Genomic DNA, 72,089 nt, shown 5'->3' on the forward strand with positions numbered 1-72,089 from the left:
GACATCTGTTCACCAAACTTTTACACTTTTTTGTTTTTTCAGAAATTAACTTCTAAAGTGGGAGTTTATTTCAGAAAAACAAAAAACTAATGCCCCCTACTTTCTAGATGTTTTCTCCCAGGATTTTGAGGGTCATTATTTGTGTGTTTCTGTCCCTCACCACTAAGTTTTACCTTGAGGAAAGGAAACCAAAAAGAAGGATGTTACATCCTCCACCCTACACAGAGTGGGAAGTATAATGCCCTTCTTCCAACAGTCACTATTCCGTCTGGTCACTAGAGGAAGCTTTCTGTCGACGTAGCCAACAGACACTTCTTTGATGTAAGGCTTACACTTAACCAGCTTCTAAATAAGTAGGGGCACCATGAGTTTGGCTGACATTTTACTCTGTTGTCTTTATGATGTAGTGCCTGGCCACCAAACTCTAATTCGGGCTTAAGCTTGTTTTAAACATCATTCCTATCCTCTTGTGGAGGTGTAGCTATGATGTCATAGTCAGGAAATAAAATAATACATTAGGGCTGACACAAAAGCAACCTGCTCAAATTTGAAAAACTCATACTGGGGTGACTGTGAAAGTGAGGGATTTTACCAGCTGTCCATCTTGTATTCATCATAGAATTCATACTTTGCAGAGAGATATGCTTAATCTTTTCATAGCCTTTTGTTTCCACTTTTATAATTGCATCAAATATCACTTATATGTATTTCTGGTAGACATGGGGTCAGAATTAAAATTAATAAGTTCCATTCAAATGAGAGAGACTACGGCTACCCACTTCTCACAAAATCACGAGGCCTGGGGGTGGTGGTGAATAGCGGTGGACGAAGGAGATGTTGACATTAGCAACTCAGATTATCAATTTTTCCGAAATGCACTGATCTGCATGATTCCAGAGCACATTTCTGATGGATCGTTCGATTTATATAAATGACAAGTTACATTTTCTAATTCTTTATTGGTTGTTGGATTCAGCTCCCCTCTGCCCGTTTGAGGATAAGTATGAAATGAAGCTCCTCGTCAAAATTAGAGAACGTTTTTACATTTAAGGCACTAGTCTATGGGAATATATTTGGATAGTTAGAGGCAGATAAGAAAAAGATCTAATTTAGCATTGATCACTCCATCATTTTCAATCAATTTTCACAAAGAGCAGCTTTTCAGTGTTTCAAAAGCTACATCTTTTCTAGCAAATTAATAAAGGACGTATGCATAAAAAAGCAGAATTGAAAACTGAAAAGTTTAAAACATCCTATAAATGTAAAGGAATGTGAAACTGGAGGCTAAAAATGAAGTGGGCATCCTTATCATGGCTTGTGGGAACAGCACAAGTCCAGTAAACAGAAACTTGTATTGATGGTTGGTGGCATTAGTTGAAGCTTTGGTATGCAAAGATAAAAAGAGAGCATGCATTAAGAGTAAAAAAATTGCATAGTTGTCTGCTACAGTCTAGCCTATTGCTGTGTCTTTTAGAAATAATACTACATGTTGAAAAGCTCCAACCTTCACATTAAAATTTCGATTTTTGCTTGTATTTTATTTGTGGATTAAATAGAATCTTTCCTAATTTGCAAATGTATTTAATCTATACTTGTTTCTGTAATTTGGGGGAACTGTTTTGAGGTTCACATCATAAAAATGTTGTTAGGTGCGGGTCCTTGGCTTCCTTGGGAATCAGTAGGGGTCCACAGAAGACAAAGCATAGGGTTAAGATCTGCTGGTTTAGGTGTTTGTCATCAGGTTACAAGAGCACTTGATGAATTGTTGCAGAAAACACTGCTTACCCTCAATGAAGTACTTCTAGAGGGGCTTAGATATGGCCATTTTAATAACCCGCTCACCTCAATATATATATTTACTGGCATATGCATCAACGTAGCCTTTTGCTATTTCTAAATAGCGATTTTTAAGGTATTGCTATTTAGGAATAGCAAAAGCCTATGCATGTAGGAATCGCTATTAAAATAGCGATTCCTACTTTGTAGCTTCTTGGAGGCGGCTTTGGCGGAGAGGTTATTTGAGCGTACCTCCTCCTGGAATTCCTTAGGAGTTTAGGATTGATGTTAAAGAGGGTGCATCCACTTCATCCCTTCTCCTATCCGGGGCAGAAGAGGCTGTCACAAGTGTTGGTGCGCTGGGGGTATTCCCAAGTGAGAGTAGACTAGGGGAGTCAGAATAGTCCCACTTTAGTTGATTCTGCTTCCGCCTAGACTGTCTATTCCTCATGACAGTGTCGGACGTTTTGCTTGGAGCTATCTCCTCCTCGCTACCGTTCTCTTCTGACTGTGAGTCTTCTGTTGAAGAGGAGCCTTCTTTGCCTGTGTCTGATAAAGACCCTTTTGACACAGAATAGAAATATTCGGCACTAGGATCTGGAGTTTGAGGCTGTGCACCCCCGAAGTTTATTATAGCAGTCGGGTTCTTTCCCTGCTCTTCTGCTCCTACCAAGGCCGCACTCGAGGGAGCTAGCTGAGGCTCATTGCCTCCTTCCACATTGTTTTGCCAGGTCTCTAAGTTCGCCTCCTGTGAGATCAGCGGTATTTGTGGCTCCATCTCCGTAGAGGAGACTTGGGGGGTACTGTTGGGGTAATCTTTGCTGACTGCGCTGCCCCCATTGCTTGCTGGTATTATAGTTCCCAGTACAAGGAAATGCTTGCTAATTGAGGGGGAGCGGCCGGTATTGGCCGAGGCAGCCTTCTTCGTAAGGTTCGGTTTGACAGTCTTTTTAGTAGCCCCCAAGTCCCTCTTACCTTTCGGAGGCAAGTCTGGCTTTTCTCCTTCCTTTTCTCCTTCCGTCTGCATCGTGGCCGGCTTCGTTTTTGTTTTCTGGCCTCTCGTCGTCATCCTCAATGCTGGCTGCCTACTCTCGTTTGTCCGCGCTATTTGCCACTTTACGATTCCTGGAATTCCTGGACTTATGCAGAGAGCTGCTGACACCGCGGCTCTGAGCAGAACCCGTTTGCTGAGCGGCGATCGAAGGACCAGGTGGATCTCTGCATATATCTCTGATGGACTGCGCGAGGGGTAAAGCCTCCGTGCTGTACTTGTGGACATGGGACTAGGCTGGTTTCTTTGTCCGCAGCTCCTGCTTCAATGGTCTATTCTGGTTGACTAGCTGTCAGCTGTCCGTGCGATGAGCGCCGAGCATCAGGATTCTCCCAGCATGCAACAGTGGCGAGGTGGCTGGATCGCGGCTCCTCCTCACACAGGCTCCATCACTGCTCCTATCGCTGCAAAGTAGGATGAGGAAACTTAATAAAGCTTGTACAGACATTGGGGACCGGGTTGCAATGGTGGAGACCAGGACTGAGATACTTGAAGGGGAGGCCGCAAAGGCTAAAGATCAGGGGAACTCGCATGAGGCATGCCTAGTTGACTTAATGACCAAACTAGAGGACCAGGAAAACACAACGTCGTAATAACCTGCGACTACTGGGTATTCCGGAGGGAGTTGAGGGAGAAGACCCCAGAGGGTTCATAGTCAAACTTTTGCGAGCTGCATTTCCCACAGAGACTAATTGGTATTGGGACTTGGAAGTACAAAAGGCCCATAGGTTCCCTTTTAATGTCAAGACTAGGCGGGGCGAGAACCACACCAATGATAAACCCAGGGTCTTCTTTGTCTTTTTTGGAAACTTTCTACTGAGGCAGATGATTTATGATAAGGCAAGACCAAACTCGCAGAAAGAGGCGAATGGGGTAAAGTTCTTCGCAAAACTAGACTTTTGCCATGCAACCGTAGAACGAAGATTGAGGCTGCGCCAGTTAATCTCCCCATTCCAACAGCAAGGGGCACAAGTTTATCTAATGAACCCGGCCAGACTGAAGGTTCTGCACGAAGGAAAAACGAGAGTCTTTCTCTCAGAAGTCAAGGCTGGAGAGTTCTTAAAGGAAATCACGGAACGGAAGCGGATGAACTGACTTTTGTTCTAGACTATGTTTTACACTAAGATTTTAGACAATAGGATTCCCAGGCCTGTAGTGATTCTTTTTTCTTTGTTTGTTTTTGTGGTTGGATGCTTGGAAACCTTTCGGCCTCGGCAGACTGAACTACTACACCCCTACTAAAAATAAGCCAATGCTTCCTTTAATCTTTGATGATTTATATTTACAGAAATGGTATAGTGCAGGCGTAACTAAACTTGGGGACTTGATCACCCGGAATCGGACCGGGCCCTTTTTGGATCTCAAGACGCCGTTTTTGATTGAAGAAAATCAGATCTTTCACTACTATGCGGTTAAAAACTTTTTAGATCACAAGACTGGTGGCCTAGCCGGATTTGATAAAATAGAAATTATTGACAGAATACAGGAAAATAAACCACTCCGGATTGGAGCAATTTACTCTAGCCTGAATGATAAGATGCCAGACGATCTGGGGAAAAATTACGCAAAGTGGCAAACAAAGCTGAACATAACCAGAACATCTTTTGCAATGCACTGAATCTAGCTCATAAATATTTACTATCCACTAAGTTAAAGGCTCAATTTTATAAGACAGAGTTTTTTCTTTATAATACACCTAACACAATAGCAAAGTGGGGAACTGGAAGAGGAACCCTATGCCCCAGATGCCTAGAATACTCAGCTGATGAGGTACACATGTTCGCCACTTGCCCAAACCTAAAACCACTCTTAGAACAAATGCAACATTTTTTGGGGGGTGGTGCTGGGACAAGGTATACAATTAACCCCGTCTGTTGTTCTACTGGGGCTGGATGATAGTACTCGGGTCGGGGGCCCTTTAATTTTTGTAGCGATGACCATTTATAGGATTTGTATAGCGGCCCACTGGAAAGACCCGAATCCCTCACCATTTGCACAGTGGCAGGCAAGACCACTAGCGACATGTAAACTAGAGAAGGCTATACACGCCAAAAAAGACAAACGAGCCAAAAAAAATGGAATGGCGGTATGGGAACAGTTAGGAAACTGGATAGATGGGGTGCAAAATTAGATACCTGCATGAGCAAGCAGTTTTTTCTTTTTTCTTTTCTTCTTTTTTCTTCTCTTCCAGCAAACTAGCGTCCTCACTTTGCAGAATTCTACTTACTTTTCTTGCTTATGTGGTTTAATTATTGTGTATTGTGTAGTAGAAGTCATTTTTTTGTTGTTGTCCTGACGTGAATAGGGAGGAAGGTATAGAATGGTGCCAGGGTGGGGAAGGGGGGGTCTTGGAAAAAAAAAGTGAGGGTAACACTGTAATTGTTTTTTCTTTGTGACTAAAAAATAAATAAAAATAGCGATTCCTAAACATTCCTTAATTGCTACTCACAAATTGCTAGTCGCAATTAAGGAATGCTGTACCATTCCCCATAGGAATGAATTTGAGATTGTATGAGCGTGTGGAGGAGTGTGGCTCACTGATTAGAGCGGCATACCCTGATGCAGAGGGCTGGCCCGGGACCAGGGTTCAATTCCCGTCGCGGCAGGGTCTTGAGCTCAAATGTCCGCGGACCCGATAATTCTCAGCACGGTGCCTACTCTAATCATGGGGTCCCACGCTGCAACTCTGGGCAATAGCTTGCTTAGTCTCCACACCGGCCCTAATCGCTAAGGATGCCTGGCTTCACCAGGGGGGTGCCCAGGAGTTGGGCGCCTCACAGGAACAGGCCAGGACGGGTTCCTCAGCGGTTTATTCAGCGCGGGGACACACTGGTAAGTGTAACCATGCGCTTTATAAGCTTCAGAATTATTATTATAATTATGAGCAATTTGCGAGTACCAGTAGGTACTCGCAAATTGCTCATGCAATTTCACGGGTGCAAGGGTGTCAAAATGACACCCTGTTGCACCCCTGAAATTGATCTCTGCACCTATTGCACACACACATGCCCTAAGGGCATGTGTGTGCGCAACATGAAACTTTGAAAAATGCATAGATCTGCCAAAATCTGCCCCAGCCATGGGGTCCAACTGAAGGAAGAGCCACTGGACAGCAGGGGCCTGCCCCTCTGTTTTGCATCACCCTGCATAACAAAGGGTAGCTACTGTTCCAGTAGCATCTTCAATTGCATATGAAATATACATGCTTATCCTTTTACCAATTGAGCAGTTTAAATGCAGAACAGAAAAAAATAAGAATACAAACCAGACTACAACCAGTTGAAACTTGCATTTCCAGCCTGAAACATGAAATTCATCTCCAAGCCACGATCTTTGATAATTTCTTGTCAATTGATTTTATTGTCTCTACTAATGATTGATGCTTCTTCTCAAATAGCTGTGTGTGTTACGTCTGGGGAGGCCAGTGGTATAGACACGCCATTGGACTGCATCTCTTTCCTTACATTTATTTTGTTATGTAATGAGCATACAATTTTTTCATTTATGGAATTTACTGGACTGCTTTATACTTACTATTTTATGTATGATATTTCATGATTGAGTCACACCTGGTTTACCCACCTTGTTTTTAGAAATATTTCTTGTCATGTATCTTTAGTATGTTATTTGTATACTTTGCAAGGAAGTTTCTTTCAGCATTCTGAACAAAGACCAGATATCCTAACAATGGATTCACACAACGTGATCGCAAATTGCGTGCCAATGTTTGGCCAATTCAATGACGTTGTGCGAATCAATGTGCTATTAGGTTGATTCGCAAAATCACCATTTTCAGTCGGTTGCAATCTGACCTATCTCCTGAATATTAATTAGGCATGGTGCAAATAACACTTATTCCGACTCGATGCCATCAAAGATATGGTGGCTTGCTGGGGTCAGCACAGCAGATGACCAACTTATTTGTGATCATATTTCAATAACGCTTTTTTTTTTACACATGCAGCCCATTTTCCATAAAGGAAACAAGACTGCATTTAAAAGAAAATGTTTGACTTTAAAAAAAAGATTGTTTGAGACCAACTTTTTTAAACTCTCAATAAGGGGGATGGGCTGCAAGGCCAATACTTACCATTCGCAAATTAGTTTACACCTCTTTTGTAGAGTTAGTAACTTTTTAGTGGTTTGTGATCAAAATTGCAATGGCAAACCATTGATACCTTGCATACAATTCTCAATTTTGAAGGGATGCCTTAAACTGATTTGTTATATTTTTCTAAACTCATTTTATGATTAAGTAGCAATTTACCTAACGGCAAAATGTGTTTTGTACACAGTAAAAAATGCTTTCAGCATTTAACCACTCTCCGGTTTTGTGAACTCTATATGGTTTAGTACATCTGGCTCGAAGTGTTCTCATTTAGCTCTAAAAGCACTGCCATTTCATGTAGAGCTAGAGAAAAAAAGGTAACTCCTCTTCTTGTCCTGCAGATAGTGTGAACAAAAAACCAGGGCTGAAATCCCAGCTTCCATATTTGGGCAAAAAATATGATTTTGTGCAAACAAATTTTCTTCACTGTAACTGCTTCACTCTAACCCATTGTCCTTAACTGCAAAACATAGAATCCTTAATGGGTAACCAGCCCATGGCTAGATTTGTGATTCAGCAGTAAATTCATATTTAGTTTAATAAAATGTACGAATATTTCATATATAATATTATTGACCATTTGCATAATTACCACCAAAAGTGTAAGACTATTGTATCACGTGTCAAAGCATGTATTTTTATATCGTTTTACATTTATGTGTAATAACAACCAATTGTAATGAATATCCTTGTGTGCATGAATGTTATGAAGGACAGTGAAACACATACGTAAATTGAGTGAATCACTTGATGACTCTTTCAACGACTGTGGCTCTTAAGGCAGTGGCAGACCCCTTGACCTTCTCTAGCTTGCAGACCGTACGAATTTGGTATATTTCTTACTGTTTGTGACTGGCCAATGAGGGCACCTGTCTGAAGCCATCTTACTCATAAATGTTCACTAGATGTCACTGCTGTGACAGTGTTTGTTCTGCTTTTCAAGCACTTAAGTCAATGTAATACTGTTGGACTTGGCCCTTTCTGCAGGTTTATTGCCAGACTTTTTGCCTTCACTCGTCCATTTTTGCTGAATTCATTTTTGTTGGCCATAGGACTCTGCACACTTTTCCACTGTCAACCAGTGCTAAAGTGCTTGTGCTCTCTGCTTCAAACGAGGCAGAATTGGTTTATGCCCAATTGACATATTTAATTTACTTGTAAGTCCCAAGTAAAGTGGCACTACCGTTGCCAGAGTAGCACTTTAAACATGTCAGGCCTGCCAGTGCAGCCTATATGTGCAGTTTTAAACTGTCATTTGGACCTGACAGGGTAAACATTTTTCCAGGCCCAAACCTTCCTTTTTAATGCATATAAGTCACCCCTAGGCTAGGCCCTGGAAAACCCAGACGGCAGAGTGCAATGTATTTTTTCCAAACCGGACATGTACTGTAAGTTTTACTTGTCCTGGTAGTGAAAAATCAAACTGCGTTTATCACTACTGCAAGCCCTACCTCCCCCCATTGGATAACATTGGAGTTAGCTTTTTACATTTTAAAAGTGTAATTTCAAAATGGGAACAAGTGACCCTTTCATGTTTGGTGTCTCTAGAATTGTAATGAAAAATCCTAACTTATGGTGAAGTTGGATTTTAAATTACAATTTTGAAAATGCCACTTTTAGTAAGGTAAAAACAACAGGTGATGGACAGAATGCAGAACAATGTCATATATTCACCCCAGTACAGTGATCTGGGCCCAAATCCATCATTTTTTTGCTCACCATGCCTTTCCAGTTTGAACCCAGCTATATGCAAATCAGTCTTGACCCTGTGCCCCATGGGAACAGTCCATCCCGAACTGCCAAACCAGGTCCTCCCTGGACTGGAAACAAGCATCCAAGGACCGGTTTCGGGCTTTCAGCCCTCATCAGCCTGGATAGCTTGATTCCAGTGGCATGGAGAGCACGGGACTCACGTCTGCGCATACCCGTCCCACTCGGGGTGACAAAAGCAAACACAGGTGATGGACAGAATACAGAACAATGCCATACATTCACCCCAGTACAGTGATCTGGGCCCAAATCCATCGTTTTTTTGCTCACCATGCCTTTCCAGTTTGAACCCAGCTATATGCAAATCAGTCTTGACCCTGTGCCCCATGGAAACAGTCTATCCCGAACTGCCAAGCCAGGTCCTCCATGGACTGGAAACAAGCATCCAAGGACGGTTTCGGGCTTTCAGCCCTCATCAGCCTGGATAGCTTGATTCCAGTGGCATGTAGAGCACGGGACTCACGTCTGAGCACACCCGTCCCACTCGGGGTGACAAAAGCAAAAACAACAGGTGATGGACAGAATGCAGAACAATGTCATACATTCACCCCAGTACAGTGATCTGGGCCCAAATCCATTGTTTTTTTGCTCACCATGTCTTTCCAGTTTGAACCCAGCTATATGCAAATCAGTCTTGACCCTGCGCCCCATGGGAACAGTCCAGCCCGAACTGCCAAGCCAGGTCCTCCCTGGACTGGAAACAAGCATCCAAGGACCGGTTTCGGGCTTTCAGCCCTCATCAGCCTGGATAGCTTGATTCCAGTGGCATGGAGAGCACGGGACTCACGTCTGAGCATACCCGTCCCACTCGGGGTGACAAAAGCAAAAACAACAGGTGATGGACAGAATGCAGAACAATGTCATACATTCACCCCAGTACAGTGATCTGGGCCCAAATCCATCGTTTTTTTGCTCACCATGCCTTTCCAGTTTGAGCCCAGCTATATGCAAATCAGTCTTGACCCTGTGCCCCATGGGAACAGTCCAGCCCGAACTGCCAAGCCAGGTCCTCCCTGGACTGGAAACAAGCATCCAAGGACCGGTTTCGGGCTTTCAGCCCTCATCAGCCTGGATAGCTTGATTCCAGTGGCATGGAGAGCACGGGACTCACGTCTGAGCAAACCCGTCCCACTCGGTGTGACAAAAGCAAAAACAACAGGTGATGGACAGAATGCAGAACAATGTCATACATTCACCCCAGTACAGTGATCTGGGCCCAAATCCATCGTTTTTTTGCTCACCATGCCTTTCCAGTTTGAACCCAGCTATATGCAAATCAGTCTTGACCCTGTGCCCCATGGGAACAGACCAGCCCGAACTGCCAATCCAGGTCCTCCCTGGACTGGAAACAAGCATCCAAGGACCGGTTTCGGGCTTTCAGCCCTCATCAGCCTGGATAGCTTGATTCCAGTGGCATGGAGAGTACAGGACTCACGTCTGAGCATACCCGTCACACTCTGGGTGACAAAAGCAAAAACAACAGGTGATGGACAGAATGCAGAACAATGTCATACATTCACCCCAGTACAGTGATCTGGGCCCAAATCCATCGTTTTTTGCTCACCATGCCTTTCCAGGTTGAACCCAGCTATATGCAAATCAGTCTTGACCCTGTGCCCCATGGGAACAGTCCAGCCCGAACTGCCAAGCCAGATCCTCCCTGGACTGGAAACAAGCATCCAAGGACCGGTTTCGGGCTTTTAGCCCTCTCTGCCACCCCAGTTCAGACATGTACCGCTTTGGCCACCATAAGTTGGCAGGGTATGCTCAGACGTGAGTCCCTTGCTCACTTTGCCACTGGATTAAAGCAAGCCTGGCTGAAGACGGCTGTAATGCCAAAAACCGGTCCTAGGAAGCTTGAGTCCGATCCAGGGAAGGCATAGCTTGGCATTTCGGGCCGGACTGTTCCCATGAGGCACATGGTCAGACTGATTTGCATATAGCCATGTCTGAACTGGGGTGGCAGAGAGGGCTAAAGAACGGTGATGGATCAAACCCAGATCTTTTGACTGGGTGTGAGTGTTTGATTGGTTCAGATGCTCCGTCCATCACCACCCCCTTTTGGACCACTTTTGGCCGCCATAAGTGTGGCAGGGTATGCTCAGACGTGAGTCCCTTGCTCACTTTGCCACTGGATTCAAGCAAGCCGGGCTGATTAAGGTTGAAAATCCAGAAACCGGTCCTCGGAAGCTTGTTTCCGGTCCAGGGAAGGCATGGCTTGGCAGTTTGGGCTGGACTGTTCCCATGAGGCACAGGGTCAGAATGATTTGCATATGGCCATGTCTGAACTGGGATGGCAGAGTGGGCTAAAGAACAGTGATGGATTAAACCCAGATCTGTTGACTGGGTGTGAGTGTTTGATTGGTTCAGATGCTCCGTTCATCACCACCCCCTTTTGTACCAAAAATAATTCAAAGCAAAATCCAAACCCCTGCGGCTCATTGAAACGGCCCAAACTGGCTTTATTTTAAATTACTTAGGGCCTGCTTAAAGACTCTGGCAGATGGCACCCCAGCTATCAGGGGGACAGAGGACAACATCTCTGCCACAGAGGCGGGCAGACACCCACCAGATTTCAAGATGACCATCAACCCACTGGCTATCTTTGTACCTCTAAAGAAACTGTTGTCATGGTGGTTCCCTTCAAAGTACATACATTTTGGTGAGCTGCCCCTTTCGGTTTTGACATCTGTTCACCAAACTTTTACACTTTTTTGTTTTTTCAGAAATTAACTTCTAAAGTGGGAGTTTATTTCAGAAAAACTAAAAACTAATGCCCCCTACTTTCTAGATGTTTTCTCCCAGGATTTTGAGGGTCATTATTTGTGTGTTTCTGTCCCTCACCACTAAGTTTTACCTTGAGGAAAGGAAACCAAAAAGAAGGATGTTACATCCTCCACCCTACACAGAGTGGGAAGTATAATGCCCTTCTTCCAACAGTCACTATTCCGTCTGGTCACTAGAGGAAGCTTTCTGTCGACGTAGCCAACAGACACTTCTTTGATGTAAGGCTTACACTTAACCAGCTTCTAAATAAGTAGGGGCACCATGAGTTTGGCTGACATTTTACTCTGTTGTCTTTATGATGTAGTGCCTGGCCACCAAACTCTAATTCGGGCTTAAGCTTGTTTTAAACATCATTCCTATCCTCTTGTGGAGGTGTAGCTATGATGTCATAGTCAGGAAATAAAATAATACATTAGGGCTGACACAAAAGCAACCTGCTCAAATTTGAAAAACTCATACTGGGGTGACTGTGAAAGTGAGGGATTTTACCAGCTGTCCATCTTGTATTCATCATAGAATTCATACTTTGCAGAGAGATATGCTTAATCTTTTCATAGCCTTTTGTTTCCACTTTTATAATTGCATCAAATATCACTTATATGTATTTCTGGTAGACATGGGGTCAGAATTAAAATTAATAAGTTCCATTCAAATGAGAGAGACTACGGCTACCCACTTCTCACAAAATCACGAGGCCTGGGGGTGGTGGTGAATAGCGGTGGACGAAGGAGATGTTGACATTAGCAACTCAGATTATCAATTTTTCCGAAATGCACTGATCTGCATGATTCCAGAGCACATTTCTGATGGATCGTTCGATTTATATAAATGACAAGTTACATTTTCTAATTCTTTATTGGTTGTTGGATTCAGCTCCCCTCTGCCCGTTTGAGGATAAGTATGAAATGAAGCTCCTCGTCAAAATTAGAGAACGTTTTTACATTTAAGGCACTAGTCTATGGGAATATATTTGGATAGTTAGAGGCAGATAAGAAAAAGATCTAATTTAGCATTGATCACTCCATCATTTTCAATCAATTTTCACAAAGAGCAGCTTTTCAGTGTTTCAAAAGCTACATCTTTTCTAGCAAATTAATAAAGGACGTATGCATAAAAAAGCAGAATTGAAAACTGAAAAGTTTAAAACATCCTATAAATGTAAAGGAATGTGAAACTGGAGGCTAAAAATGAAGTGGGCATCCTTATCATGGCTTGTGGGAACAGCACAAGTCCAGTAAACAGAAACTTGTATTGATGGTTGGTGGCATTAGTTGAAGCTTTGGTATGCAAAGATAAAAAGAGAGCATGCATTAAGAGTAAAAAAATTGCATAGTTGTCTGCTACAGTCTAGCCTATTGCTGTGTCTTTTAGAAATAATACTACATTTTGAAAAGCTCCAACCTTCACATTAAAATTTCGATTTTTGCTTGTATTTTATTTGTGGATTAAATAGAATCTTTCCTAATTTGCAAATGTATTTAATCTATACTTGTTTCTGTAATTTGGGGGAACTGTTTTGAGGTTCACATCATAAAAATGTTGTTAGGTGCGGGTCCTTGGCTTCCTTGGGAATCAGTAGGGGTCCACAGAAGACAAAGCATAGGGTTAAGATCTGCTGGTTTAGGTGTTTGTCATCAGGTTACAGGAGCACTTGATGAATTGTTGCAGAAAACACTGCTTACCCTCAATGAAGTACTTCTAGAGGGGCTTAGATATGGCCATTTTAATAACCCGCTCACCTCAATATATATATTTACTGGCATATGCATCAACGTAGCCTTTTGCTATTCCTAAATAGCGATTTTTAAGGTATTGCTATTTAGGAATAGCAAAAGCCTATGCATGTAGAAATCGCTATTAAAATAGCGATTCCTACTTTGTAGCTTCTTGGAGGCGGCTTTGGCGGAGAGGTTATTTGAGCGTACCTCCTCCTGGAATTCCTTAGGAGTTTAGGATTGATGTTAAAGAGGGTGCATCCACTTCATCCCTTCTCCTATCCGGGGCAGAAGAGGCTGTCACAAGTGTTGGTGCGCTGGGGGTATTCCCAAGTGAGAGTAGACTAGGGGAGTCAGAATAGTCCCACTTTAGTTGATTCTGCTTCCGCCTAGACTGTCTATTCCTCATGACAGTGTCGGACGTTTTGCTTGGAGCTATCTCCTCCTCGCTACCGTTCTCTTCTGACTGTGAGTCTTCTGTTGAAGAGGAGCCTTCTTTGCCTGTGTCTGATAAAGACCCTTCTGACACAGAATAGAAATATTCGGCACTAGGATCTGGAGTTTGAGGCTGTGCACCCCCGAAGTTTATTATAGCAGTCGGGTTCTTTCCCTGCTCTTCTGCTCCTACCAAGGCCGCACTCGAGGGAGCTAGCTGAGGCTCATTGCCTCCTTCCACATTGTTTTGCCAGGTCTCTAAGTTCGCCTCCTGTGAGATCAGCGGTATTTGTGGCTCCATCTCCGTAGAGGAGACTTGGGGGGTACTGTTGGGGTAATCTTTGCTGACTGCGCTGCCCCCATTGCTTGCTGGTATTATAGTTCCCAGTACAAGGAAATGCTTGCTAATTGAGGGGGAGCGGCCGGTATTGGCCGAGGCAGCCTTCTTCGTAAGGTTCGGTTTGACAGTCTTTTTAGTAGCCCCCAAGTCCCTCTTACCTTTCGGAGGCAAGTCTGGCTTTTCTCCTTCCTTTTCTCCTTCCGTCTGCATCGTGGCCGGCTTCGTTTTTGTTTTCTGGCCTCTCGTCGTCATCCTCAATGCTGGCTGCCTACTCTCGTTTGTCCGCGCTATTTGCCACTTTACGATTCCTGGAATTCCTGGACTTATGCAGAGAGCTGCTGACACCGCGGCTCTGAGCAGAACCCGTTTGCTGAGCGGCGATCGAAGGACCAGGTGGATCTCTGCATATATCTCTGATGGACTGCGCGAGGGGTAAAGCCTCCGTGCTGTACTTGTGGACATGGGACTAGGCTGGTTTCTTTGTCCGCAGCTCCTGCTTCAATGGTCTATTCTGGTTGACTAGCTGTCAGCTGTCCGTGCGATGAGCGCCGAGCATCAGGATTCTCCCAGCATGCAACAGTGGCGAGGTGGCTGGATCGCGGCTCCTCCTCACACAGGCTCCATCACTGCTCCTATCGCTGCAAAGTAGGATGAGGAAACTTAATAAAGCTTGTACAGACATTGGGGACCGGGTTGCAATGGTGGAGACCAGGACTGAGATACTTGAAGGGGAGGCCGCAAAGGCTAAAGATCAGGGGAACTCGCATGAGGCATGCCTAGTTGACTTAATGACCAAACTAGAGGACCAGGAAAACACAATGTCGTAATAACCTGCGACTACTGGGTATTCCGGAGGGAGTTGAGGGAGAAGACCCCAGAGGGTTCATAGTCAAACTTTTGCGAGCTGCATTTCCCACAGAGACTAATTGGTATTGGGACTTGGAAGTACAAAAGGCCCATAGGTTCCCTTTTAATGTCAAGACTAGGCGGGGCGAGAACCACACCAATGATAAACCCAGGGTCTTCTTTGTCTTTTTTGGAAACTTTCTACTGAGGCAGATGATTTATGATAAGGCAAGACCAAACTCGCAGAAAGAGGCGAATGGGGTAAAGTTCTTCGCAAAACTAGACTTTTGCCATGCAACCGTAGAACGAAGATGGAGGCTGCGCCAGTTAATCTCCCCATTCCAACAGCAAGGGGCACAAGTTTATCTAATGAACCCGGCCAGATTGAAGGTTCTGCACGAAGGAAAAACGAGAGTCTTTCTCTCAGAAGTCAAGGCTGGAGAGTTCTTAAAGGAAATCACGGAACGGAAGCGGATGAACTGACTTTTGTTCTAGACTATGTTTTACACTAAGATTTTAGACAATAGGATTCCCAGGCCTGTAGTGATTCTTTTTTCTTTGTTTGTTTTTGTGGTTGGATGCTTGGAAACCTTTCGGCCTCGGCAGACTGAACTACTACACCCCTACTAAAAATAAGCCAATGCTTCCTTTAATCTTTGATGATTCATATTTACAGAAATGGTATAGTGCAGGCGTAACTAAACTTGGGGACTTGATCACCCGGAATCGGACCGGGCCCTTTTCGGATCTCAAGACGCCGTTTTTGATTGAAGAAAATCAGATCTTTCACTACTATGCGGTTAAAAACTTTTTAGATCACAAGACTGGTGGCCTAGCCGGATTTGATAAAATAGAAATTATTGACAGGATACAGGAAAATAAACCACTCCGGATTGGAGCAATTTACTCTAGCCTGAATGATAAGATGCCAGACGATCTGGGGAAAAATTACGCAAAGTGGCAAACAAAGCTGAACATAACCAGAACATCTTTTGCAATGCACTGAATCTAGCTCATAAATATTTACTATCCACTAAGTTAAAGGCTCAATTATATAAGACAGAGTTTTTTCTTTATAATACACCTAACACAATAGCAAAGTGGGGAACTGGAAGAGGAACCCTATGCCCCAGATGCCTAGAATACTCAGCTGATGAGGTACACATGTTCGCCACTTGCCCAAACCTAAAACCACTCTTAGAACAAATGCAACATTTTTTGGGGGGTGGTGCTGGGACAAGGTATACAATTAACCCCGTCTGTTGTTCTACTGGGGCTGGATGATAGTACTCGGGTCGGGGGCCCTTTAATTTTTGTAGCGATGACCATTTATAGGATTTGTATAGCGGCCCACTGGAAAGACCCGAATCCCTCATCATTTGCACAGTGGCAGGCAAGACCACTAGCGACATGTAAACTAGAGAAGGCTATTTACGCCAAAAAAGACAAACGAGCCAAAAAAAATGGAATGGCGGTATGGGAACAGTTAGGAAACTGGATAGATGGGGTGCAAAATTAGATACCTGCATGAGCAAGCAGTTTTTTCTTTTTTCTTTTCTTCTTTTTTCTTCTCTTCCAGCAAACTAGCGTCCTCACTTTGCAGAATTCTACTTACTTTTCTTGCTTATGTGGTTTAATTATTGTGTATTGTGTAGTAGAAGTCATTTTTTTTTGTTGTCCTGACGTGAATAGGGAGGAAGGTATAGAATGGTGCCAGGGTGGGGAAGGGGGGGTCTTGGAAAAAAAAAGTGAGGGTAACACTGTAATTGTTTTTTCTTTGTGACTAAAAAATAAATAAAAATAAAAATAGCGATTCCTAAACATTCCTTAATTGCTACTCACAAATTGCTAGTCGCAATTAAGGAATGCTGTACCATTCCCCATAGGAATGAATTTGAGATTGTATGAGCGTGTGGAGGAGTGTGGCTCACTGATTAGAGCGGCAGACCCTGATGCAGAGGGCTGGCCCGGGACCAGGGTTCAATTCCCGTCGCGGCAGGGTCTTGAGCTCAAATGTCCGCGGACCCGATAATTCTCAGCACGGTGCCTACTCTAATCATGGGGTCCCACGCTGCAACTCTGGGCAATAGCTTGCTTAGTCTCCACACCGGCCCTAATCGCTAAGGATGCCTGGCTTCACCAGGGGGGTGCCCAGGAGTTGGGTGCCTCACAGGAACAGGCCAGGACGGGTTCCTCAGCAGTTTATTCAGCGCGGGGACACACTGGTAAGTGTAACCATGCGCTTTATAAGCTTCAGAATTATTATTATAATTATGAGCAATTTGCGAGTACCAGTAGGTACTCGCAAATTGCTCATGCAATTTCACGGGTGCAAGGGTGTCAAAATGACACCCTGTTGCACCCCTGAAATTGATCTCTGCACCTATTGCACACACACATGCCCTAAGGGCATGTGTGTGCGCAACATGAAACTTTGAAAAATGCACAAAAGTGCTTTTTTCAAAGTTTTAGCAAATTACCATGAAGTTCAACTTCATGGTAATTTGCTACTCCTGTTAGTGAATTCGCTATTTTTTTGACTTTCCTGCATTGCATTTAAGGAATCTCAATTTGGGATTCCTTAAATGCAATCGCAATTTAAGGAATCTCAATTTAGAGATTCCTTAAATTGCGATTTTTGCAGTTTGGGATGATGCATCGCAAATGCAAAAATACCGGTCGCAAAGGGGCAGATTCTGAGAATCTGCCCATTTGCTACCGGTATTTACTTTGATGCATATGCCTGTTAGGTTTTTATGAAATTTTAAAAGCTGTGATTTTTTGTCTTTATGTTCCCTGCTTTGGTAGATGAAGGATCCGAGAAAGGCACAATGACATAGTATTATTTGACAATTAGAGCATAACGCGTCCAGTGGAGGATAGAACTCTGCTCTCCTTGTTCCAAAAGTGGCAATGCTACTAATAGGCCAACCACATCACCTCCCAGGCCACATCATCAATATGGAGTAATTGGTCTGAGCAAATTTCAGGAATTATTGGGTAATGGGAAGCATGTATGTTGTAAGCCTGGTTAATAAAGAAGACATGGAAAGCTTCTATGAACACTCTAACCAAATCTTTCCGGAACCGTGAACATAGGCCAATGGTTTGATGCAGAGTCAAGTGTTGCTTACAGCACAAACTGCTGCCCTGTTTTGCACCATCCTGGTTTCAGTCCTGGGGTTATGGAATTATTTGTCTAGTAACCAAGGACACAGATTGTGTGATGTAGGGATCACCTAATACCTAGCCTTCAGCTCTTCTTAATAACTAGGGCAAGATGTATTGTATTGAAATGTCCAGTCAAACTTCTTTCATCGGTTCATAGTCAGAAACTGCTCAAGGCCCTATGCACCATTGATGTGTGCTTTTTAAAATTTGCAGCCTCACCTAAAGTGGTTTTCTTAATATGTTTTTAGTTATTTCTCACTTTTTTGGCTTCATATATTTTGTGTTTCTGGTGCAAAATGGCTTCTAGAGCATCTGCAAAATTTGCTTACAGAACGGTGCTTCTGAAAAAGCTGAAGAACTGAGTTAAAGTTGTTTCTTCTTGTTTTTTGGTTGACTAGCAGCGCTGAAAGAGATTTTGATGATTGTGAAACCACGGGGCCAACCCACTGACCACATCCTTTCTTCGGGGTGGCTCTTCCCTCCCTGCCTAGGAGGAGCTACTGTCACCCTTGTCAACGCGCTACCATCTCACATTTCATTGTCATCTATGGGGGGAGGGGGCATACAGGAAATTCATTACCCAGCCTGCCTGTGGTTTTGTCACCACTCACAGATGTTTAGATAGGTAGGATTTGCAATATGTGCCACGCTCAGCCGGGGTGGCCTGAACAAAGAATGTACTTCGCCGGATCTTTATTTGGATCCATGTAACGTTCTCAGATCTGGAAGAGTTCACATTGGACGGTAAGATTTATTTATTAGTTTTGCTTTTGTTGTTGATTAGATAGATGGTAGGCGCAAAATCTTTGTCCGTGCTCTCTAAATGAAGAAATGAGGAAGTGACAGGCCGAGCTGCGGGGTGGGACTTTTCGTATTATTGGATTACATTTCTCTTATTAGGAGATTTACAAAGTAAGTACTCCAAATGCTATCTCTCTATGTGTGTCCCCGGCACTTATTTATTTTTTAACCTTTTTACTACATTACTCTTTGGGTCTTGTGTCTATCACAACAGTTGGAGGCACTTCCTCTCCACACTGAACTGTATCACATGATATCCTAACATTGCTGCATTTGCATATCCAGTTTGCCTCATGTGGTGTGTTGCTTCTTAAACTGAAAACATTGATCTCCTATCTGAGCCTGCAAGGTCTGTGTACAGGAGGGATAATAACCATTGGAGTGCTGCGCCTATAAGATCTGATGAACATCATATAGGTCTGCTGTTTGAGACTGCAAGATCTGTGCAACATAACATATACCCCAACAGTTTGAGTCCAGGGACTTTTAAGATCTGTACCATTTGTGGGGCAGCTGTGCTGTCTGATGTCTACAGGTTGCAGTTCGTTCCCGTAGCCGCCATACCTTCTACCCACCCTTTACCACTTGATGTATGTTGCTTCCGCTTAATCACTGTGTACTTACCATCTAGTCCCACTTCAGGCTACGTCACCATTCCAATATCATGCTTCGCTGCACATCCCATTAATGTCCTGCTCCCAAAGCGTGTTACGGGGTCCAAATCCCCGCCCCCATTACCCTGTCCTTTCCAATCTCAGTAAAGCTTCGCCTTTTATACTGCCACTCCTGTTACTTTTTGTACACCCCTTATCTGCTATTGTCCTGCCCACCTTCGCTGTGTACTGCGCCCTGCTCTCCATATTACCATGTCCCACTCTCCGTGTAACCCTAGCCCTCTGTTTCCCTCAATGTGCCGGAATGAGGAGAGCTAGGTGCGTCAATGGTGGTGAGATTCAGTAATTTATCAGACATGTGATGTGAGTGAGCTCTTGTATCAAATCAACAAGACCTGCCCCCCCCCCCTAAAGGACATGGAACCCTTTAATGAAGCCTCCTATCTGTAAATCTAATTTCACGCTAAAAGATAAATTTTTGTTTAAACTCTCTTAAATCTCTGACGTTTGAGCTCATGCGTTTACTTTACTTTTTTCAGATTAAGGATTGCTCGTTTTCGTTTTACTCTGTACACATTATGGTATCCTTCCTAAAAGGAAGCATATTCAGTGTGTTTATTTTAGACCTATCAGGCCATACTGACTTCCACTGATAAGATCAAGCTACTCTGACACTATCATTATTGAATGGAAAGTCTCTCATGCAGTCTATCACCACTTTGAGCAAATCAAGCTTCTAATGTTAAAATGTGTGCATTAATTTACTAATTCGAATTTAAATCTGCCCTAAATTGAACCAAGCTTGGATCCTCCCTCATTTTTAGGTCTACGTTTTGATTGTGCAGCTGTCACACATACCTATTACTCACAATACATAAAGATTGGGCTTTGGATCCGCTCCTTTTACCCAATGATTTTCAACAAAGAGCCTCTTTCATCTACTGACTTGAGATTTTTGAATCACATCTTTGCCCGGAGTATTCATCTATCACCTAATGCTATTGTCTGCTTGGGTTTATCATTTCACCCACACATAATTCCGTGCAGTGAACTGCCTGCAAGACTACTTTACAAGTATAGGCCGCTCTCCTCACTTAAGCTCTTTCCCATGAGTGTCGTTCTATTGTTGTAATGCTGCATGCATTAGCACATTAAACCTACACTATTGGATTTCCCAATGCTTGTCAAATGTACCCGCTTAAAATCTACTAACCCATAATCAAAAGTAAGACACATTTTTACTGCCCCAGACATTGCTTACCTGTACATGCTCAATAGGAGAAAAAACGCTCCAACTAACGTGCTTTTGTACATTTTTAAGTCCAGAAAACTTTACAAAATCTTCAAATATATGCGAGCCAAGATGTCCAAGAGTTCCAGTTTTCGATCCTTAGAAATATGTTTAACTTTTTGACATACCTATTTGGCATTGCCTTTGCCCCTCCCAAAGTGACTTCTGCTTACATTGAGAGCTGAGAATCTTAGAGTTCCCATAGGTCGCTCTACACTTCTCTTTAGGTCTCGCCTACAAGACAGCGTTTAGCTGTCTGGCCGTGAAAGAACTTTTGAGGCTATTTAAGGAACTTACAGTGGGTTTAGAGCCCACTCACAGCATCAATTTGCTAGTTTTGTTGACTCTCTCATTTTCTTGCTTTTTATTCAATGTCTTTCCTTCCTCTGGTTTTTCCCTGTCCCTTGGATTATAGCCTATTTATCATCCTATCGATCGGTTGTCTTTTATATTTCCACTGCTCAGTTTTGTTTTTTTTGGGGGGGGGGAGTACAATAACTGCTATTTGTTGCTTGTCGCTCTGCTAAAGAATACACCCTTTTTGCACTTTAAAATTGCATTAGTCTTATTGACTGATCGGAGTGGCGTCCGACGTCTCAGATTGGCCAATAAAAAATAAACATGGCACCTGCGTTATTCTGGAGGTATGCCTACACCATGATGCAACTGGCCGCATAATTGCACCTATTTTTTTTTTTGCTGATGCTGTGCAAAAAGCATTGGCATAGTGAATAGGTCTACAAGGCAAGAGTTATAGGCATTGGCAATGTTTATTTCTTATTTGAATTTAAAAACAGACAGAGACCATCTGAATATTGGCCTTGACGTTATTTGACATGGTGGCCATTGATTTCCAAAATATAGGCTGAAAATATTCCTTACAAAAACTTCAAAAAGCCTCCAAATTCTAGGCATGAAGTTTTACCACTTCCCGTCCAAACAAGCCAACAAAAGGTCCAATTAAGATACTACTTTGATGTATATGCTCAGTAGTGATGCTTACCTTTGAGCACCTGCTCTGAAAGGGAACCCTGATCCCAAAAGTATACTTAGTAGCAATGTATCTCTTCAGCATACACTGTGTAGTGGGACACTATCCCACTACAGCTTTTAAGAAGTGTCACAATACATCTGCACATGTTCAGAAGAGACACTTATCTTACACATAGTCATTGCAGTATCCATGATGAAAAACGTGACAAAAAGAACGCACATTAGGTGTGGGCAAAAGCTGTAAGAGCGCAGGTGATGAAGCTGGGACAGAGCACCACAATATGAAACGTGTCACAAGCAAACATTTGCAGCTCCAAGGGCCATATGTACGGCGTGCTAAATAGCACCTTGCAAATTGTGAGTATTTTGCGACTTGCAATTTGTGAGGCGCTATTTTGCATGTACAACAGTGTGTTTACCACTGTTTGCGATTCCCAATGGGGCCGCAAATTGCGAGGCTCATGAAAATTAATGAGCGACCCATGTTTGGGCATACCCTGGCAACTTAGGGCGAACACAAACACAAGGAGAGGATGGACGGAGCGCAGAAACTTTTCAGACACTCACCCCCAGTAAAGTTGGCAGGGTATGTCCAGACGTGGGTTCCTTGCTCACTTTGCAACTGGATTCAAGCTACCCTGGCTGATGAGGGGTGTTACACTGAAACCGGTCCCAGGATGCTTGTTCCCGGTTCAGGGAGGACCTGGCTTGGCAGTTCGGGCTGGACTGTTCCCATGAGGTACAGGGTCAAAACTGACTTGAATATAGCTGTTTCTGAACTGGGGTGGCAGAGTGAGCTAAATAATGATGATGGATTCAACCCAGATCTGTGACTGGGGGGGGAGTGTATGAAATGTGTCAGCACCCTGTCCATCATCTCCTTGTGTTTGCTTTTTTTCTCCCTAAGTTGGCAGGGTATGCCCAGACATCGGTCCCTTGCTCACTTTGCCACTGGATTCAAACTAGCCTGGCTGATGAGGGGTGTTGCCCCGAAATTAGTCCCAGGATGCTTGTTTCCTGTCCAGGAAGACATGGCTTGTAAGATTGGGCTGGACTGTTCCCATGAGGCTCAGGTTCAAGACTGATTTGCATATAGCTGTGTCTGAACTGGGGTGGCGAAGTGAGCTAAAGAATGATGATGGATTCAACCCAGATCTGTGACTGGGAGTGAGTGTTTGAAAAGTTTCAGCACTCCGTCCATCATCTCCTTGTGTTTGCTTTGTTCACCCTAAATTGACAGGGTATTCCAAGATGTGGGTCCCTTGCTCTCTTTGCCACTGGATTCAAGCTGGCCTGGCTGATGAGGGGTGTTACCTCCAAACCAGCCCAGGATGCTTGTTTCTGGTCCAGAGAACACATGGTTTGGCAGTTCAGGCTGGACTGTTCCCATGAGGCACAGGGTCAAGACTGATTTGCATATAGGTGTGTCTGAAATGGGGTGGCGCATTAAGCTAAAGAATGATGATGGATTCAACCCAGATCTGTGACTAGAGGTGAGTGTTTGAAAAGTTTCAGCAATCCCTCCATCATCTCCTTGCGTTCGCTTCGATATGCAACCTAGGCATGCCATTGCTCACAAACCACACACTCAGGTAATTGTAATTGGGAGTGCTCTTTATCTTCAAATTTGCCAATTTCCACTGCAACCTGTACTTATTAAGATGGTGTCTAACTATGACAATCTTTGTCTTCTTGCAGTTTGAACCAAATTTGTTGTTGATATTATAGGCATTTAATGTATCCAGGGCTTTCTGCATTCCCACTTTCATGTGATCCATTAGTATCATGTTGTTGACATACTGCATCAATGCATCAATAGAAAACAATCTGGTCCAATTTTAGGCGGTAACAGATTTGCAGCTTTTAGAGATTGTCCTTGGTCAGTGGTGTGCACATTGAAGAGCATGGGTGCGAGGACACATCCTTGTGTTAGGCCTTGGTCTGTGTAAACTTTAGCGGGTGCCATGTTTTGCATACGCTTAAGCTCAATTCGCACACAGGCTTGGAAATAGAATGCAACTATAGCATCCAGAAGCCTTTTCAGACTGCCCCATTTATTTAATTTGTTTCAGAGGAACATGCTCAATCATTCTGTAATTTGTCGGATCTGTGTTATCACCCTTTTTATGTTTAGGTTGGAGGATCGATCCTCTCCAAAAGTCAGTGACTGAGGCAGTTACAATGCAGTGCTGGTTAAGAGAAGACAGAAGAGCACCCCAGAAAACATAGTCCTCCTTGAATAAATGAGCGGGCCCCAACCTTCTTATGTTCTTGAGAATTTGGTCACATGGCACAGTCCCCATGCGTTGGGTTTGTTGGAGGGCTTATTGTGTGACATCCCATGGTTTTGACTTGCATTTGGTAAAGTGCTGCATCATCCAGTGGCTCAAGATGATTAACTGGAGGAAGGCATGCAGTACAGTGCTTAAACATGTTTGATTTAGATGTCTGCGGGGACTCCGATGTGTCTGTCATGGGAGTGAGAGTTTAAGTTGTTAATATACAGCAAGAATACTGCCTGATTCTGGTGTTTCTAGAGGCAGTGTAAGTTTAGCCATTGCATCTCTTGTTCTAGACTTTTATTGGCTGTCATATGACTCTATTGTGTAACTTTCTGGCTATAACACATTTGTCGCGAAGATCCTCACTCATGCTTCATTTATATTGGTGAGTGGCATGCCTCAAGGTTCTTTTATATAGTCAGTAGATCTAGACCTTGCCCCTTAAATATGGGTAAACAAAGAATCAAAAGGGGGAGTGAAGAGGTAGTGCTAGAAAGTACTCCGGTGGGCGCACCCTTCTCCAGTTAATGGTATAAATAAACAACAAGGCCCACCTCTAGAAGGTTTCCTGAGAGCCAGAGTATATCAGGCATACACAGTATTTGTACAATACCCCTCACACACCAAAAGGGCCCTTGGTGTCATGCTTCATCATCGGGGTCTTCCCGCCCGCTGCGGGACGGGGGGTGCTACGACTAGCGACTATGTTGGAGCACTTAGATATTGTAAGTGCTATGTGAAGTGTATTGAGTGAGTGTGAATACGGTCAGGAGTGATGTGGAAAAGTGAGATTTAAAAGAATACCTGGCCTTATGAAAGCAAAAAATTATTTATTAGTCATAGGCTGGTATCGTTAAAAATAGTGTGGCGGAGACAATCTAGCTTAACAATGGGCTAGTTCTCCTGGTGTTGTCAACATGTTTCGAGGCTGACTGCCTCTTCGTCAGGACGGGGTCAGATCCCTCTGTCACTCACTAAGGTTGGCAACAATGTGTGCTATGTGTATATACAAGTGAATAGAATATAGATTATAATACAACTGCAATATGGCATTCAATTTTAAACAGTTATAGCCCTGTCAGTATTTCTGAGTCGTGGGCTGGAATAAATAGGAGTCAGTGCCCCATGAGTCGGTCTGGAAGAGGGGTACATGGAACATCCATTAGTTCACGAGCAGTCCTCGCATCCGCGGCTTCCGCTGTGTAAGTGTAGCCATTGCATCTCTTGTTCTAGACTTTTATTGGCTGCCATACGACTCTATTGTGTAACTTTCTGGCTATAACACATTTGTCGCGAAGATCCTCACTCATGCTTCATTTATATTGGTGAGTGGCATACCTCAAGGTTCTTTTATATAGTCAGTAGATCTAGACTCTGCCCCTTAAATATGGGTGCCTGCTCATCACAAGTAACTTCCCCCTGTTGAACAAGTTAACTAGGTTAGTCTTAAATCAGGTTATTTAACATACTCTCCTGTGCGATGTCTTTGAGATGCTCTTGATCGTTACTAAAAAAATACATCCTCAAAGCCCTCTTACAAATAGCAATCCTTGCAAGAATACAAATTAAAATCACCCATCAACATCAACACTGTAAAACTGGGAGTCCAATGATTAAAATCATCTAAAAACGTTTTAAGATCCCTGACAACATCATACGACTCCCTCATTAAGTTATAAACATTCACAGCTAAATCCTAAGCGAATTTGAAAAAGTCAGCAGGATGCCAAAAGTATAAGGTGCATTGGATACACTCCTCTTCACTTCACAATTTAAGTTGTTTTATGAACATCACAAACCCCCCTGTGCCCTACCATGAGTGGAAGGGGTGGCATTAGAAACAAAAGTAGCATTGGCATGTATATGCATTATTCCATCTATATCTCACATCTCTTGTAAGCTGATGAGATCAAAGGTGCTTAACATTCTAAACCACTCGTCATCACCTAGTTTCTCAAGGACCTCCTCAATGTTCCAGTTTATCACCTTGAGGGTGTTGGAAGGGCTTAAGATGTTAGAAACAACAGGGTTACCTGATCCTGGAACGAGTTAGTCTCGAGCATTTAGCCCACTTAAAGGTTGAAAGTGATTGGTGGGTAGTTGTATGGGGGCCTTTCCCTGATGGCAAAACAATCTGGACTCCGCGCTGGCCCACTTTCAACCCCCACCCTCAAAGACCGCATGCCAGTAGGTTTATAAAACAAAAAACCCAGGGAGAGCAAAGAATTTTACTCCTGGGGCAGAGCCGGAGGTAGTACTATTAAGGAAGTGACCCACCCTCATCAGTAGCTGAAGGAGAGGTTGATCTGTCTGGATGCTGTTAACTCTTCTGCACTGCCAGTCGACTACTCTGGATTCTAGGTCATCTTCCTGAGATGTTCCTGTGTACCATGGAGGGAGATAGCGCCTCATCTGGTGTGGTGTGAGTGCCATGGTATCCCCACTGACGGAGATATCTGTAGGAGTTGCAGTCTCGGAGCAATCTGTAAGCAATGAAGCAGTCTGAACCACAGGGTATGAGGCTATCTCTAGGTGGGGAACTGATATAGCGATGCAGGCATAATATAATACACCATTCCAGCGAGATGCCCAGGCATAAGATGGATCTTACCATTTTGGCTTCTGTCTTAGCCAATTCTTTGCTTGTTAGGATCTCTGTGAGTCGCTATTTTCAATACTGACAATTTGGTTGTAGAGACATCACTCTTGATTTTGGCTACATGCATGGTATTCATTTGGCTTAGCTGAGGGATATAGCTATGTCCAGATGGATGTTTGATTGACAAGGTTTGCCTGGGTCAAGGTCAAAATAGTATTAAATGGTTCCTTTAATCAAAAATTGTGCATGTCAAAACAATGCAAGTCAATGCTACAGACAGTTATTTAGCGCTTGTCTGAAACACGATTTGTGTTTTTAAGCATGGGAATCTATTCCAGAGCCGCCTCCTGCTCAAGTGCTTCCACCTCTCCAACCCTGGCAGGGTATTTTATTTTCCAACCTCCTATTATTTTGCCTTCCTTTTTAGGACTAAGAGCTAGGACATGAAATGCTGGAAAAAGAACCCGCTTGAAGGCGGGGGACAGGGCATGACCACACTGATGCAGGTTTGAAGAATAATCAATACATTGATATGGACCAACACTGAGTTTTGTAGTGCGTTAGGTGGTGGGCCTCACTAGAATCAAACACGGCACACTTGAGGTTTGTTAATGGTCAGACACTTACTGAGCCACGCCCAGGTCTTGGACTATTTATCTCTAAACCTGCGTGCTGGCCGAGCGGACGCTGGCCCAGCCCATTGCTTCCACGCCCACGGGGTCTTCTGCAGCCGCCCCCCTCACAACGGGTGCGAGGTAGGCTGGTCCGCTCACAGACAACATTACATTCCTCCTTTACCCAAAGGAACAAACAGCCACAACAGGGTAAACATTTCAAAACTGTAAAACAATAAACATCAGTCTCTGACAGCTAAAGCATTCGTGGAACAGTCTTACTTGGTTTGCCATGGCTCTTCACTCTCCAGCTCACAGAGGTCGGCAGCAGGCAACAAAGTCCTGGTACTTCTGGGACGGCCGTGGATGGGGCCACAAGTTGTACCGGCACTGACTGTCTCTAGTCGGAGAGGTCAGAGGTGTGTCCATCGAGTCAGCCGCCTTGGCGGTCGCCTGGCTGCTTCGGCTCTCATGGCCTTGCGGTCCTCCCAGACCCGGGGCAGCTCGGCTGTCTTCTCCACTCGTGACCGGGCGGTGGTTGCTGTCTCCTCCTGTCTCCTGCGGGCGGTCCGGCTCTGTGGTGCTAGGCTCACTGGGCTCTGGGAATTCTTCAAGCTCGTCAGCGGGGACCTTCTTGTAGAATGACACGTTCCTGGTTACCCTTTCCATTCCTCAAGAAGCGGTTATCATAGTGCCCTTGATTTCAGTCACTGTCCATGGATCCAGGTCACATGGCACCAGCACTTGGTCGCTGAATGCGATGGGACTATCTTCAGCCCTTCTCCTCCTGGATGCGTCTTGGTTGGTTTTTGTTCGCCGGGCCATTGACTGATTCAGAGGATTAGGAGACTTTGTCCACGCCGGGTGGTGTGAGATGGTATCAGTCACGGTTCTGCCAAAACAGAGGTGGCTCGGAGAGATGCCGGTGGGGCAGTGTGGTGTGAGGCGATTTTCCCGGAAGAACTGATACAGGGCCAGCTCCAGGGTTTGGCCATTCACAGTGGCTATTTGGATTGTCTTGTTCAGAGTCCGCATCAGTTGCTCCACTTCTCCGTTTGCCTGGGGCTACCTGGGGGTCACCTGGCGATGTTTAACCCGGTGGGACAACAGGTACTCAGAGAGTTCAGTGCTGATAAAGGGTGGGCTGTTGTCCGTACGGAGTTCTCCAATGAGGCCATGAGTTGCCATCACCTTTTCCAGTTTGGGTATAACGTCAGCGGCTGCTGTGGAGGACAGAATCTCGACCTCGGGGTACCGTGAGAAGTCATCCACGACTACCAACATGTATCTCCCGTCTGGGAGGCTACCAAAGTCCGCACTGGCTCTCTCCCACAGGGAGGAGGGGCCATCCTCGGTGATCACCGGCGCTGGACGGTAGGGAAGGCTGGTCACCAGACATACAGGACACTGCTGGATGATGGACTCGACTTGTCGGTCTAGGCCAGGGAACCAGACTTTACTCCGGAGGCGGTTCTTTGACTTCACTATCCCTTGGTGCGCTCCATGTGCTAGGAGGGCCGCTTGGTGAGTCAGGCGCTCAGGCAGGACAAGGCGAGGGCCTCTTAGGAGGCAGCCATCCGTAGAGACTGACAGTTCGTTGCGCACCTGGTATATGGCTTTCAGTGTGGCTTGCGCTTCTGTGGTGCGGAATGGCGTTGGACTTTGGAGTGGCTTCCAGTCTCCCGAGGAGAGTGCTCGGATGGCGATCTGGTGGCAGTCGTTGTCTTTTGTGGCCTGTACCACCTGTTCCAGGGAGATGGGGAGGGGTCTGGACCTCTCGATGATCATCCTGACATACTCTTCCATGGCCGTGGCTTCCGCCGCTTCTGGCTCGGTGCCTGGGCGGGCGTGCCAAGACAGGAAGTCGGCTGGGTTGCGGGTGCCTGATCTGTACTCCACCGTGAACTGGAATTCTTGGAGTTGTAACGCCCACTTCTCTATCCTCGGTGGAGGACGTGATGAAGATCCTTGGAAGAGTGGGATGAGGGGTTTGTGATCAGTTATTACCACAAACGGATGTCCATACAGATAGATGCGGAAATTGTGGCATCCCCACAAGATCGCAATGGCTTCCTTCTCAGTTTGCGAGTAGCGTTGCTCTATGGGTGTAAGGGTTCTGCTAGCATAGGTGACTGGGGCCCACTCCCCACAGGTCTGCTGTTGAGCCAGGACTGCCCCTAGGCCCGTTGGGCTGGCATCCACCACCAGTTGTGACTCATGTCGAGGGTCAAAGTACGCCAGGGTCGTGTCAGCTGGGAGGGCGGCCTTGGTTCTCTGGAACGCCTCTTCTTGCTCTGTTACCCAAGCCCAGGGACAGGTGGACTTGGAGAGGTCACGCAGGGGGGCAGTCAGATCCAACATATTTTTGATGAAACGCCAGCAATATGTGACCATGCCCAGGAAGCTGTGGACTCCGGACACTGATGTTGGTGCAGGGGCGTTCTGGATGTCCTTAATCTTGTCCGGGTCTGGGCCGATGCCTTTGTCCGAGAATCGGTACCCGAAGAAACTGATGTCCCTGCGCAGGAACTCGCACTTCTCACGGTGGAGGGTGAGGCTGCTGTCTTGGAGCCAGGAGAATACAGCGTGGAGGAGTTGGATATGCTCCTCCAGGGTGGGTGCATGCACAAGAATGTCGTCACTGACATTTAGGACACCTCCCAGCCCTTGCAGAACATTCTTGACGATGTTTTGGAACACCTCGGCAGCACTGGATATTCTGAAATTGAGGCGAGTGTAGCGCCAGAGCTCAGTGTGGGTGGAGAACGTTGTGATAGGACGAGAATCCGGATGGAGTGGAATCTGGTGGTACCCTGAGCAAAGGTCCATTTTCGAGAACCACTTGGAGCCAGACAGTTCTCCTATAATGTCGTCCACCGTTGGGGTCAGGTTGCGCTCGCGCTTGATGGCGAGGTTGGGGATTCTCATGTCCACTCAAATGCGGACGGGCATCAGGCTGATTTGGCTTCTTTGCGACGACGATGGGCGACACCCAATAGGTGGGGCCACGTACCCGCTCGATGATTCCCGCTTGCTCCAGGAGGTGCAGCTCTGATTCTACCTTCGGTCGAAGATGGAAGGCAATCCTCCGGTGGCGGAGGGCAACCGGGGCGACTGACCTGTCAATGTGAAGGCAGATAGCAGGGCCACTCAGGCATCTGATCCCGTCGAAGAGCTCCGCGAACCCTTGCAGCAGGTTATCCAAGTCATTGGCATGAACTGTGAGGGCAAAGTGAATCAAACTGAGATCTTGCGCCGTCCTGCAACCCAGCAAGAATCCAGGGGCCAGATGTAGGTAATGTGATTTTACCGATTCTTAAATACCGAATTTTACCGATTCGGTATTTAAAAATCGGTAAATGATATGTAGGTAAAAATCGGTATATTTTACCGATTCGGTAAAAGTCGGTATCGGACGATCGGAAAATACCGATCGGTATTTACCGATCGGTATTTACCGATCGGCATTTACCGATCGGCATTACCAATGCATTCCTATGGGCCTTTTGGCCCATAGGAATGCATTGGAAATAGAGATCGGTAAATACCGATCGGTAAATACCGATCGGTAAATACCGATCGGTATTTACAAAAACGTGCAGAAAACAAAAGTGAAACTTAAGACAACAGCCAATCAGGTGCAACCACCCTCCCCCTTCCTACCAGGAAGTGCCTGCCCAGCCAGCTGCAACTCATTAGAAAGTTCTGGAGGCAGGCAGAGCTGAGCAGACAGACAGAGCAGCAGGGAGAGAGTTGTTGTGAGTGAAACACAGAAAGAATGGCAAGCAGCACAGAGAGCCGGAAGGCTGAGAGAAAAAGAAAAATAAAGTTTAGCAACATGGAGTTGCAGGTACTAATTGAGGAGGTGGTTAGAGTGCACACCCAACTTTTTGGAAAGCTGTCCCTCACACTAGCAGAGTCAGCAGAACGAAAGCTCTGGCTGCACATTGTAGAAAGGGTGAATGCTGTTGGAGTCACCACCAGGAGCATGGAAGAATTGAAGAAAAGGTTCTATGACCTCAGGAGCCACACTAAGAAAAAGATGGCTGAGCTGCACAAACAGGCTGGACTCACCGGGGGAGGCAGGAATCCAGCACCCCCCCTGACTGACCTGGAGGAGTTGGTGGCGTCTACCATCGAGCCTGACAGTGTGGTGGGACTGGGAGAAGTGGACAGCTCAGCCAGAGCCAAAGCAAAAGGTAAGAAGCATGCGCAGCACAACACCCCATACCGAGCAGCATCCCTTAACCCTTTGTGCACAGGCCAACCCCAGTCCAGTACTGCTAGCACTATACAGGAGCAATGCATTATGGGAAATGTAGTCAGCAAATATTAGACCTTGTATAACTGAACAGACATCAGCAAGGCAGTGAAAGTAATGCAGATTAATGAAATTTAAATGTGTAAAGATTTATTTTAAGTCACTGTGACACAGTAGCACTCAGTTGACATACGCTTATTTACACCTAGGGGCACCATCAGCCAGTCAAGGCACACCGACAACAGGGACAGCAGCAGCGAGGGAGGAGAGTGAGGAGGCAGGGCCAAGCCATGTCCATGCATCGCAGGATGAGGAGGATACAACTGCCATCACACAGGAAGAGGAGACAGTCCTGACCCCCGAGTGTCCACACTCCCCACACCTTTCCCAATCCCCAGCATTGCACTTCTCTCCTGAGACATCCCCATCAATGCTTCAGGCTGCACCTAAAACCCCACCAGCCAGGAGGCGACTCGTGGCCCCACTGAAAATTATGGACACAACAGAAGCTGAGGATGAGGACACTGCACCTAGGCCTCAAGCTGCACTGCAGCCCAACACAGATCCTGACACCATACGCAGACGTCGCAGCATGCCCAGCACTGCAGGTGGCTCTGGAGATGGCACTGTCTTCCGTGGGCTGGAGGGAAGCATGGTGCGCATCCAGTGCATGCAGGGCAAATCTCTACAGGCCTGCCACCGCCAAATCCGTGCCCTAAATCAAACAATAGGAGAAATGGGGAAGGGCATTATTGACATCGCACAGAGCAACAGGGACATTGTCAAATCAAATGATAACCTAGCTGCAGGAATTACTTCTGCAATCACGCAGCTGTGCACTGAAATGAACAACATAGAGCACACAAGGCGCAGGGACGCCCGAGCAACCAATAGGGCCATTAATCGCCTCGCCACTGCCACAGCCCAGCTATGCCGTAGAGGCAATAATATGCAGGAAAGCCTCACCCAGAACACGGCCAAGGTCACCAGGGGCATGGCCAGTATAACCAGTGCCCTAGAGGCAATGATGATCTCTCAAACAGCTCAAAATCCTGCCCTGGATGTGCCTGAAGGAGAGGACACCAGTAGCCGCAGCAGCTTGGGAAGTGCTGTGTTGCCACCTCGTAGGAGCCGCAGGCGCCCAGCTGAGCCTGCAGGCCAGGAGGAAGGTAGTGAGGAAAATCCCAGTGGCTCTGGGAAGCGGCCACGAAAGTGACTTTGCCAGTGTGGGTGATGTAACCCAGGACATGTTGTCCCCACCTTTGTTTAATTTCATTAGTTGCACTTAAGTGCTTTAAGTTTGTGGCAACATATAAATACTTTAGTACCATACACAACCTGTCTGTGTCTCATTACTTACTCAGAAATAGTTGCTTGTTATTTCCTCACGTCTGTATCTGCCATCACTTGGTGTTGTGACTCCAGCAAGTTGTCTCTCAGGCACAGCATTGTCGTCGTCATGATCCTCATAGTCAGACAACTCGACCTCTGTACCCTTCCTCACAGCCAAGTTGTGCAACATGGCACAGGCAGCTATGATCTTGCAGCAGGTGGTGGAGGTATACTGCCTTGCGCCTCCACTCTTGTGAAGGCATCTAAATCGGCTTTTCCATATGCCAAAGGTCCGTTCTACCACATTGCGTGTACTTTTGTGGGCCCGGTTATACCTCCTTTGGCTGGGTGTGGAGGGGTTGAGGTAGGGAGTGAGGATAAATGAACGTAGGGCATATGTACTGTCTCCTAAAAGGGAAATGGGAATACATTACTCACATGCATACTTGTAATTCTCACTGCAATAGGTGTGGAAGGGGTCGCAGACTCTGTCTTACCTAGGAGGTATCCTTCGCCAAATTCCTCTGCTGACAGACGTGCATAGATGCCGCTGTTCTGAAATATATAGGAGTCGTGGGTACTTCCAGGGAATTTTGCGACAAGGTCTGTGATGACATACTTTGCGTTGCAAATCACCTGGACGTTGATGGTGTGGCTTGACTTCATATTGCGGTAAATGTATTCTGTGGCAGCAGGGGGACAAATGGGGATGTGTGTGCCATCAATGCATCCGATGATATGGGGAAATCTTGCCATCTGGTAGAACTCAGATTTTGTTTGAACAAGTTCAGCATGGGTGGATGGAAAAGAAATGTAATGCTCCATCCTATGCAACATGGCGTCAAGGAATTTGTGAAAAAACCTTGAGAGGCTGCTCTGGGTCACCCCTCCCGCCACAGCAACCACGCTCTGGTAGCTCCCTGACGCCAGCAGGTGGAGGCTGCAGAGCACCTGTACATGTGTTGGAATTGCATGTGCCCTTGGGGTGGGGTGCTCCAACAGTGGTTTGAGGTTCCTGATGAGCTCCATGATGGTGTCTGGAGCCAACCTGTACCTTTGAAGTATCTCCTCCTCTGTGAGCATGAACAGGGTCACCCTCTGCCTGTAGACCTGCTCCTGTCTCAGCCATTCCCTCTCTCCTTCCTCCCGTAGCCGTAGCCGTCTTGCTATTACATAAAATGCCGCCATTGTGCAAACTGAATTGCATTTTGGGTCCTTTTTTATAGGCTGCACCTGGTTACCACCTGATTTGAATCCATGGTAAATACCGACTCTTAAATACCGATTTTGAGGCAAAATCGGTATTTCAGAGCCTCCCTACATCTCAATGTTCAATTTTACCTATTCTTATTTACCGATTCGGTAAATTTACCGATCGATAACTATACCGATCGTTAACTTTACCGATCGGTAAGTTTACCGATCGGTAACTATACTGATCGGTAAATTTACCGATCGGTAATTTTTCATAATCGGTATTTTACCGATCGGTAATTTTACCGAATCGGTAAATTTACCGATTCGGCCTCTTTCCTATCACCTACATACCGAATGCTCAATACCGGTCGGTAACGGCAGAAAATCGGTATTTTCGGCCGTTTCCGACCGGTATTTGGCTACCTACATCTGGCCCTTTCTGTGAGACATATACTTTGGCTCGCTGGTGGGCTGCATCGTGGGAGAGATCAGCTTGGAATACCCCGCACAGCCGGAGTGGGTGCCTGTGCCGTAGGCGTAGACCTGCACTCTGGTGGGGCGAAGCGTCGGAGGGTTCGGCAGAGTTCTGTACACACTGGCAGCCATGAGGTGGCTCCTGTGTCGATGAGGGCTGCGACTGCTTGGTCTTGCACTTTGAAGGTGCACATGGGTGTGGCAGGCTGAGCGGCTGATAGGGTGTTCAGCATCCGGACCACGTGGACGGTGACTGCGTCAGCATCAGCATTGTCCATGTCACTGCTGGTCGAACTGTCGGGGGACGGTTTGATCGCACGTACCCTCTTAGGCGGGCCACTCTGTTTCCTTCTCGGGGTGGATCTACACACCTTTGAAAAGTGATTCACCTTTCCACAGGCACTGCAGGTTTTGCCTTGCGCAGGGCAGGCACCGTCATGAGGCGTAGGGCCACCGCACCACCCGCATGGGCCGCTGCTTGACGTTTATGCGGGCTTGGAGGACGTCTGCCGGGTGGTTCTGGTTCGTGGCTCCTGGGTGTCGGTCCGAAGGGCACACACTGGTTCCGTCTTGACAGAGATGGCAGGTTAGGATCCATGTGCGCTGCTCTGGCCTTCGACAACTCTTTGGAGCGGCCAAGCATCAGGATGTCCCTCATCGGCATGTTGTTTCTTACAGGACCCGCTTGCGCAGTTTGGAGGACGCACAGCCCTGGATGAATTGGACGCGAACCTCGTCGTCCTCGTCCGGGAGGGTGCACGTGCTCGCTAGCTCCTTCAGCCTGGCATAGAAAACATCCACCGACTCCTCCGGGAGTTGGTGAGCTTAGCTGAGCAGAAACCATTCGTAGTTGGAGCTGGCAAAGGGCTCAAAGTAGGCGATGATGGCGTCGCGCATCGTGGTGTAGTTTCTGGGTGGGCCACCTTCTCGGATCCGCATCGAGATTTTGTGGATGTCTGCCTCGCCAAGATGGAGCAGCATGGACCGCCGCCGCAGAGCCGCGATTTCAGCAGCCTCAAAAAAGTTCTCCAGGCGCTCCACCCACTCTCTCCAGCGTGCCGCTTGGGATGGCGGGGGCCCAGTGACAGCGAAGGGCTCCAACGGGGGCACTGTAGTCATGGCGGATTGCTACCAGGCGTGACCAGGCTGGGCAGCCGGTGGAGGCAAGACAGTTACTAGTAGACCCCAAGAGTAGGCCCAAGGCCGACAGGGCGTGAAACTGCAGCAGATTGGAGGTGCAGTCCGCAGGGCCGTGCCAGGCGTAACCGCAGGGTGTGTTTAAGAATGTGCGCGGGGGCGCTGCGTGGCTGTAGCTTGCAGGCACGGGGCAGGGCCTGGAGGTGTCCTCAACGGTGTAGAGGGTTTGGGTCTGGTGCACCTCTGCACCACCTGGCTTCAGCAGCAAGCACAAAGTCCTGGGGGCCGTGGCCTGAGCAGGAGGGCCAAAGGAGACTGTGCAGGGCGTGCGCAGCACAGGCTGGAGTCTTGATGGCTGTGCGTGTGTGAACGCACTCACCGGCGTGTTTCAGGCAGGCTTGGAGGGCCGGGGTGCAGCTGAGGCCCTAAACGTGTGCACGCATGCGCAACTGGCCTGTAGCGGAGCGGAGGCAGCAGCGGGCCACACATGGCTGAGCGCCGCACTGAGGCACAGGAGGAAAACCTCGGAGGTGGAACAGGCTGGTACCAGGGGTGCGATGCAGGGCACCGACGCTACAGCAGGCCCCGCCTTTGAAAGCCGCGGGGGCTGCGTGCACTGAGACAGATGCACCGGAGACAAGGTAGGCCGTTCTGGAGACGCGGCTGGGGCGCTCCCACGAAGGACGTGCCGGTATCAGGCACAGATGCAGCAGCGAAGGTCGGCGGGGTGGTGATCCTACCTTCGTCGCCAGTGTTGTGTCGTAGGTGGTGGGCCTCACCAGAATCAAGCACGGGCACACTTGAGGTGCGTTATTGGCCAGACACTTACTGAGCAACTCCCAGGTCTCTGGGCTATTTATTTCTAAACCTGCGTGCTGGCCGAACGGACGCTGGGCCAGCCCATTGCTTCCACACCCTCTGGGTCTTCCGCAGCCGCCACCCCCCCTCACAACGGGTGCGAGGTGGGCTGCTCCACTCACAGACAACATTACAGAGGAACACCTCTCAGTCCTGAGTGGATGTGCACTACCAATAGATGCTGTCTCAGAAGTAACTGGCGGAGCCAGCTCTGGTGCAGATCAGTCAGGGGCCACACAGGACGAGGATGCCACCTACACTGATCAGAAAGGGCCACCACAACTCCTGGCAAAGTTCACAGTGAGCACTTATTCAATCAGGTCGGAGTGTGGTGAGCTAGGTTGTGCTAGGACCCTAGGTTCTTTGAGTACTGTTAGAAAATGAAAGTGCCAGCTACACTACTCTGAGCTTCATTGTGAGTTTTGGTGCACCAAAGGAGAGCAGCTATGACCTCACAGGAGATCAAGTGCAGCCCAACCTGCAGACCCTGCTCCTGGCAGCCATCTTTCCCATAGACATTTAAACACACTAAACTCAGATCCACAAACCCAACATCCCCCATGTGTATTAAAGGATGCTTTCAAACCAATATAATCTAATTTCAGTTGGTTCAAGGCTCTATACCTCTCTAAGAGACTATGATTAATACCCCTTCAATATCCCCAAACATTTGCAGACCTTACTCTCTTCATATACTGAGGATTCAGAAGACCAAGGCACCCCTCTCCAGTCTTCACCTCAACGAAGACCACATTCATAATGATCCTGAAAGAAGTTAGAGCCATAAAAAATCATTCAAACCTAAGAAACATCTAGACTTAATGCCTTAACACAAAATATTAATCTGTTGCTGGACAACGAACTTCCTTTGAAGCCTGCACTGAGACAGAAAACATAGTAAATCAGTTGGAAAACCTACTAAAAGCACATCTAATCAGTACTCTGCTCCAAAGGAAAATTCTCATAGGAAGATGTGAATGCTTAGAAAATAGGTCTTGAGGCACAAATCTATGAAATGTAGGAGTTCCCAGTGGTGCAAATGGGGTGGGGGGAATGTCAATTTCAATTTTGTTCTGTGAGTATTAGACCTTCCCAGTTATTACGTCCTTGACAAGGTCCAAGAATATGCTTCCCAGGAAACTTAGCCTCTCAACAGCCACAGTAGACCAATTACCACGCAGCCCACCTCAGCCAGGTAGCAGACCATACACTATCATTGTCTACTTTGTACATCTCAGTCTGATAACAGATCACACACTGTGATCGTCTTCTTCCAAAATTTCAATAGCAAGTAGAAGATCCTGTCACTTGCTAGGAAAAGGTCATTGATTTCCACTTAGGAAGGTTTCACTTCTGCTATATTTTTCAACCAGTTTTGAAGACCAAAGCCACCCTGTGGGGTCTGAAATGGTCAGAATGGCTAAATACATACATTGCACCAGATCTATTCCATCAGGCATATAACCACATGTTTGTATCATGTGTGGCTTTAGATACACATGCTCTACAAACTCTGGCCATCAACCTGTTGTGATTCCTTCCCTAGTCCACAATGCACAAAGACAACGTTACCTTCTGCCATCGAGTTCAGATGTTTTGTGTACAAGCTCAGGGATCAATTTGCTTTTCCTGATGTTTTCAGAACCAGCTTTTCCAGATTTCGGACTCTGAAGATAACCTGTGAACCTTCTCCCACTGCATTCCCAGTCAGTCAGTCAGTCAGAATAACTTTATTTCGCCAACACAATGTAGGCATAAAAAGTATACTACAGTAAAAAGAAACATTTGCAGTGTTTCACAACATTACAGTATGGTTAAAATATATAAAAATAGTAATATAAAAATATAAATTCATAATTATTTACACAATACAATAAAATCAGTTAATTGTTCGGTATATAATTTTAGCAAATTGTACGTCTCGTTTTCAATGCAGATAGCAAAAAGGAAGCCAGAGAACAACAGACAAAAGGGTCAGGTAATGATTGGAGGTAATAAAGGGTTACACAACACTGTCTGAACTTCATTTTACGCAAAATGGGGATAATAAATCGCTTCCTTTCATCACAATAAAATTTACAAAAAAACAAAAAATGTATGTCATTCTGAGCAGATTACTGCTCACATGGACAAAATGGGAGATCAGAAGCAACATAAACATTACGGGGAAAACCCAACATTAAAGGTATATAATTCAGGCGAAACCTCACCAGAATGTACCTATGCGGTAGATTAGCGACGAAGGTTAGATATATGGTATTTGTATCCTTTTGCATTATGCTAGGAGAAGTCAAGTATGTTTTTACTGTCGACAGATTAATATTTTTAGCCTCCCTTTTTGTGTGCCGATTAGAAAGCAATCGCATTTTTAGGTCAATTTTTGAGATTGAACAACAAGTAGTAGGGTCCAAAAAGGCGATGTAGCCCAACCGCTTTCAATGTGAATTCAACATAGGTTAACCAAGTGATGTTACCCACCCCATCTAATTTCAGAACATCCTTTATAATGTCTCTTGTTAAGGCATGGGTCTCTTTTTGCCATACTGAATGCCACATAAGAACCTGCGCCACTGCAATGGTGTCAGTAATGTAAGGTGTTCTCAGTTCCATGTGGCAATTATAGTTTGCACATGAAATTGGTAAAGATAGAACCCTTTTTAAGAAATTATCTTCAATTATCTGCAGTTTTGCACAATCCCTTATTCCCCAAAGGGCAGCCCCATAAGTGGCAGCAGATACAGTCTTTGCTTGATACACTGTTTTTATCATATCTATAAGTTTTAGGCCAGTTTTTTTAATGAATTTTGTTAGTGCCCCAATGTTCTTCTCCATCTGGGACACTCTGTTAGCAATCATCTTCTGCCAATTAGTTTGGGCATCAAACATAATCCCTAAATAATTAAAAGAGTCAACAACTCCCAGTTTGCCCCCTTCAGTAATGATTTGTGAATAACTTCGCTGTTTAGTACCTGCCACTAAGATAAAAGATTTTGAATAATTAACCTTCATATCTAGGTTATTCATGAATTGGGTTTACTCCTGAACTAGGCGGCGCAGTGCATTGCCCGTACGAGCTAAAAGCACTGCGTCGTCCGCATACAATAAAATTGGTACCTGTGCTGAGTTTACATAAGGGACATCCGGGGTGGAACCTGGCAGAGCAGATTGTACGCCGTTGGTATAAAGAACAAATAAGAAGGGGGCAAGTACGCACGCATGCCTTACGCCTTTTGCAATTTTGAAGGATCTAGTACTCTCGCCGACCCATCCATAGCGAACACATGCTGTGGCACCTGAATACAGGTCACGAATAATATTAATGATATTCAGGTCGATTCCCATGGCCTCCATGATCTGCTACAACCTAGGCTGTGCCACGCAGTCGAAGGGTGCGGACAAATCCATGAAGGCCAGGTGGAGATGACCTTTTTTTGCTGCCGTGTATTTCGCTATAATTAGGCTCAAGCTCAGACACTGTTCCACAGTGCCTTTCCCTTTCCTAAAGCCAAACTGGCAAAGAATAATAATATTTTTTTTTCCAGGGCCCAATCCTCTAATCTATTTAACATCAAACGGCCCACTAACTTTGCAGTAGAATCAATCGGAGAGATTGGTCTATAGTTTTTCGCAATTGATCTGTCCCCCTTTTTATATATTGGGACAATTACTGTTGTCTTCCACGATGGAGGTGCACATGTTTGGGCAATTTTATTAAAAACATTTGTAAGGAGTGGGGCCCACAGGTCTTGATTATCTAAAAACATGTCAATAGGGACTCCATCTGGTCCTGCTGCTTTTGCTCATTTACATTGGTTTAGGGCATGCTTAGTTTCAGCAAGTGTAAAACTAGCAGGTCTTTCATTACTTTCTATAGATTGGGAATCAGATTGTAGAGTTGGCATATCACTCACTCCGAAAAGCTCTTCAAAGTGGGTCACCCATTCTTCCTGATCGATGTTGGTATCTGTGGTCATAGCCTGTTCGTCTTTTAAGAACGGAGCATTGATCAAAGACCAAAATGCTTGCAAGCTTTTTAGTTTTGCTGCCTTCTGCAGGTTTTCCCACCATTCTTCTTTTAAGGTTTTAAGCCTGATAATTCTTCCTTTTTTATAGGCTGTGCGTAGACGTTTAACTGCTATTGTGTCTCTGGGTTTAGATTTCAAAGCTACATGTAAACTTTTCAGTGTTTTATCACAATCGTCATCAAACCAACTATATTTTTTACATTGGCCATTATGAATAGCGCGAGTCAAATTATTTTTAAAATCAGATAAAATTAGCTCAAAAACCAGAATAATTCTCTCATGTAAAACTGAATCCAAGCAAAGCATTATCTCCGCAAAGCGTTTGGACACTAGGTTGGCCAAAAAACTCAGTGTCTATTTTTTCCCATTTTAGGACAATCCCATTTTCTCTTGCAATTACGGGGTTTATAGGGGTTTGAAAGCACAATCGGCTTTCTTTACGGATTGCATGAAAAAGGTTATTCCAGCATGATCACTAAAGGGGTAGAATACAATATCAAAATGAGAAAAAAGGCCTTTTATAGAGTGAGAGACCAACGCATAGTCAAGGGAAGAAGTAGAAAAATGATTTTAAAAGGTAGGTTCTAATTGACCAGTTAAATTTTCTGACTTATTTAAAAATACAAGATTATTTATTATTAATAATCTATTCAAGGTATTACCATACTCCTTGTGACAAAAGTGAAAAACGCTCTCTCCATCATCATCCTGTATTCCACAAGCCAACACATTTATCTTATCACATGGGTGAGTGTTGAAATCCCCAAGCCAAATTATTACTGCATTCCCATTTCTCTGACATCTCTACACCAAGTGATCAGACTTTCAAACCCAACCACCATTTGACAACCTACAAGGGAATAGAGGTTGCATTTTCAGAGAACGCGTAGGGATGAGTGCCATGGAATGTCCACCTTTCCAATTCTGGCCTTGTTGCGACACCAAGAACTTGTGGTCAGACCAGGATGGTGTATGCAAATTTGGTCTCTTCCCCGACCATGAGAACGCCTCCAGTTACCATGAAGAGAGATGCTGGGGGCATCATGACATGCATCAGCAACTCTCACCCAAAACCCCTGACATCTTCGGGGAACAAGGCTCTCCCAACATCGAGGAACATGAAGCAGGTCTCTCTGGCTTTCTGGTGGTGCAGGGCATGTCCAAACCTGAGACTGTCTCCTCCAGTGCCTCAGAGAAGGAGCACAATGAAGCACAGACTTTGTCTCCAAAACCTTCCTGCCTTTAGACAAAGACCATGCCTAGGTCTACAGGTCTGATGCCAGCCCGATGCCTGTTGACAATGTGATACCTCCTAGAATGCCTCCTCCATCTGTGTGGAATCTAAACACAGTTCTCACATGACTTATGGATCCATCCTTTGTACTCCCCTAGTCCTGTAACTTGCAGTTTCTATCATGAAAAATAGCTTTCTTGGCAGCGATAACCTAGCTCAGGTGTGTTAGCAAGCAATAAAATCCAGGACCCTTTCATCCAGGTCCATAAGAATAGAAGAGTCACTAATCTCTCAGAGTGTTTCTTGTTTTTCTTGGAAGAGAAGAGAGCAAATTCTGGGAATACAAGTGTAGGAAGGTGGAATCTTACTGCATGGTTACCCCCACTTTTTACCTGATGTTTTGATGATTTTTGACTTAGTTTGGCTGGGATCCTGCTATCCAGGGTCCCAGCCTATCTGTTTCCCTCTCTAAATTGGTTAGATGTACATTAGGTACACTCCAGATTGGTTACTGGGTTACCCTTGTGAGCCCCTAGTATATGGTACCTTAGATACCAAGGGCATAGGTGCCCCGGAAGGCCTACCAGGGGCTGAAGCATGTATTATGCCACCCCCGGGAAGCCTTCCAAAATGGCACCACAGGTCTGCACTTGCAGCCTGGGTAAGGTGGTGTAAGCACCCCTTACTTAGATATAGTATACCTATATCTACCTATATATATAGACACATATAAACCTATAAGTCACTCCTATGGCAGGCCTTGACAATCCTGAAGGCTGAGTGCTTGGTTTTGTGTGAGAGGGTGCCCTAGCATGACCTGAGCCCCTCTGCAGCTTTCGGAATCCCTTCCTTATAGCTGTTCTATGATATATCCATACCATATACTCTTAAGTGCACTATAATCCTCGCGGTTAATGCTAACATTGGATTGGCTTTATCAAAACATGTCGTGTTAGGTGTCAAACACTTTGGAATCCCAACCCCCCAGCCAGTTCTGGCGACGGGGGTAGAATTCCACCGTTCTAGAGGGAGAAGACATGTACACACTTACTTACCCGGTAAATGTTTAAAAGAACCTCAGCATCACAAAATGGATGCTGCTGCCACAGACAGGAGTCTGACCTCCTGCTCCTGGACGAAACTCTGGCAGGGGAGGCCTGGACAATAGGTTTCCTGTCCAGGGAGGTGCTAGCCCCTCCCCAGACAGGCTTTAGTGTATTAGGGCAGGGTGGGTTGCATTCAGTGAATGCTTTTCAGACACTACCTGGGCACACAAGGTGTCCCATGCATTTTCCAGTTCAAACCTTTTGCTGGGGCACTCAGCCCCAGCTCTTGCGTGAAACTGGACAAAGGGGAAGGGGTGTAACCACCCCCTTCTCCCATAAGTGGGACCCTAGAGTTAGTCCAACACCTAAACTTGGTATAAGTATAGGAATCCAGTCACTAGGACTTTGGATTACCCTGGAGGAAACTCTGATACAGAAATCGTGGACTTTCGACATTCCATATCGACTGGAAGATGGAAGAAATCTCCCTTGGGGTCAAGGAGTGACTCCCCTGTTCAAACAGGCACCAAAGAAGCATCTTACCGGTCTGCATTTTTGAGGCTCCCGCTGGATCCCGAAGAATCTGTGACACAGGACATGGACTTCCAGAGATCTCCGAGGCTGACACAAGTCCCCAGCGAAGCTGAGACCTGTAGCTATCACAAGAGACGTGGGACTGGAACTCCTGGACATCCTGCACATTTGCTAGTGCATGAAATTCCCAAGCTTTCCCGAAGTTGTGCATTGTGCTACATATAGTCCACGGCCTGAGCACCTTTTGCATCGAAGATTGTGGGCCTACACTCCACGAGTGTTCCTTGGTCCCGCTTTCAGCACTTCAGCTTGAGGCACATTTGCAATATCTAGTCCGTTGGCTAGTGGGTCCCCATGAAGGAATCTACTTTGTTTATAGGGTTTCCCTGGTTGCTCCATATGTGCCCTGAATCTCCTCCAAAGGGTAAGTCCCTCAGACCTTGCTGTCTGCACCAAAGCCAATCGTGTCATCTTGCATGGGTTGCTGTTGCCAAGGCTTGTTGGGTCTAATCTGGATACCGACACTGCAGCACTGGACATCCGATGTGGGACAGCTCAAATCCAGCTCCTGGTTGTCGTCGACACCTCCTGGACCTCGTGGCTGAAGAGTCAAGCTTCACCTACTTCACCTTAAAGCACCCAACATTGGCTGGCATCTTCTTGTCACTATCCTGGTCACTGGCTAGTGACCCAGACTCTGTCCCCTCTGCTTTCAGGTTCTTCAGATCTCCGATCCACCCTTGGATCCATCTGGACACTCTTCTCCTGGACGCCAGCAGCACTTCTATGCAGCTCTCCAATGGAATCGACAACTAAACCCGTCATGGAAAGACACCATGCACCCGGCTTCCCTGGGTGAGGTAACACAAGTACTTCAGTGCTCCCATGGGTCTTGACTCTCGAAGTGTCTAGTACTGAAAGGGTTTTACCGTTGTCCACTCCTAGATGTCCTTAAACTTTAACTTTGTAACTTTAACTTTCGCCATAGAAGTCAATGGTGATTCGTGGCTGTGTTAAGACACTGCACGCGTCCCCCGTGGGTCTCCTGCGTCCCTACATTGGGTGGTTCCTGGTTGCCCCAGCGGTTCTACAGGACCTAGGCTTAACTTCTATCCCTCACTTGGGGGCATATTACCAAGGGCCTTATCGCCACTTTAGCGGGAATTTTTCCCGCTAAAGCGGCGATAATTTAATCGCCCTATTACCTAGCTGTCGCTAACACCAGTTAGCGACAGCTAGTAGGAGATAGCAAGATTCTGGGAGCCCACTTTGCATGTCAGCGATATATATCGCTAATGACATGCAAAGTGGGCGTGCCAAGATGTTAGCGACTGGAAACAGTCGCTAACATCGCTAACTCCTATTACCAACTTTTGGAAATAATCCCGCTAAGCGCGATTATGTCCAAAAGCTAACGCCTGCCCAGAGCAGCTCTTAGCCATGTTATCCAATGGTAGGTGGATAACATGGCTAAGAGCATTTGCTCGGTAATGCATGAATATCGCTGACTTTTCAGCGATAATCATGCATTTCGGCCGATTTTTATCGCTCAGGAGATAAACCTTGATAATAGCAAGGCTCCTAAGCAATAAAAATGGGCGAAGCACGGCGATATTAATATAGCCGCTAACCAAGCATAGCTATATTTTTCGCTTATGCTTGGTAATATGCCCCTTGGTTTTTATACCACTTTCTTAATATATGGTTTGTGAGGCCCCTAGGGCAAAACCTATACTGTGCTAATTTACTGTGTGCTATTTAATTTCTTGTATCGTACTTTTGCCTCTAGCCTCATAAAGAGACTAGAGGGGTTGTGTTTAGAATAAATACATATATTTTAATGATATACCTGGAGTGGTGCTCTTTCATTTGATCATTCAAGAGATTATAGACTGGTAAAACAAGCTGCTTTACATTACTTCAAGACTTGGCCTGAGGCTGCTCTCCACAGCTACCACTAGGATAGCTTTCTATAAAGGTTGTCTAAACCTACCATCAAATAAGGGTCGTTTGGACTGGTGCAAGGTGCCCACTAGAATAGTGGACATCATATGCCATGCCAACTTCTCACAACAAGGTCTCCTTAAATTTTATATACTACCTGTAACCCACAATGCCAGATATCTGTTCGGGTGAGATCCAACTTCAATTTAACAACCGAAGTGGGCTTTCTTATAGACCCTCACATACTCTGAGTGTCACGGTTCATTATTGGGTCACAGCCAAGTCCCTATAACCCAGGATGGGCTTAACTAATCGCCATGAAGACTGTGTGATATTTATTTTATGAAGGTCTACTAGTGAGAACGAAAATACCTGGAGGACACCCCAGTATCTTTTAATACTAGTTATATTCGATATGATCAAAATTGATGAGGGGGATTTTAATAATTAATATATAATATCAAGGAGAATGAATCACATGTCTTGTGTATTTCCAGGGTCTTGGGTTCTCATTGCTTAAAAACCCTCATTCACAAAAAACGTGCGGTGCGGTATATCTTGGTTCTCCGCCTTATAGGTTACGTGAATAGCATCATCATTGGGTATTTTTTATTCACTTTAGTGTTCGATTCCCAAAGGGAAATGCTTTCCTCCTCATGGAGGGAAACCATCTGGATTTTTACAACAGTTGTGATCAGAAAATGTGAGGGTGTGATTAAGATTACCTCCGTCTCTCAATATGGTTTTTAATTTCTTGAGTATTGGGTAATATTAAAAGAATAGGCGGTGCTGGGTAGAAGAGTTACTGTTCCATGGCACCTAGTGAAGGTCATAAGTGGTCGACATGTTTCGGCCCTTTGGTGCCCCTACGAGTCTGCGGGCCTTCTTCAGGACCAAGTAGTGACATGCTACCTCGCGATATCTAGTTAGGAGTAAGTAGTGCAATTACCCTTCTTCAGAGATGAGCCCACTTACTCATCTTCGTACTTGAGTTATAGATGCATCTTTTGTCTATAGTTTGTTTTGGAGATGATTGTACTCCGTCAGGGACGGGCGGTAGGACTCAATCTTTGCAAAGTCCTCCATGCCCCGGAGTCAGCACAAGTCGCAGAAAGGACTTTGCGAAGAAAGAGTCCTGCCGCCCGTCCCTGACAGAGAACAATCAGCTAGTGGGCTCATCTTTGAAGAAGGGTAAGTACAGTATACCTGACAGAAGTGGAATTAATCTCCGCTTCTCCCTCCCTCTCTTGATTAAAAGGGGTTTTTAATAAGACAAGGTGTCCTGACACTCTAACACATGTCAACATGTTTCAGTCATCATAGTTTGGCCACTTAGGGCCTGGGGCTTTCATCAGGACATCTATATAAGCCCAATTTAATGTAGTAAAATATTCAGGTTGTCCTGTCCATATTTAAAAAACAACAAGCAACATAAAACATATATACAGTCTGCTTATTTGAAGGGCATATATTAATACCTTCGGTCAGGTAATGCTTCAAAACGATAGGCGGGGGAATGCCCCTATAGTCAACCTCCCTCCTACAGTGCCATGCCGCAGGCATTACCTACATTTTAGCTGCTGGCATACACTGGTAATAATCCCAAACAAAATTGTAGTTACCATTAGCTTCCCAATCAACTTTGAACTAATGCTGATCGTGATAGAAATTGACTAGAATCAGCAGCACAATTTTGTGTGCTTGGCTACATTATTGGCAAGTTTACAAATTGCAACCCAGGAGGAGATTCCCATTATCTGGACATTAAAATTTGAATCCAATAAGCCTTAGAACTCCATCCGTATGATGAAAGACATAAACATAGCACTAAAAGCCAATGTTTCTCGCAGGTTTGGGAGAAGCTTAATAAGGACCAGTCCCTCAATATATTTAAAGCCAGTGGAGGCGGGTGGATTTCAATTACACATACTGCTTTATTTTCTTTTCTGTTTTAACTTCTATAGTCATGAAGCGTTGAAACAGTATATAAATTGGGACCTGGGCCCTCATTATGAGTTGAAGTGGTAAGCCCAGAAAGGTGTGGGGATGGGGGGAAGTTAATATACAGTTCTTAGCAGCTACAGGATGTCTGATGGCTCCGGCCCTTGAATGTTATGGTCCTCAAATTCTGCGCCCGGTAATTACGGGCCTGGAGTGACTGAAACTGGTTGGCTTGTGAGGAGCTGTGGTGGCAGCTGCTGTATCCCACCTACCTTCATACTTCAGCGTAGAGGGAGCTGATCAATATCTTTCCAACTGAAGTAAAGTCAACTCTGCAGTTGCGGCTGCTGCATAGAAGCAGCAGTTGGGCAGGTGGGGGCAAAGGGGCCAGGGGGGCAAAGGGGCGGAGGGAAATCAGGTAAACAAAAATAAATTCACTTACCTCCCTGCTGGATGGCCGCCACTGCCTCTCCTGTGTCCAGTCCCGTTCGCTTACTGGCTTCTTGTTAGAAAAAGGAAGTAGGAAGCACCAGGGCTCCCACATTCCCTGCAGCTAATCACAATGCGGCAATGCAGCATTGTGATTGGTCTGAGCGCCGTGACACGCCGCTTAGCCAGGGGCTGGAGGGGTGGGCATGTTTTCCATGAAGGCTGTAATGCAGCCTGCATGGAGATGGGCATGACTGTTTTGGGTGGCCTGTGAGGGCCGGACAAACAGGCATTGCGCACAGGAGTGTTCTACCACATCTCCCCTGCTCTGCAGCCATGCCCCACCCCCTCACGCACACTGCTGCAGCAGGGGGACAAAATAAAATGATTATAACTTTATGTTATTATTATTTGTTTGTTTCCTTTCTTTTTCTGCTTCCTGGAAGTGGGGCGACACTCCTCCGCCGTAGCGAAGGAGCCGCCACTGCTATTCTGGCCTCCTGCCACTCCAGCTTCCCTCAAAACCAATGGGCTGGGTATTTCGTCTGCAATCATTCCTTGTTCTGTTGGAAATGCCGCTAAATCCCATTAATGCAGGGTGAAATACTACCCAGAATCGATTCCGGCCCCAGAATTGATTCCCCTGATCACAACTACAGTATTACGAATATAATATAATGGTAAAGTCTGCCAGAGAACTATAAAAAACAGGTGTTAGTGTGACTCAGCAAAACGAGCATTTGCAATGCACTAGGTCTTGAATTTTCGAAACTTTGGCCTCTTGGTTTTGTAAATGACAATGGCTTTTATTATTGCCATTTTTTTAAACACATAGCTAAAAGGTATTGTAATTTGAAATGCCAATAGCTCAAAATCTCGCAATTGCGAGACCTATTGCATTGCAAATGCTTGTTACCAAGTGCCTTGACTTGTTTCTCACTGGGCTCTAAGGCCCTCTACTCGGGCCTGTTCTCTATGTGCAGGGGCTGCAGATTCTACCACTTCTCCCCTGCTCTGCAGCCACGCCCTCCCCCTCATGCACACTGCTGGAGCAGGAGGACAAAATAAAATGATTATAACAGTACGTTATTATCATTTAATTTTTTCCTGTCTTTTGCTGCTTCATGGAAGGGGGGCAACACTCCTCCGCCATAGCAAAGGAGCCGCCACTGCAACTCTGGCATCAGTCGACAAACCCTACGCCTGTGGTTGTTCTCATTAGAAACTTACTTAGCACACAGAAACACTCCTTTCCATTCCAGCCTTTTCAATTGCCAACTTTTTCACCCAAAAACCCCAAATCACAGTTCTAGGCCCTGGTTCTGAGTTCTTTGGTATTTTCCAGCCCCTGCTTACATTGGGTCAGATTTAGTTTTGGATGTATTTAGCACACCCGGTTATTGCCAGGTGTATTAAATACCTCACCTTTCTTTAAATGTATGCAGCTCAAGCCGCCATAATTGAACTGGGGAAATGTGTACGGTACTTACCATATAAGGTGGATTTTTGGTGCGTTAAAAAACAAAATCTGCATGCTACTCCACTGACTTTGGAGAGGTGTTATTTATCCCACCCAATAAATAACCCACCCCAAATAAGCGCTATTTATCAGGCGCAATAAATAGCACAATTCTAGTGACGAGCCAAGGCCATTGTTTTCTCTAATCCCAATTTTGATTGATTTTACCTTTGCATTGATAGCGGCAATACCTATATCACTCACTATCAATGCAAAAATACAATGAATCTAATTTAGGCTATGGGTAAAATATAAGACCTCACGCAGATGTGAATGGCTTTAGCGCCACTGTGAGTCAAAATTGTGTTCTCTTATACTTCGTGAGCACCGTGTACTTAGGGCCACAAGATGGGTAAAAACAAGTCAGTTGACTACATGGTAGGCTGCCGAGAGACGCTTCTTATAAAGAGGTATCTGCTAAAGCTAAGTTGTGATTTGTTTCAGTAGTGATGGCACCGAGCATAAATTCTCTGTCTCATTCTCTTCCTTTTTCTCCCTATTTCTTCAGACCTCTACTGGTGCTGCCCAACGCCTTCACTATGGCTGCTGCTTCTTCCAGACACAGTGTTGATGTATATGGGGTGCTTGTCGTGATCGCCCTCTTGTCGTGCCTCACCCTTGCTCAACTGAAGCCCACCGGACTTGAGACGCATTTGGAGCCGAGCACGCCCACCATGCCTCATGCAGTAGACAATGAGACGCTCAGCACCAATCATGGTGGGAATCAAACCATGTCAACACTTACCGAAACCATGACCGCTCCTACCATGACCACAACGACTTCAAATGTGACCTACATGACACAAGGCATGTCAACTTCCACCACTACGGCGTCAGATAATCCATTCTGTCGCCGTTGCTTAATTGCCATGGTAGTGCTGGCAATAGTGGCAGGCATTTTCATGGTCGCTACAATTGTGCTGTGCAGTAAACTGTTGAACATGCCTAAAGAACCCTCCCGCCAGCAACGTAGTGCCAAGATATCAGCGAGGAGTTCCCCCACTGGCAGCTCTACTCAGGGGTTGTGGATTGAGCCAGCGGCCACCATGAAGGAGAGATCTGAGTTCTGGTACAAAGGCTCTACTAAGAGACACGAAAATGGACTATCCACCCATACCAGGGGTTTCTCTGATGATGTCGACCCTTGGACTCAGCCACCTGTCCCAAAGGCACGCTCAACCCACGGGGCACGCCAGAGCTCCATCTCAACAGCTGGCACAGATCGACACCTCCTGGCACCGCCAGTGATAACGCTGCATCACATCAATGACTTCTGGAACAAGGAAGGCAGGACAGACAACAGCAGCTTCAAGGCAGTGCCCAGCTCACGTGGCACTATCAGTGAAGCGGGGGCTGATTCCAACAGCACAGAGGAACATGGGTCCGAGTTCTTCCAGGGCAGTCCATCTATAGGAGGCCGACAGGAGGTGGGTGAAGTCAGGGGTGGTGACAGCTGCGGTGTGCAAGAGGAACTAGAGGCATTCCCAGTTGTGCAACCCAAGGTGACTCCAGAGCAGATCTCGGCTTTCTGGAACCGTGGTCGAGCAGATTCAAGGTTTCGAAACGGGGAGGTTACTCTGCTCTAAGGTTGCGCCGCAAGACCAAGAGCGAACAATTATAGCAAAGTTTATGCAGAAAAAGAGATGGTTCACACTGGAATTCCCTGTTTTTTTTTGCTTTTACTACACTTGTTCTATAAAAGGCTCGAGACAAAAACCTAGAAATTATATTTGTGTGATAAAGTAATTCAACCACTATTAATAAAACAGTGTAAACCAATCCCTGACCTCTCAAGAAGCCCACATATATGTATGTTTTGTTTTGCAAAATGTCCTACGTTTACACTAACAGTCCCGAGCTGCTGCTCTTTTGTAAACGGAGAGAGATGCCGGGAGGTTGTAAATCAATGAGCAGTGTTTGACTCTGTGGTGGCACATACGCAACAGCCGAGGTCGCAACGTCAGTCAAGCACTCAGCAAGGCACGCAGCATTCGTTTCCGGTTCTACACAGTTGAGCGAGTCATGATCTAAATAACGGAAACAGGAACAGGAAGTGCTGTTTCTCGGAGAGGGTGTGGGCTCTGCACAAGTTTAAGAGTCACGGTCATGAGCAAAAGGAGCTCTCGTGGATAATGTGAACAGACTTTGCCTTGTAGCGTCCTACCTTAGTTTTGGTCATACTGCTTTGTAAAAATGTACACATTTTCTTCAGTGACTACTGACTTTCTCAAAAATATCAATGTTTTACAATGCATTTCAATGTAAGAGTATTGTTAACCCTCATTTCTGTGAAAAGTGGACGCATAAGAGCTTAGGCTTCGTAAAGTTGGCATTGGTGGGACTCCTAGCTTGAGAGCGAGAAACCCTGTTAGCTTTGGAAGCATAACTGTTCGATCTTCATTTTTAGAAGTATGTTTCAGAACCATACTGAAGGAAACAAAATAAAGCTTTTTTTGTTTAATACAAGTAAGTAGCTGGGCACACTAAACTGCAGCTCTCCTAACGCTCCTTTAATGTTTCAATTAGAGATGGAGACACGTCGTGCATGTTTGAACCTGAAATACATCGTAGCCAATCTTCTGGTTTGAAAACTCATCATCCTGCACTGTGGCCAAGTCAAAGTTCAAAGTTAGCTTTATTCGATTTTTTGTTGCAAAATCATAAAAGCACATATATCATAATACAGTCAAGTTCATTAAAAGGTTAAAAATAGAATCATCAATATATTTACACAGGCTAAAAATGGTCATGTGCAACAAAGGTCGAATTTTCTTATATAAATCCAGAACTAAGCTCCGATTAAAAGAAATAGACAATTTAAATCCATAAAGTTCATAAGTTTTTCCATAATAAAGATGATAAATGAAAAAAGAACTACAACCATGGTTAGCCCAAATCACAGGGTATCCCTCAAACCAATAACTAATCTCAAGTATGAGGAGACCGCTTTTACCACGTATTCTGTTTCCAATTGTTTCAGTTTGCGAAAGGTTGCTCTGCATTCCCTGATACCCCATTTTGTAAGGATCGGCTTCAAGAACCTTTTCCTGGGGATCACATAAAGTTTGCAGAACAGAATGCAATGAATATTAGATTGATCGGATGAATCATCACTGTGGCCAAGTCAAAATCATGTGTCCTTTTTCCGGTCACAGCAGTTCCCCATCCTTACCAACTATACCCACCCCCCCTCCCCCGCTCCAACTGTGTTTTTTCTTACCACAAAGAAACATCTTGTTTTATAGGTCCTTTACCTGCCCCAAATATGGCACCCTTCCCCCATACCCCATCCACCTGCAACTCTTTGTTTCTGTATCCTGGTAAATAGACTGTAACAAATATTTCAGTTGCATGTCTATAAGGATTCAACTTCATGTCCCTCTTTGGAAACGTTGTCAATCCCCCCCTCGCTGGTCCAGTGGGGGGATCTCACTCTCTGGGACAAATTGAGGTTCCTCAGTTTCTCTCCAGAATCAGTGAAGATCCCCACACTTATCGTGAACCGTTGTGGTCCACGTCTTCCATGTCTCCATCCCTCCCCGAACCATTGGAGGTTATTCCATGACAGCTTGGGGTCATAAGAGTTCCTGTTCTATCTGCAACCTCTTGAGGGCGACTCCTCTTTGTAAAAATATGAGGTCCCTCTTTTTCTGGAATGTTTGAGTGTCCCCCCTTTTAGTTACCCTTTGACGGAGGGAAAGCCATGCAGGGCCCTGTCTGTCAGGAGCCGCTGATTGCCCTTTCCTCTGTTTATCCATTGAAGGTCTCCCGTATCAAGAATACAAGGGCTTCCTCCCGCCATCGATGGAACTGCCAGTCTCCAGCTCATCCATCTGTGTAATTACCACTTCAAGGTACCTGGAGTTTCAAAGGTATTTTTTTAATGCACCCTGACATGCATATCTGCCAGTTAAAGCCAGTGTTTTGGTGATCAAGAGCAGTGATCCCTTGTAGAAATAATGAAGTTCCCCAAGTTGTATTCATGAAAGTTGCTAGGTGGAATCCAAGATTCCACTGCCTGATTTCCCACTTGAAGGATATGACACGCTCCACCACAGAAAGTCATGAACCAAAATATATTGAGATGGAAGTTACCAGTCAAGGGGCCACTACTACTTTCTCATTAATTCCAGTTGCTGTCCCATTGGAATTACAAAATCTGAGGCAACACTAGTGATCCGCTTTATTTTACTCTGAGATTTGGCTACTGAAAGTAACCAAAATCTCTAACTGAAACACCAGGAGACAGTAAGGAACTACCAGGGGAATCAGACCTAGGATTCCCAATTGTCCATATAATTCCTAATGTCTAAGGGAACTCGCAGGATTCACCTTGTAATGCAGGCTAAATCCACATCCGTATTTACCAGCACCCTTGATATTAGTAACTACAGGGGTAGAAACTTAACGTAAAGAAATCAGAGCCACTTATGTTATGGACATAAGTAGCTGCATTTTGAGATAATTCATATTGGGAAGGATTGGTGTCACTTACTGAATGGCCAGGATCTTTCCTCGGTGTTATTTGTGGGATGCACCTAATTGTCTTTGTAAAGAAATGAGTAAGGGCCAGAGAGGTCCTCCACCTCGTGCTGCCACCCAATGCATAACAATCCATATTCACTCCAAACACTCCTGCAATAGAAAGATATTTGAATGTGTTTATGTATGAGGCATCACTGTGATCTGTGGCATGATATATGAAGTTTCCTTTCACCATCACATGGCTATAAACTTCACAGGTGGCCATTTTTCTATTTCGTCTTTTCACCTACCCGCTCCCACAGGCTTCTGCCCCTGCCTAGCAGTCCTCGGTTCAACTGATGTTTGTTGCCTGATTTATTTGTGCAAACTGGTTTCTTGTTCATTTCTCCAATTTCCCACACTGGTTTTTACTCCCACGTGTGAACCCCCCAATAGGCACAAATTGGTGGCAACCCCAATTTTTGTACTCTAGTTTACATCATTTGCCATGTTATACCCTTGGAGCTACAGATTCTCAAAGCCCCGGACACCTCATTCACTACCTCTACATAACTTTGTGAAATCCATCTATTGCACAGTTCTTCCAACCTCTTACCAACCAATCTAATGCCCACATGCATCAAACTGAATTGCATTCGCAAACGGTGCGAATCGCAAAATTCGGCTGTTTGCGAATGCAATTCATTGCTTTGGGATGCATTAAGCTTTTTTGCTTTTTTCGCAATTTAAGAAATCGCAATTTATTTGCGATTTCTTAAATTGCGATTGCATTTAAGAAATCGCAATTTTGCGATTTCTTAAATGCAATGCATGATTTTTTTTAAATTGCTAAATCGCAAATAGGAAGTGGTAAATTAACATGAAGTTAAACTTCATGGTAATTTGCGAAAACATTCAAAAATGCACAAAAGTGCATTTTTGAAAGTTTCATTTTACACACACACATGCCCTTGGGGCATGTGTGTGTGTAAAAAGTACTTAAAGGTACATTTCAGGGGTGCAGGGGGGGTCCTTTGGACCTCCCCCTGCACCCTTGAAATTGCATTCTCATTTTGCGATTCCTTAATTGCGAATCGCAAAATGAGAATGCCTTCACATTCATTCCTATGGGCCTCTAGGCCCATAGGAATCAATGAAAAGGGATTCCTTAATTGCGATTTGCAAATTGTGAATAGCAATTAAGAAAAATTAATAAATCGGAAAAAAAATTGTGATTTCTTAATGCATAGCCGTTTCAAAATTCTTAATTGCGATTCCTTAATTTTCGCAATTAAGAATTCGCAAACGGGAACATTGATGCATGTGGCCGTTAGCACTTTATCTCCAACAACGTGGACCCCTCTTCTGGCAGAGTCTGTCCTTCTGATTTTTCCCTTGTATGGTTAGCCTAACATGCATGGTAATGAATATTCCACACATTCCCTTCCAACTCCTTGACAATAATTATTATCACACCTTTGTGTTCAACTCTTATCCTGTGCTTTGTAATTTACAAATAACAACAAGCATTGGCAAAACCAATTGTTCACGCCTATGCAAAAGCTATTGGCTTTGGCAATGTGTTTTAGCCATGTTTTACACCAGTGTGGCAGCTGTTCAGCATGGCTAAACGTTAGTGGAGTGGAGAGTTGTAGATTGGATTAGGGGGCTCAGTGGTAGAGTGTTGTAGAGTTCACTGGCATAGAGCAGAGTGGGGTACAATAGGGTGGAGTGAGTTGGAGTGCATTGAGGTAGTGGAGTGGATTGAAGTGGGGGTAGAGTGGGGGTGGATTGGAGCAGAGTGGGATGGAGTGTATGGGTGTGGATTGGACTGAAGTGGGTTTTGAGTAGAGTATGGTGGAGTGGAGGTGGGTGGATTGGGTGGGGGGCATTAGATTGGAGTGGGGTGGATTGAACTGGGATGGGGTGGATTAGAGTGGGGTGGATTCGACTGGGGTGGCTGGATTCGATTGGATTGGGTTGGGTGGATTGTATTGTGGGAGGATTGGATTGATTGGGTAAGGTGGTTTGGATTGGGGTGGGTGGATTGGACTAGAATGATTTGACTGGGGTAGGGGGGTTGATTGGATTGGAATGGGTGATTTGGAGTGAGGTGGCATGAATTAGAGAGGGGTGGGTGGGATGGAATGATGTGGGGAGAATTGTGGTGCATTGGACTGGGGTGAAGTGGATTGGATTGGATTGGAGTGGGGTGTGGTGGATTGAAAAGGGGGGATTGGATTGGAGGGGATTGGATTGGGGTGAATTGGGGTGCAATGGGGTTAATTGAATTGGAGTGGGGTGCAGTTGAATGGGGCAGATTGGAGTGAGGTGGGTTGGAGCAGGTTCGATTGGATTTGGGTGGGGTGGATTGAATTGGGGTGGGTTAAATTGAATTGGGTTGGGTGGATTAAACTGGGGTGGAGTGGACTGGATTGGGGTAGATTAAATTTGATTGGTGGTTGCGTTTACAGGATTGGAGTAGGGTGGTTTATCGTGGATTGGAGTGGAATAGATTGGAGTAGGGTGGATTGGATCAGAATGGAGTAGGGTGGATTGGACTGGAGTGGGGTGGGTTGGAGTGGTGAGATTGGATTGGAGTGGGGTCGATTGTTTTGAGTGGGATGGATTGGATAGGGTGGATTGGAGTTGGTTGGATTGGAGAGGGGTGAATTGGGTTTAGATGGATTAGATTGGAATGGGGTGGGTAGAATTGGAGTGGGGGGTTGGACCGGGTAGAGGGGATTGATTTGGAGTGGGGTGGGACAGAGTTGGGTGTACTGGAGTGGGGTGGGTTGCATTGGAGTGGGGTGGATTGGGTAGAGTGGATTGAATGGATTTGATTGAGTGTGGTAGATTGGGGTAGGGTGCAGTGGATTGAATTGGGGTGATGTGGGGTGGATTAGATTGGGGTTGGGTGGACTGGATTGGAGTGGGGTTGCTTGGAGTGGAGTGCATTAGAGTGGGGCATATTGGACTGGCGTGGAGTGGATTGGACTGAAGTGGGGTGGATTGTATTAGAGCAGTGTGGATTGGGTGGAGGGGTTTTATTGGATTGGGGTAGACTGGATTGGAATTGGATGGGTTGGGTGGGGTGGGGTGGATTGGAGTGAAGTGGATTTGGGTGAGGTGGGATGGACTGCGGTGGATTGGATTGGATTGAGGTAGATTGGACTGGAGTGGGTGGAGTAAAGTAGATTGGATTGGGGTTGATTTGATTGGATTGGACTGGATTGGAGTGTGTTGGATTGTGGTGGACTGGATTGGAGTGTGGTGGATTGGATTGGAGTGAGGTAGATTGGGCTGGAGCGGGATGGAATGGAGAGGGGTGGATTGGAGTGAAGTAGATTGGATAGGATTGGATTGCAGTGGGGTGGATTGGATTGGGTTGCAGTGGCATGGATTGGGGTGGACTACATCGGCATTGATTGGACTGGGGTGAGTGGGTTGAAGTGGGGTGGACTGGATAGGAGTGGGGTGGACTGGATTGAAGTGGGGTGGATCAAGGTGGATTTGAGTAGGGTGGATTTGGGTGGATTGGAGTGGAGTGGCTTAACGTGGATTGGAGTAGGGGTTGGATTGGCATGGGGTGGATTGGCTTGGTGTGGGGTGGATTTGAGGGGAGTAGATGGGATAAAGTTGGGTGGAGTGGATTCTATTGAAGTGGGGCGGATTCGATTGGAGTGGAGTGAATTGAACTGGGGTGAGGTGGATTGGTCTGAGTGGGTTGGAGTGGGGTCGATTAGATTGGATTGTGATGGGTGGATTAGATTAGACTGGGTGGGTGGATTGGATTGAAGTGAGTGGATTAGATTGGAGTGATTTGGTTAGGTGGATTGGATTCATGTGCAGTGGATTGGATTGGAGTGATTTGACTGACAGGGGTAGGGTTTATTGGATTGGAGTGGGGTGGTTTGGAGTAGGGTAGGGTGAATTGGAGTGGAGGTGAATTGAATGGAGAGAATGGTATTGGATTGGATGGGAGTGAATTGGAGTAGGTGAAGTGGAATGGGGTGGAGTGAACTGTAAAGGGGTGGATTGGATTGGAATGGATTGCATTAGGGTGGGGTTGATTGAATTGGGTTGGGTGAATTGAACTGGGGTGGGGTGGGGTGGACTGGGGTGGGGTGAATTGGGGTGGGGTGGATTTGGTTTGATTGGGGTTGGGTGGATTGGAGTGGTAGAGTGGATTGGGCTGGGTGGGTGGATGGGATTCAAGTGGGTGATTTGGGTTGGGGTGGAATGGATTGGAGCGGATTGGATTGTGGTGGATTGTAATGGAGTGGGGTGGATTGGATTAGAGTGGATTGGATTGGATTGAGTGGGATGGATTGGAGTGGGATTGATTAGAGTGGGATATATTGCAGTGGGGTGGATTGGGTTGGAGTGGATTGGTTTGGAGTGGATAGAATTGTTGTGAGTGGATTGGGGTGGATTGGATTGGAATGGGGTGGACTGGAATGGAGTGGGGCGGATTTTGGTCCAGTGGATTGCAGTGGAGTGAGGTGGAGTGGATTGAATTGCAGGGAGTGGTGTGGATTGGATTGGAGTGGGGTGGATTGGATGGATTTGATTGGAGCCGGATGGGGTGGATTGGAAGGGGGTGGGGTGGATTGGAGTGGGGTGGAGTGGATTGAATTGTAGTGGGTGGAGTGAAGTGGGGTGGGGTGGTGTTGATTGGAGTGGTGTGGATTCAAATAGGGTTGATTAGGTGGGGTGGATTGGATGGATATGGTAGGAGTGGGTGGATCGGGGTGGTTTGGAGTGGGATGGATGGGATTGGGTTTGGTGAATTCGATTGGAGTGGGGTTGTTTGAAGTGGGGTTAATTGGAGTAGGGTGTGGTGGGGTGGATTGGACTCGAGTGGAGTAGACTGGATTGGGATGAGTTGGGTTGTGGTGATTTAGATTGGAGTGGGGAGGATTTTGATGGATTGACATGGACTTGAGTTAGTGGGGTGGATTGGTTTGGATCAGTGTGAATTAGGTGGAGCGGGTTGGATTGTAGTGGGGTAGATTGGATTGAATGGGGTGGATTGAATTGAGTGTAGTGGGGTGGATTGGACTGGGGTGTACTGGTCTGGATTGGAGTGGGGAGTACTTGGGTGGGGTCTATTGTGGTGGGGTGGATTGGAGTGGGGTGGGTGGATTGCACTGGAGTGAGGTGGATTTTGGGAGTGGGCTTGAGTAAGGTGGAATGAACTGGGATGGATTGGATTGGGCTGGAGTGGAGTGGATTGAATTGGAGTGGGTTGGATCATGTTGGGGTGAATTGGATTGGATTGGACTGGAGTGGGGTGGATTTGATTGAATTCGGGAGGAGTGGAGTCGATTGGATCAGAGTAGGGTGGATTGGATTTGAGGGATGGATTGGACTGTAGTGGGGCGGAGCGGATTGGTTTGATGTGGGTTGGCATGGGTTGGACCAGGGTGGACTGGATTGGAGTGGGTTGGACTTTATTGGAGTAGGACAGACTAGATTGGAGCGGGGGTGGATTAAGGTGCCTTGGAGTAGGTGTTGTATTGGTGTGAGGTGGATTGTATTGGCATGGGGTGGAGTGTGTGGATTGAAGTAGAGTTGGTGGATTGGATTGGAGTGGGTTGGACTGGACTGGACTGGACTGGAATGGAATGGAATGGATTGGAGTGGGGTGGTTTGGATTGGAGAAGGGTAGATTGTCTTTGGATTGGAGGGGTGGATTGGGGTGGATTGGATTTGAGTAGGGTGAGTTGGATTCGATGGGATGGAATGGAGTATGGTGGATTGGACTGGAGTGGAGCTGATTAGAGTTGGGTGGATTGGATTGCTGTGGATTGGGGTAGAGTGGGGTGGAACGGATTGGGGGAATGTGCATTTGATTGGAGTGGGGTAAATTGGATTGGGGTGTGGATTGGTGTGGTGTGAATTGGATTGGTGTGGGGTGGATTGATTGATTGATTGGTGTGGGGTGGATTGGATTGAGTTGGGTGGATTTGATTGTAGTTGGGTGGATTGATTTGGGTGGATTGGATTGAGGTGGATTGTTGTGAGTGAGGTGAGGTGGGCTGGATTGAATTGGATTGAAGTGGAATGGATTGGATTGGGACGGCTGGATTGAATTGGTGTGAGGTGGATTGGATTGGGAGGATTAGTGCTGGATGAATTGCAGTAGATTGGGGTGAGTGGTTTGGACTGAGGTGGTGTGGGATGGATTTGGGTGGGGTGGATTGCATTGGTCTTGGGTGGATTGTGTTAGTCTGGATGGGTTGGAGTGGATTGAGGTGGATTGGATTGAGTGGGATGGATTAGATTGGGGTGGATTGGAGTGGGGCAGATTGGATTGGGGTGAATTGGAGTGGGATGGAATGGAATGGGGCAGATTGGATTGGTGCAAGGCAGGTGGGCTGGGGCAGACTGGATTGGCGGGATGGGGTGGATTGGATTGGGGTGAGTTGTTTGAATTGGAGTGGGGTGGATTGTGTGAGGATTGGATTAGTCTGGGGTGGTTTGGATTTGTCTGGGGTGGATTGGATTGAATCGGGTGGATTGAATTGAGCGGAGTGGGGTAGATTGGACTGGGGTGTACTGGTCTGGGGAGGACTGGAGGGGGTGCATTGTGGTGGGGTGGATTGGAGTGGGGTGGGTGGATTGGACTGGAGTGAGGTGGATTTTGTGAGTGGGCTTGAGTAAGGTGGAATGATTACTGGGATGGATTGGATTGGGCTGCAGTGGAGTGGAGTGGATTGAATTGGAGTGGGTTGGATCATGGTGGGGTGAATTGGACTGGAGCGGGGTGGATTTGATTGGATTGGGGAAGAGTGGGGTGGATCGGATTTGAGTAGGGTAGATTAGATTTGAGTGGGGTGGATTGGATTTGAGTGAGGTGGATTGGACTGTAGTTGGGTGGGGTGGATTGGATTGATGTGGGGTGGACTGGAGTGGCATGGATTGGACTAGGGTGGACTGGATTGGAGTGGGTTGGACTGGATTGGAGTAGGACAGACTAGATTGGAGCAGGGGTGGATTAAGTTGAATTGGAGTAGGGGTTTGGTTGGCATGGGGTGGATTGTATTGGCATGGGGTCGAGTGGGTGGATTACAGTTGGGTGGGGTAGAGTGAGGTGGGTGGATTGAATTAGAGTGGGTGAATTGGGTTGCAATGGATTGGATTGGAGTGGGTGGACTGGATTGAAGTGGAATGGAATGGATTGGATTGGAGTGGGGTGGTTTGGATTGGGGAGGGGTAGATTGTATTTGGATTGGAGGGGTGGATTTGAGTGGTTTGGATTGGAGTAGGGTGAGTTGGATTCGATGGGGTGGAATGGAGTATGGTGGATTGGACTGGAGTGGAGCTGATTAGAGTGGGGTGGATTGGATTGCTGTGGGGTGAATTGGAGTCAGTGGATTGTGGTAGAGTGGGGTGGAACGGATTAGGGGAATGTGCATTAGATTGGAGTGGGGTAAATTGGATTGGGGTGTGGGGTGAATTGAATTGAGTTGGGTGGATTAGATTGTGGTCGGGTGGATTGATTTGGGTGGATTGGATTGAGGTGGATTGGTGTGAGTGAGGTGGGCTAGGTTGAATTGGATTGAAGTGGGATGGATTGGATTGGGACGGATTGGAATGGGGCAGATTAGATTGGGGTGAATTGGTGCGAGGTGGATTGGATTGGGGTGGATTGGGAGGATTAGTGCTGGGTGGATTGCGGTAGATTGGGGTGAGTGGTTTGGAGTGAGGTGGCGTGGGATGGATGTGGGTGGGGTGGATTGCATTGGTCTTGGGTAGATTGCGTTAGTCTGGATGGGTTGGAGTGGATTGAGGTGGATTGAATTGAGTGGGATGGATTAGATTGGGGTGGTTTGGAGTGGGGCAGATTGGATTGGGGTGGATTGGAGTGGATGGAATAGAGTGGGGCAGATTGGATTGGCGCAAGGCTGGTTGGGGTGGGGCAGACTGGATTGGCGGGGGGATTGGATTGGGGTGAGTGGTTTGAATTGAATTGGAGTGGGGTGGAGTGTGTGAGGATTGGATTAGTCTGGGTGGTTTGGATTGGTCTGGGGTGGATTAGATTGGGGCTTGATTGGTTTTAGTTGGTTGGATTGATGTGGGGTAGATTGGAGTGGATTAGAGTGGGAACAATTGGGGTGTACTGCACACTTATATGTGACAGGATTCTTTACCAAATTACACATAAGAAAAAAACAATGTTGCTTTGCAATATTTAGAACAAGATAATCACCATCTTTTGAGAACAGCGACTACCAGCAAAAGCAACACAATTCATGAGTGCATGGTGAGAAAAGAAGACCTGGCAAAATAAAAGAAAGTGAACAATAGAAAATAAAATTTTGCAATTTTGTTTTCCCTGCTTTTCACAGTTTCGCCAGTCACAGGCCCTCTAGTTGCAGGGCACTAGAAGTTAAAAAGAATAAAACAGTACCTCAATCACCTACGGAGCAGCAGATGGGCACTAATTAAGTTCATTCAATCAGTTCTTGGTCCCTGCTCCACAGAATGGAACGTAAATGATGCTTGGCCTGCAGTGACCAATTACGAGGCTGCAAAGAAGAGTGGCAAGCAAGACAACAAATTGTAAGCAACTAAGAGACTACAAGCCCTTTTTGTTAACAACAGTGCCTCGTGAGCGATACCAAGTACTAGACCATGCTTTTGCAGGATTGACCCTAAAAATTAAGTATTTTGACCATGCCATGTATGTTACCCTGACTGATAGTTTCATCCTGAAATGGCTATAATGAACCTCATAAGCAATATCTTTAGTGTTGACTCTTTCTTGGAAGGAGCTAATTTGAATGATTGAAATATTCCGGAATAAGTGATTAATCAGGAACACATTTGAAATATTGGAAGATCCCTAGAGCTGGGCGAAGCCATGTTCATGGATGTGGATTCTGTGATGGATCTGCCTTCTCAAGGATGCAGTCCGCCTCAGTGGAACCTGAAGGTGCCAGGAACAGTCAGGTCGCCTGCGAGGGTCCAACCTGGCATTTCAGATTTTCTGCTTCATTGTCTTTCAACCAATCAGAAGTGGTCCTTTGGTAGGCTGTGCAGGCTAGCCAATTCAAGTAACTGGAGCACCCCTCGCGCTCCTCCACGATCTTTGAAGTCCTTGGCAACACAGTGAACGACAGAGCACTGGAAAGTGCCCCAGAACAAACAGAATAGGAGCGAATTATGGTGATACCGAATTTAAACGTAAAAAGCACATGAATACTGTACAGCTGTTGAATTGGTGAAATGGGTTTATTCCACCCCTTTTGCATTGCAGGGCATATGTCTTATCCTGCCTGGCCTTGCAGCAGTGCTTGATTTATTATGCTCGCACTAATTGTCAACACTGGGGTATATGTGCTGTTTGCCACATGGTGGCACTGTTTATCTGATTTAGAAATGAGCACAACAACAGTTGTTTATTCATTCAAAATACATTCAAAATCACTACCACCAGCTGCCCAAGCCATTCTTTTAGCTTTGGAGTCCTGGAATAGCCTGACATGTCAGACTTGTAGGCGTTTGAAAGGTTAGTCGTTGTGCTGGTACTGACTTTGGCGTAGTAAGATAAACAAGGGAACCCCAATACTAGAACCAGGGGTTGCTATTATGTTTTAGAAAATAATGGTTCCTAAGTAGCCAATATGGTACAAATAGACATGAACAATTGCATTAGAGGTTGTGTTAATCAATATGCCTATAGTTTAAGTAGGCATATGGGGCAATTAATGCCAGAAGGAGCAATAAGGAAGTTACTTAACAGGGACTCAAGGGAACTGGGCGAGGGCGGAGGGTGTGGTACTGCGCAGGGAGGACTTGCTTGGCATTTGTATTTTTCCCCTGATGCCTCAATGGGATGCGATGGTTTCCAAACTTTCAGGGGCAGACACGGGCACGAAATCTCCAATGGGGTCACAGGGGAGCCTCGCACAAAGTAATACCCCCCTCCTCTTTTCCCACTCCCCCCCCCCCCTTTACTGATGTAAGCATGGAATAACACTGACATTTGGACAGTCACCGCCTCTGGGCCATAGATCCCTGCTATTACTATGTCCTTGAGGTGTCTGCGGCCCCTAGCGAATTTAGATATGGCGGCAGGTCTTATGCGACTCTCTCTTACCCTTCCTTGGCGTTTGTTGTCCTCATTTTGTTGTACCCTATGTCCCAGGTTATGTTTGAACTGCACTGTGCCTGTGATACTCACGTACCACCTGATGTATAGAATTAGCAGCACCGCTTTATCCTTTCTCAAGAGATTGCCATAAGCGTGGTTGTATTAACACACCCAGAATTTGCATTGTCATGCCATTACTAGCTGAAGTATACCTTACTACTGGTTAATTTTCTCCCCCCTCCTTTTCTTTTCCGTTTATTACATGAGTGCTGCTTTAACTGTAATGTTTACTGATTGATGCGCAAAACAAACAAAAAAATTACACATTTTTTAATAAAAACGATTTAAACAAAATAAAACAGGGACTCAAGTGTGTTATGTAACACATATTTTATTTATTATTTGTTAGCAAAATGAAAATATAGCTCAAGTGCTCACAAAAAAGTGACAACAAGAGTGATGTGGTAAGTGAGGGTGACTTAAAAGATATCCATCGCATTGACAACAGAAAGTAGAGACTCCTAATTGGCAACTTTTTAACAATACACGGAGTGTCTTGTTGTAGGGGGTCGATGGCGTTTCGATCTCATAGAGTTGAGATCATCATCAGGACAGGACGTATGCGACAACTGCGTGGATTTCAATTGATTCCTGGAAGACTTCCTCCCGGGCGTCTGCCTTACTGCCGTAGCCTTATATAATTAATTTTGACACGACTCATGTATTGAGTACGTCCCAGGTTTAAATCACCTGGGGCCATATGTATCAAGGCCAAATGGGTTCGCAAACGCCAACATTTCGCAAATTGGTATGTATGAAAGAATATTGGTGCAAAATAAGGAATCGCAAAATTTGCCATTCCTTATTTTGCGATTGCATTTAAGGAATCGCAAATTTTGCGATTCCTTAAATGCAATGTAAGAAGGCAAAAAAATTTGCTAAATGGCCTTAAGGAATCGCAAAATACCACCAACTTCTAGTTGGTGGTAAGTTGCGAATTCCTTGAAAAATGCAAATTTTTGCATTTTTCAAAGTGCCATGTAACGCACATACATGCCCTTAGGGCATGTAAGTGCACCACATGTGCACCTATACTTATTTCAGGGGTGCAACAGGGTGTACTTTGGACATCCCTGCACCCTTGAAATTATTCACAATTTGCGAATAGCAAATTGCGAATCGCAAATTGAGAGAAAATTACCATTCCTTCCTATGGGCCTCCTGGCCCATAGAAATGAATGGGAAAGTATTCCTTAATTGCGAATTCGCAATTTGCGAATTTGCAATTAAGTAATATCAAGAAATTGCTAAAAAAAATGCGTTTTTCTTGATACATACCATTTTGCGGTTCTGAAATAGCGATTTCTTAAAAATCGCTATTACAGAATCGCAAAATGGTTCCTTGATACATATGGCCCCTGGTTCCTTGCTGCGCCCCCTAATTCAGACGCTACTGACAGAGTCCACTGCTGATTCCATTACTACTAATTACTACTGCAACGCCGGCCCCAGCCAGGTGTCCTAATTCTCCTTGCTCACATACGTTCTGTCCTGATGATGATCTCAACTCGGTGAGATCGAAATGCCGTCGACCCACTACAACAAGAGACTCCATGTATTGTTAAAAAGTTGTCAATTAGGAGTCTCTACTTTCTGTTGCCAATGCGATGGATATCTTTTAAGTCACCCTCACTCACCACATCACGCTTGTTGTCACTTTTTTGTGAGCATTTGAGCTATATTTTCATTTTCCTAAAAAATAATAAATAAAATATGTGTTACATAACGCCCTTGAGTCCCTGTTAAGTAACTTCCTTATTGCTCCTTCTGGCATGAATTACCCCATATACCTACTTAAACTATAGGCCTATTGATTAACACAATCTCTATTGCAATTGTTCATGTCTATTTGGTACTGACTTTGGCAGCACTGGCAGAGGCAATGAGTAGTGCGAGCTGTGGGGTCCTCCTGACAAGGGCCCTGGCACTTATCGTTTTACAAATTAAGCGCTGTCTTGCAGTAACAATGTTACAGCAGACCGGTGTGCATTAGTTCCTGCCTTCCTCCGACTGAGAGTTTGCTGTTTCAGTGGTTGACATCCTTTCAGTGGGTGACATCGACGACTGGTAGCTTGCCCATCCCAGGCCAAATGACTTCGAAAACAGACACCAATCGATTTAAAAAATATATATATCAAATTGGATTCTGGTAGCTTGCCCATCCCAGGCCAAATGACTTCGAAAACAGACACCAATCGATTTAAAAAAAATATATATCAAATTGGATTCTGTTTCTGACACCGGAATGTAACTTGAAATATGAGGTCGATTTGATTTGTCCCAATCTCACTGATATTGACACCCAGCCTCCTTGTTTGTTTCTGAAATTGCTGAATTGCCCCCATAGCCATTCAGAATCTATCCACATGTGGAGAAGGAGAGAGGTTTAAAACACAGCAATCCTGAGCAGCAAGTACTGCTGCTGGTTATTACACTCGTCACGAGGGATCAATTGTTCTAAAGTACTGAACACATCGCACGTGCATCTGTTTTTGTCTCAGGCTATTGACGCCTCCCCATGTCTCCACCACGGGTTCCTCGACAGAGTCCTTCCAACAATATTCACTATGTCATTAGAAATGCTCAAATTTGAGATACACCACTGCAGCCCCGTCGGGCCTGTCCTAGTAATAAAATACTATCAGGCTCCCAGAGAATCCTTACGAATCCAAGGTCTAGCAGATTCCTACGCAGAGCATATTTTCAGTAGCCAACACATCACTATGGGCCAGATGTAGGTAGCCAAATATCGGTCGGTAACGGCCGAAAATACCGAATATCGGCCGGTACCGACCGGTATTTGGACATTGAGATGTAGGGCGCCCAAAAACTACCAATTCGTTAAAGTTACAAATTCGGTATATTTACCGAATCGGTAACTTTTCCGAATCAGTAACTTTTCCGAATCGGTAATTTTTCCGAATCGGTAACTTTTCCGAATCGGTAATTTTTCCGAATCAGTAACTTTTCCGAATCGGTAAATTTACCGATTCGGTAAATAAGAAATGGGAAAATAAGACTCTTGAGATGTAGGGGACCCCTAAAATACCAAATTTGCATGAAATTCGGTATTTAAGAGTCAGTATTTAGCATGGATTGAAAGCAGGTGGTAACCAGGTGCAGGCTATAAAAAAGGCCCCAAAATGCAACAGTTTGACCAGAATGGCGGCATTCTACATCATAGCAAGGCGGCTATGGCTACAGGCAGCAGGAGAGAGGGAATGGAGAAGGGAGGAGCAAGTGTACAGGCAGAGGATAACACTCTTCCAACTGACTGAGCCAGAGATACTGCAAAGGTACAGGCTGCACCCCCAAACCATCCTGGACCTGATTAGGGACCTGCACCCACTCCTGGAGCATCCAACACCAAGGGCGCACGCCATCCCACCCCATGTGCAGGTGCTCTGTAGCATACACCTGCTTGCATCGGGGAGTTACCAGAGTGTGGTTGCTGCGGTAGGTGGGGTATCTCAGAGCAGCCTGTCCCGTTTCTTCAGGAAGTTCCTGGATGCCGTGATGCAGAGAATGGAGCATTACATCAGCTTCCCGGAAACTGATGCGGAACTGCTCAGGACCAAGACTGATTTTTATCTAATGGCACATTTCCCACATGTCATTGGCTGTATTGATGGCACCCACATCCCAATATGCCCACCTGCTGCCACAGAGTACATTTACAGGTACAGGAAGTCATCCCACACAATAAATGTACAAGTAATCTGTGATGCCAAGTGCATTATCACGGACATAGTGGCCAGGTACCCAGGAAGCACCCGCGACTCCTACATCTTCCAAAACCGTGGGATCTGCACCCGCCTTACAGCGGGGGAATTTGGCGAAGGATACCTGCTAGGTAAATTACTTTGTGACACTCCCTTGATAGATAATGCAGACATATGTTTATGTGTGCCTGTGAGTAATGGTTTTCTCATTTCACATTAGGGGATAGTGCATATGCCCTCCGTTCCTTCGTACTGACACCCTACCTCAACCCCACAACCCCCAGCCAGAGACGATACAATGTGGCACATAAATCAACCAGTAACATCGTGGAGCGCATTTTTGGCCTTCTGAAGAGCAGGTTCCGCTGCCTGCACAAAAGTGGAGGGGCATGGCAGTACTCAGCAGTCATCTGCTGTAAGATCATTGCAACTTGTGCAATGTTGCACAACCTCGCTACTAAGAAGGGCACCGAGCTGGAATTGAGCGACTATGAAGACCATGATGATGACCATGCACTACCTGCACCCAACACAGTAGGAGTTCCAACACCAACAGACGGCAGACAGAGATGGGCAGAGATCACACACAACTACTTTTGAGTAAGTAAAGAGACACAGCAAGGGTTTCAATGCAATAAAAGTAGTTTAATTGGCACTACGCTAAATGTCTGAAGACACATTTGTTAAATCCAAAGTGTGCCTAGCCCAACTGGACGGACAGGGGTCCCCTCACCCTCACATGTCCACTTGAAATTTGGCAGCCTTACTGCCTGCGCCCATGCACTACACTGCGTGATGCCTGTGGTTGGGTCAGATCATTGTCTGCTGTGCCAGCGCCTGTACTATGGCGTCTGCTGCTCCTTTGAATTCCCGGGATAGGGGTGCTGCTCCTGCTACTGGTGTTGTCTGTGTCCCCTAAACCTTCACCTCCTGTGGTGGCTGACTGGTTAGTCAGCAGCACTTCCATTGCTGTAGTGACTCTTCCCATCCCCCTTGTGAGATCTGTGCAGCAGTGCACCAGCCCCTTCTGCATTGCAACACAACGGCGACACACCAGTGAAGTCGCTGTTGCCAGACGGTGCATGGCCCTTGTCTGCTGTTGCATGCACTGCCTCTCCCTGCGACTTTGTGCGCGGTCCTCATGGAGTTCGTCACAAAGTGACATCACGCACTGTGACATGTCCCTCACCCCATCGGCCATGTCCCTCATGCTGTCCGCCATTGATGTGATCCCCGGTTCATGTTATCAACGTTTTTATTCATTTGGTGCATTTGTCTGTGCACTGCACTAATTGTTTTCGCCTGCATGCGCTTCACCTTCACCATTGTTGTTTCAAGGCCACGGAAGACACTTTCACCATGCCTACTCAAGCTTGCCTCCCGGACCCTACGGCGTCTTGTGCCTCTGGATACAGTGACAGGAGTGGACGGAAGAGCAGCTGTATTTGCCTCCATTGACTCAATTGGGTTCTCACCCTCCCTTTCCTCATCAGAGGATGTTTGTAGGATTCTTAGCGGGGGAACATCATGCCTCCTGGGTCTGCAGATTTCTGACACCTCTGAGGCTGCTGGTGTGGAAAGTTGTTGTGGCTCATGTTGTGGGGAGTCAAGGAGCAGAGGTAATGATGGCAGTTGCATGGTGGCTGCCTGTGGTGTGGCAGCTGCATGTGTACAGGATGCTGGAGGTGTTGCAGTGCTGGGCCCTGCATCCCTGGCTTCTTCTTCACTCCTCTCCCTTTGGGGTGCCCTCTTCTCCCTCTCCTGCATTGTCTTGCGCAAAGTCTCTCCTGTGGACAGATATGGACAGTAGCTTAGTGGTGCTTTCACTGTGTATTTCTATATTAAAACACAAATCATTTGCACAATTTCATGGTCCTCCCCTGTCTCTTATTGTATTGTGTGGTATGCCTGACATTCTTTCATGTTGTCTGCTCTTATGTGAATTTTTATGACTACCACTCCCATAATGCATTGCAGGTGGATACAGAAGCCTGTACTGGAGTTCCTCAACACACAGCCACATTGGGGGAGAGAGACAGGCAAGGGGTGAGGAATGATGGACATGTCCCTTACCTTTCTTTGATGCAGCTCGGGCTGAGCTGTCAGCATCACCGATTCCTAAAACGCTCTCTGGCTCCAGTGTGGACTCCACGAGCTCTTCCAGATCCGTGAGAGCAGGTGTCCTGTTCTTTCCTCCACCTGTAGCATTGGCCTCTTTCATTCTTGCCGCCAATTTCTTTTTGGTAATGATCCTCAGATCATACCATCTTTTCTTTATATCGTCCACTTCCCTGGTTGTCACTCCAATGGCGTTCACCTTGGACTGGATCCCCAGCCAGGTATTCCTCTTCACAGCCTCTGCTACCTTGTGAGACTGCTTTCCGAAAAGCTGGGAGTTGTGCTTTACCACCTCCTCCACCAGCACCTTAAGTTCACCTGTGCTGAACTTCATCTTCCTCTCTGCACCTTCCCTCTGGGAGACTTGGGAATCCATCTTTCAATCCTGCACAGCTCAGCTTCACAACAGCCTGCCAGTGTGTAACTGCTCTCCTGGGTGATCAGTTACTCTGCACCTGCATGGGTGTGGCCACTTCCTGGTTGTGGGGTGGGGTGGATGCACAGGATTGGTTGATTCCTCTGTTGGTTGGCTGAGGTGCGGGGTGGAGGCACGTGATTGATTGGTAGTTCAACTGCTAGCTTTTTTGTATCCCCGATTCGGTATTTACCGATTCGGTATTTACCGATTCGGTAAATACCCATTCGGTAAATCCCATTCATTCCTATGGGCATCCAGGCCCATGGGAGTTAATGGGATTTACCGAATCGGTATTTGCCGAATCGGTAAATACAGAATCGGTAAATACCGAATCGGGGATTCCGATTTTTACCGAATCGGTATTTTTTACCAATTTTTTTCCTACATCTCATTTCCCATTTCTAAAATACCGAATCGGTAAAATTCGGTATTTTAGAATCTGTAAAAATGAGTTACCTACATCTGGCCCTATATGTGTTATTTTGACGCACAATACAATTATTTATTTTCAGAGCAGGCCAAAATGATCCTAAAAAATATTAGAAATCATCTCTAAATACTGTATGAATTCGCATTATAAAATGCATGAAATGTGTGGCATTTTGGGCACTAGATTTTATCTGGTTGATGAGGTTCAGCAAACCTATGAGTTTGCCATACACATCTCAGGACTATTGTGATATCAACTTCAAATGGTTCGGTTTCTTCCAGTCTACTGCTTGGCACTGCTCCTGTTTGGGTTTATATTTGAATAAATAAACCCACTAGATGCAAAACTCTGGATGTCCTAGAAAACTGGACAATACATTCTGGGTTGCCCCCAGAATTGGACATAATGGTTGTGTATCACAATATCAATCCCAGAAATATGGACCTGCAGATATAACATGACCATAGTATTGATACCTGAAATTATTTCAAGGTAAGTATAGAGTGGCTTGTAGTGTAGTTCCTATATTCCCAATAGGCTCTGCGCATTGGAATAATGTATCCTATAGATGTGTCTACTAGGTCTCTATCGAATATATTAGACTTAATCAGACCCCCCAGGATATAGCGGCATGGATTAGCAAATTTAGCGGCACAAAAATGGAAATTTAGCGGCACAAAAATGGAAATTTAGCGGCAATTTTGCGGCATTTTATTTGGCCCTGGACCTTGATAAAGCGGCCTCCAGTGACCCCATTTGTCACCCGTCCTTCCTTACACTCTTTCTGCCTCCCATTTCTCCCTCTCTTAGTTGTGTTTTGCCGCTTTTAGCTCCTCTATCTTCCTTCCTGTTACACTCTTTCCACTGTCCCATTCAGCTTTCTGTTTCTCATGCCCCTTCCTTTCTGTGCCTCATTCACTCATCCTCTCTCACACACACACATCTTTCTCTCCTTATCGATATCTCTCTCATCAGCCCAGTCTCTTATCCCCTGTCCCTCTCTCTTTCCATCTTCGGATCTCTCTAGCACCCTGCCTCTCTAGTTCTCTCTTGTCTCCCTCTCTCCCTTCCTCGCCCTCTCTTCTCTCTCTAACTCTCATACTTTCGTTCTTCCAGACACTGTCTTTCTTCCCCTTCCTCTCTCGCCCTCTTTCTCGCGCATTCACCCTCCCTCTTTCTCTCCTGCTCACTCCTCTCTACTTTTCTCCACCTTTCAGTTTCATTCACCCAGTTTCTCTCACCCCATACTACCCTTTCCTTCTTTCCCACCTCTATGACTTCTTTGCTCACCCCCCCTCTCTTTCACCCCTTCTTTCTCGTCTCACCTGCCCCATACCCTCAGTTTTCATTCTTGCTCCTCCTCTTTATCTTTGCGCTCCACCTTTCACCTTCATCCTCCCAGTTTCTCTCACCCCTACCCTTTCCTTCTTTCTCCATCTCTGTGACCTCTTTTACTCACTCCCCCTTGGACCACTTCTTTCTCTTCTCACCTGCCCCATACCCTCAGTTTTCATTCTGGCTCACCCTCTTTACCTAGCGCTCCACCTTTCACCTTCATCCTCCCAGTTTCTCTCGCCCCTACCCTTTCCTTCTTTCTCCATCTCTCTGACCTCTTTTACTCACTCCCCCTCTCTTTCACCCCTTCTTT

The 72,089-nt window shown here is 45.8% G+C and overlaps 1 protein-coding gene across 1 annotated transcript; it reads left to right on the plus strand.

Annotated features, from left to right (window-relative positions):
• Positions 1-18,581: 18,581 nt before the first annotated feature.
• Positions 18,582-51,590, plus strand: C7H16orf54 (chromosome 7 C16orf54 homolog). The gene is made up of 2 exons (XM_078652442.1): positions 18,582-18,743; positions 49,633-51,590. Exon 2 carries the CDS (start codon positions 49,664-49,666, stop codon positions 50,708-50,710), a length of 1,047 nt encoding a protein of 348 aa, XP_078508568.1. The 5' UTR covers positions 18,582-18,743; positions 49,633-49,663; the 3' UTR covers positions 50,711-51,590.
• Positions 51,591-72,089: the final 20,499 nt, after the last annotated feature.

Source organism: Lissotriton helveticus, chromosome 7 (assembly GCF_964261635.1).
Source record: "Lissotriton helveticus chromosome 7, aLisHel1.1, whole genome shotgun sequence".
Taxonomy (NCBI): domain Eukaryota; kingdom Metazoa; phylum Chordata; class Amphibia; order Caudata; family Salamandridae; genus Lissotriton; species Lissotriton helveticus.

Bases quoted from the DNA above. Each gene is read 5' to 3' on its own strand.
- C7H16orf54 (XM_078652442.1), top strand. From the start codon at position 49,664: ATGGCTGCTGCTTCTTCCAGACACAGTGTTGATGTATATGGGGTGCTT.